The sequence below is a fragment of the Rattus norvegicus genome, chromosome 16 (assembly GCF_021556685.1).
Source record: "Rattus norvegicus strain SHRSP/BbbUtx chromosome 16, alternate assembly SHRSP_T2T, whole genome shotgun sequence".
NCBI classification, from domain to species: domain Eukaryota; kingdom Metazoa; phylum Chordata; class Mammalia; order Rodentia; family Muridae; genus Rattus; species Rattus norvegicus.
In genome coordinates, this window is record NC_141549.1 from 20,875,531 (window position 1) to 20,947,619 (window position 72,089).

General features: G+C 40.7%; 1 protein-coding gene across 1 annotated transcript; it reads left to right on the plus strand.

The window, feature by feature from the left end:
- The first annotated feature begins 6,068 nt into the window (after positions 1–6,068).
- Positions 6,069–26,839, plus strand: LOC148000442 (uncharacterized). Its single transcript, XM_087589579.1, has 7 exons — positions 6,069–6,087; positions 18,471–18,504; positions 18,996–19,038; positions 20,080–20,208; positions 24,932–25,710; positions 25,813–26,135; positions 26,683–26,839. Exons 1-7 carry the CDS (start codon positions 6,069–6,071, stop codon positions 26,703–26,705), a joined length of 1,350 nt encoding a protein of 449 aa, XP_087445705.1. The 3' UTR covers positions 26,706–26,839.
- The last annotated feature ends 45,250 nt before the right edge of the window (positions 26,840–72,089 follow it).

Consider the following 72,089-nt stretch of genomic DNA (forward strand, 5'->3'; position numbering starts at 1 on the left):
TTGCTCATCTTCTTTTGGTCCTGAGTATAGTAGTGATATCCTGTACTTTATTGCTAATATCCACTTAGAAGTGAGTATACACCATCCATGTCTTTTGGGTCTGGGTTATGTCACTCAGGAAGATACTCTCAAGTTCTATTCATTCACCAGCAAAATTCATTATCTTTGTCCTTAGTAGGTGAATGGTATCCCACATTGTCTTTTTTCATTTTAAAAATTTATTTTTTTAAGATTTATTTTATTTATATGAGTACACTGTAGCTGTCTTCAGACACACAGAAGAGGGCATCGGATCCCATTTCAGATGGTTATGAGCCACAATGTGGTTGCTGGGAATTGAACTCAGGACCTCTGGAAGAGCAGACAGTGCTCTTAACTGCTGAGCCAACTCTCCAGCCCATAGCAGCCTTATTTATAAGAGCCAGAAGCTGGAAAGAACCCAGATGCCCTTCAACAGAGGAATGGATACAGAAAATGTGGTACATCTACACAATGGAATATTACTTACCTATCAAAAACAATGCCTTTATGAAATTCATAGGCAAATGGTTGGAACTGGAAAATATCATCCTGAGTAAGGTAACCCAATCACAGAAAAACACACATGGTATGCACTCATTGATAAGTGGCTATTAACCCAAATGCTTGAATTACCCTAGATGCCTAGAACACATGAAACTCAAGACGGATGATCAAAATGTGAATGCTTCACTCCTTCTTTAAAAGGGGAACAAGAATACCCTTGGCAGGGAATAGAGAGGCAAAGATTAAAAGAGAGACAGAAGGAACACCCATTCAGAGCCTGCCCCACATGTGGCCCATACATATACAGCCACCCAATTAAACAAGAGGGATGAAGCAAAGAAGTGCAGGCCGACAGGCGCTGGATGTAGATCTCTCCTGAGAGACACAGCCAGAATACAGCAAATACAGAGGCGAATGCCAGCAGCAAAGCACTGAACTGAGAATAGGACCCCCATTGAAGGAATCAGAGAAAGAACTGGAAGAGCTTGAAGGTGCTCGAGACCCCATATGAACAACAATGCCAAGCAACCAGAGCTTCCAGGGACTAAGCCACTACCTAAAGACTATACATGGACTGACCCTGGACTCTGACCTCATGGGTAGCATTGAATATCCTAGTAAGATCACCAGTGTAAGGGGAAGCCCTGGGTTCTGCTAAGACTGAACTCCCAGTAAACGTGATTGTTGGGGGGAGGGCGGCAATGGGGGGAGGATGGTGAGGGGAACACCCATAAAGAAGGGGAGGAGGAGGGGTTAGGGGGATGTCGGCCCGGATACCGGGAAAGGGAATAACATTCGAAATGTAAGTAAGAAATACTCAAGTTAATAAAAAAAAAAAGTATGTGTACATGTGACCTATGAAGCCAGAAGTAGTCATTCTCATAGAGTTGGAGTAAGAGTTTTAGAGACGGGACTGAGAACTGAACTGTAGTCCTCTGGAAGAGCACCATGTGTGCTTAAATGCTGACCCATATCTCAGGTCTATAAATTATTATTCTTAACTTAATATAATTTTTCTTTACTTATTCACTTTAAATTCAGCTCATCGATTGTCTCCTGGTCACTCCTTTTACACAATCCTTCCTCCATCTCCCACTCCTTCTCCCCTGAGTGGGTAGGAGACTTGCACTTGACGTGTCTGCAAGGCTAGGTGCTTCCTTTCCCATTGAGTCCCGACGAATCAGCCGAGTTAGAACAACATATCCCAAGGATATGCAATAGCTTTTGGGATAGCCCTCGCTCCAGTTCTTTGGACCCACATGATGACCAAGCTGCATGTCTGCTATGTAGGTCGGGGAGGCCTAGGCCCAGCCCACGTATGTACTTTGGTTGGTGGTCCCTAGCCTAAGAGCCTCAAGGGTCCTGGTTAGTTTACTCTGTTGGTTTTCCTGTGGAATTGCTATCCCATTTTGGGTACTCAGTACTTTCCTGTATTCTTCCACATAGATTCCCATGTTCCCTCCACTGTTTGGCTGTGGGTATCTGTATCTATGTGTCCAAGTGAGATGCTGGATGGAGCCTCTCAGATGACAGCTTGCTCATGCCTGCAAACATTAAAGAATATCATTAATAATGTCAGGGATTGGTACCTGCTCATGAGATTGGTCTCAATTTGGGCTGCTCTTGGTTGGCCATACTCTCAGTCTCTGCTCTAACCTTGGACTTGCAATATTTTTGGTAGACAAAATAAATTATGGGTGCCATATCCCCAAAGTGGTCAGTCACAGCTAAGGTCATCCCAGTTTTTTCTTGGGTGCCTCAATGATTCTAGGGCTCTGTCTCATCAGAGATGCCCCCTGCTCTTCACCCTTGTCAGTTGCAGATTTCCATTCATTTTCAGAACCTTCCACCCATCACTCCTCTTCCTTCCCCACACCTGATTCTGAACCCCTCCCTACCCCTCTGTATCTCTTCTCTATCCAGTTCACTCCCTCCGACTTCCTCTTAGGACTGCTTTGTACACTCATTTAAGTGAGATTCAGGCATCCTCACTTGTGCATTCCTTCTTGTGTAGCTTTTCTGAGTCTGTGGATAGTTCTATGGTACCTGCACTTTTTGGCCAATAACCATCTATAAGTGAGTACATACCACACATGTCCTGTGGGGACTCAGGATGATGTTCTCACGTTCCATTGCTTTGACTGTATAATTCATACTGCCCTTGTTCTTAATGGCTGCATAGTATGCCATCGTGTAGGTACACATCTTTTCCTTTATCCATTGTTCAGTAGAGGGACATCAAGGTTGTTTCCAGTTTCTGGTTGGTATGAGCAAAGCTACTAGAACATAGTTTAAGATGTGGTTCTTTGGTATCGTGTGACATCTTTCTGACTACACCCAGGAGAGTTATAGCTGGCCCTGGAGGTAGAACTATTCTCAGTTTTCTGAGAAACCACCCAATTGATATCCAGTTATTGTTGACACCCACCAGTGATGGAGTAGACTTCCCTTTGCTCCACATCCTGCCAGCATTTACTCTCACTTGAGTTTGTCACCTTGTTTTGTGATGGGTGTCAAATCACATGTCAGTGGGTTTGAGTAAGCAGCCCTTGGTTTTGTTCTCTGTATTGTTTGCCATGTTTCTATGTTTAATTTTCATACCATCTTCTCTTGAGCCTGTTTGCTTCTTTTTTTCAATATTTCAGATTTGATGTTTAGCTGCTTTTATGAAATCGCTCCATTTTATGAAGGGACATAGTGCTATGAACTTTCCTTTTGCACTGCTTTTATTATGTTCCCTAAGTTGGGATGTTTTGTGCCTTCATTTTCATTGAATTCTAGAAAGTCTTCGATTTCTTTTTGCACCAGTGGTCACCGAGCATAGCATTGTTCAGTTTCTATCAGATTGTATGCTTTCTGTTGTTTTCTTGTTGATGTAGTCCAGCTTTAGTCCATGGTGACCTTATTAGATGCAAGAGTTTTTTGGGGGGATTGTTGTTGGTTCTTTTTTTCCATTTTCTTTTATCTGTTGATGTAGATCTGTATCTATATATGTTCAATTTTGGAGAACATTCCATGAGATGCTGAGACGGTACATATTTTTTATTTGTGTGAAAGGTTCTGTAGATATCTGTTAGGTCCATTTGGTACATGCCATCTATGAGTTGCATAATTTTTCAGTTTAGTTTCTCTTTTGGTGACATGTCCTTTGGTCATAATAGTGATAATATGTGGTTGATGTCCCCTACTCTTAATTTGTGAGGTTTGAGGTGTGGTTTAAGCTTTAGCCAAATAAGTAAATGTTTCTTTTATGAAGCAGGATGCCCTTGCATCTCAGGCATTGTTCAGAATTGAGACATCATGTTGGTGTATTTTCCTTTGATTTGTATGCAGTGTCCTTTCCCATCTCTTTTGATTATTTCTGATCGAAGGTCTATTTTACCAGTTATTAGATTGACTGCTTCAGCTTGTGTCTTGGGTCCATTTGCTTTTCAGTCCTTTTGTTCAGCCCTTTATTTTGTGGTAGTTTTTATCTTTGTGGCTGAGTTCCGTTTCGATATGCAACAGAACGATAGATTCTGTTTATACATCTGCTCTCTTAGACCCTGTCTTTTTGTTTGGCAAGTGAATCTGTTCCTGTTCAGAGGTATTAATGACTAACGATTGCTTTTACTTATTATTTTGATGTTGCTTTGCATGTCTTTCTCTTCTATTGGTTTTGCTGTGTGATTATTAATTTCTTCTGTTTTGTTGAGTTCAGTTACTCTACTTGTCTTGGAGTTTTGCTTGTAGCATCCCTGGTAGGTATGGATTAGTAGAAAGATATAGTTTGTATTTGGTTTTGTCACAAAATATCTTTTTACTCCATGTATGTTGTTTGAAAATTTTGCTAAGTGTTGTAGTCTGGGCTGACAGTTGTAGTCTCTTAGGGTCTAGAAGACATCTCATTGGCTCTTCTGGCTTTTAATTCTCTGTTGAGAAGTTCGGTATATTTCTGATTGGTTTGCCTTTATATGTAATATGTTACTTGCCTCTTTCTCCTTGCCGCTTTTCAATTTTCTCTCTTTTTTGGTGGATTTACTGTTTTGGTTATTATGTAGCTGGAGGATTTTCTTTTCTGGCACAATAAAGTATTATTTGTACTTTAAGCTTCTTGTGTGTAGATAGGCATCTTTTTCTTGAAGTTTGGGATGTTTTCTTCTATGACGTTGTTGAGGATATTTTCTGTGCCTTTAATCTGGGAAACTTCTTCCATTCCTATTTTTCATAGATTTGGTCCTAATTTCACATCCTGCTTGTCAGGCTGTGTCTTTTTAGTGGGGAAGATGAGTTCACTTATATTGAGAGATATTAATAGCCAATGAGTGTTAATTCCTACCATTCTCGTTTTGTGAAGAGATTATTATGTGTTGGGAACACTAATCAATTTGGTGTTCTGTGAGGTTCTTTTATGTTCATAAGCATTCTTTCTCTACGTTGTATAAATTATCTTCTATGATTTTGCTGAACATATGTTCTCATCCTTGGAGCTCGTACTCTCCACTTTTGTTCATGGCTATTATTCTTAGTAGGAAATTTCACAGTGTCTCAGACTACCTGAACATTTTGGGTCAGTCATTTTTTTAGGTAACCTTTTCTTTGGATGATGTATTAATTTCTTAAAGTATATATTCTATGCCTGAGATCATCTCTTCCAATTCTTTTATTGTGTTGGCTGTGCTTCTGTTCTTGTTCTCTTTTGTAGATTTTCCATCTCCAAGGTTCCATCAGTTTGTTTCCTTTATTTCTTTTTTTATCATTTGCAGGTATTGACATGTTTTATTCATTTTTCACCTGTTTGATTATATTTTCCTGTACATTTTAAGGGATTTATTAATTTCTCCTTTAAATTCCTCTATCATATCAATAAGATTGGTTTCAAAGTAATTTCATTGTGCTTTGATTGTGTTAGGATATCCAGGTCTTGCTGTAGTAGGATATCTGGGCTCAGGATGTATCATGTTGATTTGGCTCTTGTTGAATGTATTCTCATGCTGGCCCTCAGCCAACTGTTTATCCCTGGGTGTTTTTCAGGTGCAGTGTCCTGAGGTGGGCTCTGGGTTTTTCTCTTTTTACGGGTGAAGTTGAGACATTGTCTCACTAAATTGTAGTTCTGTTTGTCTAAGGAATCACAGTGATCAATGTGTTTTTGCTTCCTCAGTGTTGGTATTCATGTTATGCACCACCAGACCCAATCTGTTATTCTTTCCAGAATCATTAGCCCAGAGTAAAAAGAATCACAGTTGATTATATTCATACTGGTAAGGATTGGGCTTCCTGTCATTCTGAGAGAGTTCAGTTAGGATCATCGCAATTGTTTACGGCTATTTATTTCTAGACATTAATGTTTGATAAATTGCTGTCATCCTTGATTTGAAATATATAGGGAATGGATTGGTTCTAAGTGAAGTAATTGGCTACAAATGAATATTTACTCTAGAATACTCTCTAGATTGCTCTTATAGACATTGATACTAATAATGAGTCTGATTATTCGTAATATTCTTCTATACTTGTAATAATACATTCTTTGTTTTTATTTTCAGAAGTATTTGTTTTTAACGATGAAAGGCCTTTGTCCCGGTAAGGTTTAACAATACATTAATACTAGAGAAATGCAAAGATAATAAGTAAATTATTTTGGGTATACTTTGAGACTCGTGTCTTACAGGTCCCACAATATTCTGAATATAATTTTAGGTTGAAAACTTGTTCGGTGTATTTCATAAGAAAATGAAAATTATACTCACCCACCATTTCCAAGAACAAACTATACAGTTTTTAAAAAGAGCCTGCTAGGATTAACTGTGCAAGTTAGTGTCTACTTAAGATTCTTTGGCTTTTCAAAGCCTTACTAAATACTTGTGCACTAAGACCCACACTCATAGTTATCATTTCAGTCATTCATCTTGTCTGACATGTTACATAATTTGGAATGATTCTCAGTCAGTCATTACTAGAGGATGGCAACAATTTCTTTCCTCCTTTGGCACCAGCTATGAATGCAAAGTGTAGCATATATCATAGATGTTGGAAGACACCCATGAGTTGCAGTCCATCCAATGACAGGCTGAGAGAATTTGAAGGTGGATGTTAAGAATTCTCTCTGTAAATTTATTGGGTGTTATGGTTATTCTGAAGGGATGGATATGTACAGGATTTTGTGTGTCTAGATGAACAAACTATATCTTATCTTGGTGGGCGGTTTATGTCCTTATAAGTTAGTTATAAGTTAATTGTGCGAATGTATTGTTCATTAAGTAATTAACATATGACTCTGGTTGCTGGGTTACAGTTTGTTGAGTCATGACTTCACTGGGTTGTTGGGAGTGTGAGAAGAGTCTGTGACAGGAATCCGTGCTAGGCTATAGAATGCTTGGGGATAGCTTGACATTTGGCCACACTAGCATGGCCCACGGAACGTGATGTGGGTTTCAGGTTGGGAACAACCCTTTATGGAGACAGTGTGTGAAAATGGAGGACAGAGAAACATCTAGAGCATGTGATTCCACCTGGCATGGGAACTCGAGGGAATCATTCACCTTTTAATTATTCCACAAGTCCCATGTCTTCCTGAAAGTTCCACCCGTCAATTATCCATTCATATGATCTGCTTTCCACAGTAACAGATCCTTTGAATCTCAATAGGTTAGCTGAATGTATAGAACTAAATGACCATGTGACAATTATTTATCTCTGTATAAAAGGGGTTTTTGCCTTCCACATCAGTTGGACATGAACATACAGGTGAAGGCCCATCCATTCCTGTCCAGGATGCTAGGTTAGACACTGGTTCGGTAGAAAATTAAAAGGTGTATTTCAAGCTAATTCTGTGCTCATTAAGAGTAATTACCTCCACAAGAGAAGACAATTATGTTGTTCTCTTTATTTGGGCTCTACATCAGGAAAACATTTTATAAATACTATCAAATGACTTATTTCCTCCATGTTTAAAATTTCCTAAATCATACAAGCTAATGTCAAAAATCAAGATTCAAACTTTTCCATACTAAAACTGTTCAAAGACTCCTTGCAAAATATGCATTTTTTTTCAATTCTAAACTATTTTTTTATTTATTTATTTATTTTTATTATCTTGAGTATTTCTTATATACATTTCAAGTGTTATTCCCTTTCCCGGTTTCCGGACAGACATCACCCTCCCCCCTCCCCTTCCTTGTGGGTGTTCCCCTCCCAAACCTCCCCCCATTGCCACCCTCCCCGCATAGTCTAGTTCACTGGGGGTTCAGTCTTAGCAGGACCCAGGGCTTCCCCTTCCACTGGTGCTCTTACTAGGATATTCATTGCTACCTATGGGGACAGAGTCCAGGGTCAGTCCATGTATAGACTTTAGGTAGTGGCTTAGTCCCTGGAACCTCTGGTTGCTTGACATTGTTGTACTTTTGGGGTCTCGAGCACCTTCAAGCTCTTCCAGTTCTTTCTCTGATTCCTTCAACGGGGGACCTATTCTCAGTTCAGTGGTTTGCTGCTGGCATTCGCCTCTGTATTTGCTGTATTCTGGCTGTGTCTCTCAGGAGAGATCTACATCCGGCTCCTGTCAGTCTGCACTTCTTTGCTTCATCCATCTTGTCTAATTGGGTGGCTGTATATGTATGGGCCACCTGTGGGGCAGGCTCTGAATGGGTGTTCCTTCAGTCTCTGTTTTAATCTTTGCCTCTCCCTTCCCTGCCAAGGGTATTCTTTTTCCTCATTTAAAGAAGGAGTGAAGCATTCACATTTTGATCATCTGTCTTGAGTTTCGTTTGTTCTAGGGATCTAGGGTAATACAAGCATTTGGGCTAATAGCCACTTATCAATGAGTGCATACCATGTATGTCTTTCTGTGAGTGGGTTAGCTCACTCAGGATGATATTTTCCAGTTCCAACCATTTGCCTACGAATTTCATAAACTCGTTGTTTTTGATAGCTGAGTAATATTCCATTGTGTAGATGTACCACATTTTCTGTATCCATTCCTCTGTTGAAGGGCATCTGGGTTCTTTCCAGCTTCTGGCTATTATAAATAAGGCTGCGATGAACATAGTGGAGCACGTGTCTCTTTTATATGTTGAGGCATCTTTTGGGTATATGCCCAAGAGAGGTATTGCTGGATCCTCAGGCAGTTCAATGTCCAATTTTCTGAGGAACCTACAGACTGATTTCCAGAATGGTTTTACCAGTCTGCAATCCCACCAACAATGGAGGAGTGTTCCTCTTTCTCCACATCCTCGCCAGCATCTGCTGTCACCTGAGTTTTTGATCTTAGCCATTCTCACTGGTGTGAGGTGAAATCTCAGGGTTGTTTTGATTTGCATTTCCCTTATGACTAAAGATGTTGAACATTTCTTTAGGTGTTTCTCAGCCATTCGGCATTCCTCAGCTGTGAATTCTTTGTTCAGCTCTGAACCCCATTTTTTAATAGGGTTATTTGTTTCCCTGCGGTCTAACTTCTTGAGTTCTTTGTATATTTTGGATATAAGGCCTCTATCTGTTATAGGATTGGTAAAGATCTTTTCCCAATCTGTTGGTTGTCGTCAAAATATGCATTTTAACTTATACTTGGAAGTGCAAACAGTTTCACAGTCTCAATGCGCTTAGTCTTATTGTTCTTTTTTTCTGTTATTACCTTATTATGTTCATAAAAATGCATAAATGGCACAGAAACAGGCATATTGTGACTTCAGGATTCATTCATGCATGAGTTAAGAAGGAGCAGCTTGAACATTACAAAAGCAGTGGTGGGTTTTGAAGAGTTCTAGCAGCAACAGAAATCTATTTGATGTTCGACAAGCAAACCACTTGGGTGATACCATCATAGATAGTGAAATATTCACAAAGTATCATGGGAAAAGGTGCTTTGTTGCATCAGGGGCAGAGACTGTTATGATTAATGTAGTCAGGGGACTAATTCCATTGCATCTACAGATTAAAAATATCACTTGGTATAGCTATGAGAGCAAAAGCTGGAAAGGTGTGTGTGTGTGTGTGTGTGTGTGTGTGTGTGTGTGTGTGTGTGTGTGTGTAACTGTGTAATGGTTTCATTAGGCTAATTTTGTGTTGCTAAATTCCTTCCCTTTTTTCCACATGGGGAAAAGTTGAAAGGAAAGTATTCCCAGACTTGTAATGTAATATAAGTTAGGAAATCAAACAAGAAGTAATTCAATGCATTGGATTAATGTTTAATATGAATATTAACATAACATTCTTAAAATACCCCACAGTCGAGTAAGATCACCAAGACAGCTAAAATCCATTCTGAAAACATCTATCCAGCATAATTCAGGTAAGATTAAGTGTAAGTCCTCTACTGATTCTACCTTACTATAAAAAGAATAAGGAAATCAAATACGAATATATTTATATTCTTTGTTCACTTGCTGGCAACCATTTTTAGACTATAGATTTATTAAGGTATTGTTTCTAAGAAATGTCAAATTCAAATTATACCGTCTGATGTGTTAGCTTCTTCAAATTGAACTACTGATGCGTGTAGTGTCTTTTGATACAAAAAATACACTATTCCATGATTTGTGTCTTCTCTAGACACATAGCAGTACGTTGACTTTGTAATAAAATACATTTTTATTTCAGTTTTTTATATATAATATATATATGATTAATGCTACGTATTATAGGTGTTAGTGTCTGTAAAATATGATAAGGTTAAAAAACAAACCAAAGAGACCCTGTGAGAGAGAGACCCAACCGCCTGGTCAGGTGGGCACTCCTGAGGCTGCAGAGCGGAAGAGACCACCAACACTGCTCACCCCTGCCCACATCCCTGGCCCAAGAGGAAACTGTATAAGGCCTCTGGGCTCCCGTGGGGGAGGGCCCAGGAGCGGCAGGACACCTGCCTGAGACACCGCCGGACCCTGAAGGAAACAGACCGGATAAACAGTTCTCTGCACCCAAATCCCGTGGGAGGGAGAGCTGAACCTTCAGAGAGGCAGACAAGCCTGGGAAACCAGAAGAGACTGCTCTCTGCACACACATCTTGGACGCCAGAGGAAAAAGCCAAAGACCATCTGGAACCCTGGTGCACTGAAGCTCCCGGAAACGGTGGCACAGGTCTTCCTGGTTGCTGCCACTGCAGAGAGCCCGTGGGCAGCACCCCACGAGCGAACTTGAGCCTCGGGACCACAGGTAAGACCAACTTTTCTGCTGCAAGAAAGCTGCCTGGTGAACTCAAGACACAGGCCCACAGGAACAGCTGAAGACCTGTAGAGAGGAAAAACTACACGCCGGAAAGCAGAACACTATGTCCCCATAACTGACTGAAAGAGAGGAAAACAGGTCTACAGCACTCCTGACACACAGGCTTATAGGACAGTCTAGCCACTGTCAGAAATAGCAGAACAAAGGAACACTAGAGATAATCTGATGGCGAGAGGCAAGCGCAGGAACCCAAGCAACAGAAACCAAAACTACATGGCACCATCGGAGCCCAATTCTCCCATCAAAACAAACATGGAATATCCAAACACACCAGAAAAGCAAGATCTAGTTTCAAAATCATTTTTGATCATGATGCTGGAGGACTTCAAGAAAGACGTGAAGAACACCCTTAGAGAACAAGTAGAAGCCTACAGAGAGGAATCACAAAAATGCCTGAAAGAATCGCAAAAATCCCTGAAAGAATTCCAGGAAAACATAAATAAACAAGTAGAAGCCCATAGACAGGAGACACAAAAATCCCTGAAAGAATTCCAGGAAAACATAAATAAACAAGTAGAAGCCCATAGAGAGGAGTCACAAAAATCCCTGAAAGAATTCCAGGAAAACACAATCAAACAGTTGAAGGAATTAAAAATGGAAATAGAAGCAATCAAGAAAGAACACATGGAAACAACCCTGGATATAGAAAACCAAAAGAAGAGACAAGGAGCTGTAGATACAAGCTTCACCAACAGAATACAAGAGATGGAAGAGAGAATCTCAGGAGCAGAAGATTCCATAGAAATCATTGACTCAACTGTCAAAGATAATGTAAAGCGAAAAAGCTACTGGTCCAAAACATACAGGAAATCCAGGACTCAATGAGAAGATCAAACCTAAGGATAATAGGTATAGAAGAGAGTGAAGACTCCCAGCTCAAAGGACCAGTAAATATCTTCAACAAAATCATAGAAGAAAACTTCCCTAACCTAAAAAAAGAGATACCCATAGACATACAAGAAGCCTACAGAACTCCAAATAGATTGGACCAGAAAAGAAACAGCTCCCGTCACATAATTGTCAAAACACCAAACGCACAAAACAAAGAAAGAATATTAAAAGGAGTAAGGGAAAAAGGTCAAGTAACATATAAAGGGAGACCTATCAGAATCACACCAGACTTCTCGCCAGAAACTATGAAGGCCAGAAGATCCTGGACAGATGTCATACAGACCCTAAGAGAACACAAATGCCAGCCCAGGTTACTGTATCCAGCAAAACTCTCAATTAACATTGATGGAGAAACCAAGATATTCCATGACAAAACCAAATTTACACAATATCTTTCTACAAGTCCAGCACTACAAAGGATAATAAATGGTAAAGGCCAACATAAGGAGGCAAGCTATACCCTAGAAGAAGCAAGAAACTAATCGTCTTGGCAACAAAACAAAGAGAATGAAAGCACACAAACATAACCTCACATCCAAATATGAATATAACAGGAAGCAATAATCACTATTCCTTAATATCTCTCAATATCAATGGCCACATCTCCCCAATAAAAAGACATAGATTAACAAACTGGATACGCAACGAGGACCCTGCATTCTGCTGCCTACAGGAAACACACCTCAGAGACAAAGACAGACACTACCTCAGAGTGAAAGGCTTGAAAAGAACTTTCCAAGCAAATGGTCAGAAGAAGCAAGCTGGAGTAGCCATTCTAATAACAAATAAAATCAATTTTCAACTAAAAGTCATCAGAAAAGATAAGGAAGGACACTCCATATTCATCAAAGGAAAAATCCACCAAGATGAACTCTCAATCCTAAATATCTATGCCCCAAATACAAGGGCACCTACATACGTAAAAGAAACCTTACTAAAGTTCAAAACACACATTGCCCCTCACACAATAATAGTGGGAGATTTCAACACCCCACTCTCATCAATGGACAGATCATGGAAACAGAAATTAAACAGTGATGTCGACAGACTAAGAGAAGTCATGAGCCAAATGGACTTAACGGATATTTATAGAACATTCTATCCTAAAGCAAAAGGATATACCTTCTTCTCAGCTCCTCATGGTACTTTTTCCAAAATTGACCATATAATTGGTCAAAAAACGGCCTCAACAAGTACAGAAATATAGAAATAATCCCATGCGTGCTATTGGACCACCACGGCCTAAAACTGGTCTTCAATAACAATAAGGGAAGAATGCCCACATATACGTGGAAATTGAACAATGCTCTACTCAATGATAACCTGGTCAAGGAAGAAATAAAGAAAGAAATTAAAAACTTTTTAGAAATTTAATGAAAATGAAGATACAACATACCCAAACTTATGGGACACAATGAAAGCTGTGCTAAGAGGAAAACTCATAACGCTGAGTGCCTGCAGAAAGAAACAGGAAAGAGCATATGTCAGCAGCTTGACAGCACACCTAAAAGCTCTAGAACAGAAAGAAGCAAATACACCCAGGAGGAGTAGAAGGCAGGAAATAATCAAACTCAGAGCTGATATCAACCAAGTTGAAACAAAAAGGACCATAGAAAGAATCAACAGAACCAAAAGTTGGTTCTTTGAGAAAATCAACAAGATAGATAAACCCTTAGCCAGACTAACGAGAGGACACAGAGAGTGCGTCCAAATTAACAAAATCAGAAATGAAAAGGGAGACATAACTACAGATTCAGAGGAAATTCAAAAAATCATCAGATCTTACTATAAAAGCCTATATTCAACAAAACTTGAAAATCTTCAGGAAATGGACAATTTCCTAGACAGATACCAGGTACCGAAGTTAAATCAGGAACAGATAAAGCAGTTAAACAACCCCATAACTCCTAAGGAACTAGAAGCAGTCATTAAAGGTCTCCCAACCAAAAAGAGACCAGGTCCAGACTGGTTTAATGCAGAATTCTATCAGACCTTCATAGAAGACCTCGTACCAATATTATCCAAACTATTCCACCAAATTGAAACAGATGGAGCACTACCGAATTCCTTCTACGAAGCCACAATTACTTTTATACCTAAACCACACAAAGACACAACAAAGAAAGAGAACTTGAGACCAATTTCCCTTATGAATATCGGCGCAAAAATACTCAATAAAATTCTGGCAAACCGAATTCAAGAGCACATCAAAACAATCATCCACCATGATCAAGTAGGCTTCATCCCAGGCATGCAGGGATGGTTTAATATACGGAAAACCATCAACGTGATCCATTATATAAACAAACTGAAAGAACAGAACCACATGATTATTTCATTAGATGCTGAGAAAGCATTTGACAAAATTCAACACCCCTTCATGATAAAAGTCTTGGAGAGAATAGGAATTCAAGGCCCATACCTAAACATAGTAAAAGCCATATACAGCAAACCAGTTGCTAACATTAAACTAAATGGAGAGAAACTTGAAGCAATCCCACTAAAATCAGGGACTAGACAAGGCTGCCCACTCTCTCCCTACTTATTCAATATAGTTCTTGAAGTTCTAGCCAGAGCAATCAGACAAAAAAGGAGATCAGGGGGATACAGATCGGAAAAGAAGAGGTCAAAATATCACTATTTGCAGATGACATGATAGTATATTTAAGTAATCCCAAAAGTTCCACCAGAGAACTATTAAAGCTGATAAACAACTTCAGCAAAGTGGCTGGGTATAAAATTAACTCAAATAAATCAGTTGCCTTCCTCTATACAAAAGAGAAACAAGCCGAGAGAGAAACTAGGGAAACGACACCCTTCATAATAGACCCAAATAATATAAAGTACCTCGGTGTGACTTTAACCAAACAAGTAAAAGATCTGTACAATAAGAACTTCAAGACACTGAGGAAAGAAATTGAAGAAGACCTCAGAAGATGGAAAGATCTCCCATGCTCATGGATTGGCAGGATTAATATAGTAAAAATGGCCATTTTACCAAAAGCAATCTACAGATTCAATGCAATCCCCATCAAAATACCAATCCATTTCTTCAAAGAGTTAGACAGAACAATTTGCAAATTCATCTGGAATAACAAAAAACCCAGGATAGCTAAAGCTATCCTCAACAGTAAAAGGACTTCAGGGGGAATCACTATCCCTGAACTCAAGCAGTATTACAGAGCAATAGTGATAAAAACTGCATGGTATTGGTACAGAGACAGACAGATAGACCAATGGACTAGAATTGAAGACCCAGAAATGAACCCACACACCTATGGTCACTTGATTTTTGACAAAGGAGCCAAAACCATCCAATGGAAAAAAGATAGCATTTTCAGCAAATGGTGCTGGTTCAACTGGAGGTCAACATGTAGAAGAATGCAGATTGATCCATGCTTATCACCCTGTACAAAGCTTAAGTCCAAGTGGATCAAGGACCTCCACAGCAAACCAGACACACTCAAACTAATAGAAGAAAAACTAGGGAAGCATCTGGAACACATGGGCACTGGAAAAAATTTCCTGAACAAAACACCAATGGCTTATGCTCTAAGATCAAGAATCGACAAATGGGATCTCATAAAACTGCAAAGCTTCTGTAAGGCAAAAAACACTGTTGTTAGGACAAAACGGCAACCAACAGATTGGGAAAAGATCTTTACCAATCCTACAACAGATAGAGGGCTTATATCCAAAATAGACAAAGAACTCAAGAAGTTAGACCGCAGGGAGACAAATAACCCTATTAAAAAATGGGGTTCCGAGCTAAACAAAGAATTCACAGCTGAGGAATGCCGAATGGCTGAGAAACACCTAAAGAAATGTTCAACATCTTTAGTCATAAGGGAAATGCAAATCAAAACAACCCTGAGATTTCACCTCACACCAGTGAGAATGGCTAAGATCAAAAACTCAGGTGACAGCAGATGCTGGCGAGGATGTGGAGAAAGAGGAACACTCCTCCATTGATGGTGGGATTGCAGACTGGTACAACCATTCTGGAAATCAGTCTGGAGGTTCCTCAGAAAATTGGACATTGAACTGCCTGAGGATCCAGCTATACCTCTCTTGGGCATATACCCAAAAGATGCCTCAACATATAAAAGAGACACGTGCTCCACTATGTTCATCGCAGCCTTATTCATAATAGCCAGAAAATGGAAAGAAACCAGATGCCCTTCAACAGAGGAATGGATACAGAAAATGTGGTACATCTACACAATGAAATATTACTCAGCTATCAAAAACAACGAATTTATGAAATTCATAGGCAAATGGTTGGAACTGGAAAATATCATCCTGAATGAGCTAACCCAATCACAGAAAGACATACATGGTATGCACTCATTGATAAGTGGCTATTAGCGCAAATGCTTGAATTACCCTAGATGCCTAGAACAAATGAAACTCAAGACGTATGATCAAAATGTGAATGCTTCACTCCTTCTTTAAATGAGGAAAAAGAATACCCTTGGCAGGGAAGGGAGAGGCAAAGATTAAAACAGAGACTGAAGGAACACCCATTCAGAGCCTGCCCCACATGTGGCCCATACATATACAGCCACCCAATTAGACAAGATGGATGAAGCAAAGAAGTGCAGACCGACAGGAGCCGGATGTAGATCGCTCCTGAGAGACACAGCCAGAATACAGCAAATACATAGGCGAATGCCAGCAGCAAACCACTGAACTGAGAATAGGCTCCTGTCGAAGGAATCAGAGAAAGAACTGGAAGAGCTTGAAGGGGCTCGAGACCCCAAAAGTACAACAATGCCAAGCAACCAGAGCTTCCAGGGACTAAGCCACTACCTAAATACTATACATGAACTGACCCTGGACTCTGACCCCATAGGTAGCAATGAATATCCTAGTAAGAGCACCAGTGGAAGGGGAAGCCCTGGGTCCTGGTAAGACTGAACCCCCAGTGAACTAGACTATGGGGGGAGGGCGGCAATAGGGGGAGGGTTCGGAGGGGAACACCTATAAGGAAGGGGAGGGGGGAGGGCGATGTTTGCCCAGAAACCGGGAAAGGGAATAACACTTGAAATGTATATAAGAAATACTCAAGTTAATAAAAAAAAAAAAACAAACCAAAAACAGTATTCAATTACTTTCATTATGTTTTGGAGACTAAATGTTTTTAGCATAATCTGGAATTTTTCCCTTCATAATATTTCAATCATACTTATTTGATAATTCATAGATTATCTTATAGTTATTTTTAGTTGTCTTCCATTTAATGTGAATATCTTGATATTATAAATATCTGGCTCACTCAGGAACCTTTGGAGAAGTGAACGGTGTGTGAGATTTGTAGGTAGTGCTGGGGAATGAAAACTGATATTCTTAGCATTCAATGAAAGCAGCCTCCATATGGGCTACTCTGACAGCACCTTTTCCCTGTAGTCCTATTAATTAGCAAAAGATATAGTGATACTTGATTTATATGCTGCAAGACAAAATTTCCAGTAAAAACAACATTGACACAGTAGATGGAAGGTTGAACAACCACATCATTCTCCAGTACACAGCACTGAATGATCCCTTGATTGAGTCTGAATAAGATTAGATTCCAACAGGGGGAGAAGCACCACAGAATTTATCCTTTCAGCAACCTACACCACAGCATCTCTCATACCTACTGTGCCTTTGGAGAGAGCCAGCCAGAGAATAGTGTAGAGGAACCTAAATGACCCTCTTCACATAACCCTGAGGGAAACAGAATTATCATAATGTGGGTGTCTTTTTTTAAAATGTATTTCAGCACTGGAGTTTTGTTTGTGTTGTCGAGGACTGTAAGAGGCCCCACACATGCTGAGCATACGGTCCACCATAGAGACATTTTCTCAGCCCATTTGTTGATAGGACAAAAACTTGCTCTGGTCATGGGCAATGCCAAGGGGTGTGCAGTGGAGTTTTACATACTGTAAAGGAAATGAACTAGGGTTGTTCATTCTCTGAAGCATGTTTCGAGGGCAGGCTTTATCCAGAGAGTGAAACTTGAGACACACTATGGTTTATATGTGGAAATATATTTTAAAAATGTTTTATGTGAGATTGCTGCTCTATCTGCAAGTTTCTTTCATGCTTCTCTCTCTGGAGTAATAATTCATGTTGCATAACTACTAAGGAAGTCTTTCCAGTTGCTCTTGCCATGGCCGGCAATGGAAGTTGATGTTGAACTTCTTTTTGCTGGAAATGAGCTAGGGGTCAATGCTAGATCTGAGGGCCCTTAACATCTTCTTCAGAAGATCTCGACTACAGTAACACACTGATCTCCAAGAGCTTTGTCACACTTGCAGCTGGAAATGTTTTGTAAAGGTCTTTGGGTCTCCTATATTTGACTATGCTGCAACGACAGTCACCAGAGACTGTGCTTCCCGGTGGTAGTAATGAATGTTCCTCCACAGTGAAGGAAGTTCAAGTCGACCTTTGTAGCAGCCCCTTTCACTACTGTACGAGATGAGCATGCTCACTTAGAGCGCTGCAAACATCCCTAGTCCAGAGGCAAAAAGCAGCAGTGGCAACATGACGCTGTCCTTTTAACCCTTCACTATGGGACAACAATTCAGGCTAAGATGGTAATTTCTGTGTCTGATAGTGATCAGGATCATAGGTAATTTGCACAACAATTTTTATAAGAAGTAACTTTTGAGGAAATTTTCTCTTTGTCTTTAAAATATACTAGGAAATGGGAAGGAAGGTTTTTGCATATATTTATTATTTACCAATAATTATTCACTTTAAAGGCTTTTCATAAATGGTGCCAAAGGATATAGGGTCACAAATATTAGCCTTTGCACTTATTGTCATGTTTCCTATAGTTGTTTAGTGACAAATTTTGCTTCCCTATTTAGAAGCTGGTAAGAGACTTACAGGAACATCACCATGGTAAGAATGTGTGCATTTTACAATCCATTAATCTGTAAAAAGTATAATGTTCAGAACATGACACTGTCTTTGCCTCTGTGTACAACGATTTCAGCTTCTTCATTTCTTCTATAATCACAAGCTAAACAATTATTTGTAGAGCAAACCATGTTCAAACTACTAGACCTATCTCCCACACAGCATGAGATATGGACAAACATCCTTAGGTAGGGAGATGATTCAGTGGATAAAGTGCTTGCCATGAGTCTGTGAGAATGAAGGTTGGATTCTCAGAATCCACATGAAGTCTGATGATCTCACGTGCATCTGAATCCTGGGGCACTTATGATGAGGCAGGAGGTGGTGACAGAGAATCCCCTGAAGTTTACTGGGTAGTTTGCCTCGGTTTCTTATTCACGAAGAAGGGATTGAGCCACAAAACTGAGGTTGGAAGAATGTTGCATGCTGTTATTCTAAAGGCTCCCTGACAAGCCCTCCTTTGTTGTTCCTAGGTGTGTGAATGTGGATAATGTCAGCTCTACCTCCTCTGTGAAGGTAAAATGCTTCTTTGTGAAATTAATTTTCTTATGAATTTTGTTATAATTCAGCAATAGTGTAACTGGGATCAGTTTTATATGGAAAGATTGCTCAAGGGAGTCTACATTGTAGATGTGGAGATTTCTACAAACTGCAAGTGAGCAGTAAGTCCTTGTGGGTAGTGGTGGCCAATAAGAGAATGGACTCAAAAGACATAGTGAGTGGAAGATTGAGCACAGTCCTTGTACAATAGAAGATGTCTGATGTTTGACAAGTGTTGTTTGCAGAGATGAGTACACATTTGACTGATTTTAAAATGTGACTATTACTAGACCATAATATTTCTTTTTAAAAAAATTCTTTATTAGATATATTTCTTTACTTTTCCAATGTTTTTCCCCTTCCAGGTTTCCTGTCCATGAGCCCCCATCCCTTCCCCCTCACCTCTCCCATACGGGTTTTCCTGGGCTGGAGAGATGGCTCAGTGGTTAAGAGCACTGACTGCTCTTCCAGAGGTCTTGATGAATCCAATTCCCAGCAACCACATGGTGGCTCACAACCATCTATAATGAGATCTGATGATCTCTCCTGGTGTGTCTGAAGACAGCTACAGTGTACTTATATATAATAAGTACTTCTTAGTAAGTCCAGACATTTCTATAATCCAGGAATCTCCTAAGTGACTTGACCCTCAGGAAAATGCATGCAATTTTTTTCATCTTTACTAACTTGGGTATTTCTTATTTAGATTTCGATTCTTATTCTGTTTTCGGGTTTCTGGCCAACATCTCCCTAAACCCTCCCCATCCCCCTAGCCCCTCCCTGTCGCCTTCTCTATGTGTGTTCCCCTCCCCATCCTTCCCCCATTACCGTCCTCCTCTGCTAAGTTGTAAGTAGGAATATTAGAAGATATTTTATATTTAATAATGAATTTTAATTTTCATGTGTCAATATCCTGTAATTCCTAAGTAATAAAGTTGATTTAAAAGCATGCATCCTAAAAGAAAAGAGTTAATTTCGGGACCAAATAAAAAGTTAACTGTCCCCTCTGCATTGCAGGGAGAATCAGGGAGAAAGATCCACATAAAACCTAAGAAGAGCCAGAACAGTTTTAGAAAATCTGGAGTTTATGTGTCTTCTCGGGTAGCCCCAATTCTTGAAGTATGGGAAGAAAATACATCTGCAACGGTAATCCCCACTGATGTGAGAAGGAACATATTTCCTTTTGTGAAGGGGAGTGATGGGTGTTTGTGCCTATGCCTTCCTAGAGCAAGTAGTGAACGAGTAGAGAAAGATCAGCCTTGAGCATTCCCTTCACACTCTCCATATCCTCACTCCTTGCCAGTCACTGCATTAGGCAGTGCTTCTCAACCTTCCTAATGCTGTGACCTTTAATACAGTTCCTCATGCTGTGGTGATTCCCAACCATACAACTGTTTTGTTGCTACTGCATCAGTGTCAGATTGATAATATCATCAACTGTAATGTCATATTGGTATTTTCAGAAGGTCTTTGCCAACCTGTGTGAGACTGTTCTATGCCCTCCTCCAATAGGGTATGACAGACAGATTGAGAATCACTGTCATAAAATGTAATAATAGTAAATTAGACTATGGAAACAGAAGAAAAAACAGAAAATGAGCATGTTTTTAACTCACTGAGGAGAACTCATAAAAATACAGAAACCAAATAGTACATGCCCCTGGAAATAGGTACAGTAAACTTGAAAGCGACCACCATAGTTGTGTTTCATTTACTTTGGATTGACTGACTTTATGTGTGTGAATGTTTTGCGTGTATTCTGTCTGTATACCATGTGCGTGTGCTTCCCACAAAAATCAGAAGAGGTCATTTCATCCTTTGTTCTTGTTGTTCCAGAACTTTGTCAGCCAATATTATGTGTTTTACAAAGCAAAGCCAGGTGTCCTGGAGGAGCAATGAATGTTTTAAACTCCTCAGCCCCTTTTCCAGCACACAGATTTAATATGTTTGATAGGCAAAAAGATTAAAATTATCATCAGGGGAAATAAGAAGTCAGTCTTCTGATATTTCTTAACTTCCTGGACAGGACCTCAGCATTCTGGTTTTACCCATTGAAGTCCAAAGTACTTATAGGCAGGGTGCCCACAACATGTGGCTGGGTATGTTGGAGTACACAGTTAATTCACGAACTCATAAATCAGGCAGGATGGTCTCTGTCAGTTCAAGGACATTCTGTACTTAATTTATTTGGGGAGTAGGAGAATGTAAGTTGAATTGTAGGTATCAAAAGATAACTTGTATGAATCAATCTTTCCCTTCCTCTGTTTCCAGTCTCAGGTATCAAATTCAAGTTATCAGTCAGGCTGCCAAGTAGGTTTATCACATTGGTAGTATGATTTACACTTTGGTTAGCATTAACAGACAAACAGTAGATAAAATCTGCATGTGTGTGTGTGGGGGGTTATTTAACATTAACACAAATGCTAAGCAGTGCATGGGAGGATCAGACAAAGAGATGTGAGTTCATGTGATTGAACACTTGGCCACTGATGGGAGATTGTTTAACTTTCGGGGTCTGGCCTCGCTAGCAGAAGGTTTTCAGTGGTAGATTTTAATGGCTGTGACTACTTGTGGTACCAGTACTGTGTTATCTGCTTCCCGGTCTACCAGCCTGTGAGAACCAATAATGTACTGCCAAAAGTCAGGCCTCCCTGTTCCTTCCTTGAAATAAGTGACTGGTTTTCCCCATCAGATATTTTGTCACAGAAAGTCCAGAAACAAATTCAAAAGTAACAGCCATCTTTCCTGTTTAAATCCCCTTTCAGAAGTTACAAAGCAAGCAGAAGGGTGTGTCTGCTGATCTTACACACACTACTTACTCCTTACTCCACTGCATACTGTCAACACGTAGCTAACTACCTTCCTCTAGACCTCTAATTTCATCATTAGGAAAGAGGAAGTTCAGATATAATTATTACACATAATGGAATTATTAGAAACTGTAAATTTATAGAAACCAAACTCAAATGCTCTTCCTTTATGCCTAGATCAATTTGGTTTCCAATTAACTACTAGAGGTGATAAACCTGAGTAATTTTTATTCTAGGAATAACTTAGCAAAGACATGGAACTCAGGTACTTTTTATTTTTATTTTTATTTTTTTCTTTATTAACTTGAGTATTTCTTATTTACATTTCGATTGTATTTCCCTTTCCCGATTTCCAGGCCAACATCCCCCTAGCCCCTCCCCCCTGCTCCCCTCCCCATCCTCCTCCCATTACCTCCCTCCCCCTAACAATCTTGTTCACTGGGAGTTCAGTCTTAGTAGGACTAGGGGCTTCCCCTTCCACTGGTGCTCTTACTAGGATATTCATTGCTACCTATGAGGTCAGAGCCCAGGGTCAGTCCATGTATAGTCTTTGGGTAGTGGCTTAGTCCCTGGAAGCTATGGTTGCTTGGCATTGTTGTTCATATGGGGTCTCAAGCCCCTTCATGCTCTTCCAGTCCTTTCTCTGATTCCTTCAACGGGGGTCCCGTTCTCAGTTCAGTGGTTTCATGCTGGCATTCGCCTATGTATTTTCTGTATTCTGGCTGTGTCTCTCAGGAGAGATCTACATTCGGCTCCTGTCGGTCTGCACTTCTTTGCTTCATCCATCTTGTCTAACTGGATGGCTGTATATGTGTGGGCCACATGTGGGGCAGGCTCTGAATGGGTGTGCCTTCTGCCTCTGTTTTAAACTTTGCCTCTCTATTCCCTGCCAAGGGTATTCTTGTTCCCCTTTTAAAGAAGGAGTGAAGCATTCACATTTTGATCATCCATCTTGAGTTTCATTTGTTCTAGGCATCTAGGGTAATTCAAGCATTTGGGCTAATAGCCACTTATCAATGAGTGCATGCCATGTGTGTTTTTCTGTGATTGGGTTACCTCACTCAGGATGATATTTTCCAGTTCCAACCATTTGCCTATGAATTTCATAAAGTCATTGTTTTTGATAGCTGAGTAATATTCCATTGTGTAGATGTACCACATTTTCTGTATCCATTCCTCTGTTGAAGGGCATCTGGGTTCTTTCCAGCTTCTGGCTATTATAAATAAGGCTGCTATGAACATAGTGGAGCACGTGTCTTTTTTATAAGTTGGGGCATCTTTTGGGTATATGCCCAAGAGAGGTATAGCTGGGTCCTCGGGTAGTTCAATGTCCAATTTTCTGAGGAGCCTCCAGACTGATTTCCAGAATGGTTGTACCAGTCTGCAATCCCACCACATCCTCGCCAGCATTTGCTGTCACCTGAGTTTCTGATCTTAGCCATTCTCACTGGTGTGAGATGAAATCACAGGGTTGTTTTGATTTGCATTTCCCTTATGACTAAAGATGTTGAACATTTCTTTAGGTTTTTCCCAGCCATTCAGCATTCCCCAGCTGTGAATTCTTTGTTTCGCTCTGAACCCCTTTTTTTAGTAGGGTTATTTGTCTCCCTGAGGTCTAACTTCTTGAGTTCTTTGTCTATTTTGGATATAAGGCCTCTATCTGTTGTAGGATTGGTAAAGATCTTTTCCCAATCTGTTGGTTGCCGTTTTGTCCTAACAACAGTGTCCTTTGCCTTACAGAAGCTTTCCAGTTTTATGAGATCCTGTTTGTCCATTCTTGATCTTAGAGCATAAGCCATTGGTGTTTTGTTCAGGAAATTTTCTCCAGTGCCCATGTGTTCCAGATGCTTCCCCACTTTTTCTTCTATTGTTTGAGTGTATCTGGTTTGATGTGGAGGTCCTTGATCCACTTGGACTTAAGCTTTGTACAGGGTGATAAGCATGGATCAATCTGCATTCTTCTACATGTTGACCTTCTGTTGAACTGCACCATTTGCTGAAAATGCTATTTTTTTTCTATTGGATGGTTTTGGCTCCTTTGTCAAAAATCAAGTGCCCATAGGTGTGTGGGTTCATTTCTGGGTCTTCAATTCTAGTCCATTGGTCTATCTGTCTGTCTCTGTACCAATACCATGCAGTTTTTATCACTATTACTCTGCAATACTGCTTGAGTTCAGAGATAGTGATTCCCCCTGAAGTCCTTTTATTGTTGAGGATAGTTTTAGCTATCCTGGGTTTTTTGTTATTCCAGATGAATTTGCAAATTGTTCTAACTCTGTGAAGAATTGGATTGATATTTTGATGGGGATTGCATTGAATCTGTAGGTCACTTTTGGTAAAATGGCCATTTTTACTATATTAATCCTGCCAATCCATGAGCATGGGAGATCTTTCCATCTTCTGAGGTCTTCTTAAATTTCTTTCTTCAGAGACTTGAAGTTCTTATTGTACAGATCTTTTACTTGCTTGGTTAAAGTCACACTGAGGTACTTTATATTCTTTGGGACTATTATGAAGGGTGTCGTTTCCCTAATTTCTTTCTCGGCTTGTTTCTCTTTTGTGTAGAGGAAGGCTACTGATTTATTTGAGTTAATTTTATACCCAGCCACTTTGCTGAAGTTTTTTATCAGGTGTAGTAGTTCTCTGGTGGAACTTTTGCGATGAACCATAGAATATGAAGGAGAGAGAATATTACAAAATCGTTATTTAGAGGAGAAGCAGAGCAAAACATCAGAGGCCAAGGAACACATTTTGTCACTTCTTTTTATATATTTTCATCTTAAAAGGTAACATGACTTTAGATCCCAAAGAGCAGAATAGTGGTAAGTTTAAACCTAAGCATGTCCACATTAAAGATTTTTAAAGACTCTGGGCCGTTTACTCATCCTGAAAGGAATCAGACGTTACTGAATATCATTGAATGTAGTGCTAAATATCGACGGAATACAGAAATAGTTTGGGGACTATAAATCAAGGTCCTGACTTTATCAGAAGGGTGATGAAATGAATAAAATCAGTGAATTTTAAATCAAAAATAACAATGATAATTTTCCTTATAGGATGAAAAAACTAAAATGGAAAATTTCCATTCCGTGCCTTCTGAGGCTGCTGCTGATGTTGGACCTTCCACTTCTACTGCTGACAGCCTGGATGCTGCTGAGCCTGCGCAGAATAAGTCCACCAAGGAGGCTGCCAGTCTGACTGAAGTTGAGCCTGAGCCAACTAAGTCCACCATTGCCACTGACAGTCTGACTGCAGTTGAGCCTGCACTGACTAAGTCCACCAAGGATGCTGCCAGTCTGACTGCAGCTGAGCCTGCGCCGACTAAGTCCACCAATGCTGCTGACAGTCTGACTGCAGTTGAGCCTGTGCCGACTAAGTCCACCAATGCCGCTGACAGTCTGACTGCAGTTGAGCCTGTGCCGACTAAGTCTACCATTGCCGCTGACAGTCTGATTGCAGCTGAGCCTGCGCCGACTACGTCCACCACTGCCGCTGCCAGTCTGACTGCAGTTGAGCCTGTGCCGACTAAGTCCACCACTGCCGCTGACAGTCTGACTGCAGCTGAACCTGCGCCGACTACGTCCACCAATGCCGCTGAAGGTCTGACTGCAGATGAGCCTGTGCCGACTAAGTCCACCACTGCCGCTGCCAGTCTGACTGCAGCTGAGCTTGCGCTGACTAAGTCCACCAATGCCGCTGACGGTCTGACTGCAGATGAGCCCGAGCTGTCCCTTACATATGCTGCTGACAGTACTGTGTCAGGTGACTCAGGACCAGCTAGTCACATTGGATTGGATTATGTAGTTGATTTACCTCTTTACAAGGAGAGTACAAGGTACAAACCCCATGCTGACCCAGAGCGCACTCCTGGTTCCTGCACTTGTTATTCCCTTGATTCCATTCAAATGACTAACCTGACTCTTTTGATATCCTTTAGTGAAGAAGAAATATTTTATACTGCTTCTTCAGATGAGGAATCTTCTTTTATTCCTGACATAGAAGAAGGTCTGCCTGCTACTCAGACACCTGTTGATAATTTTGATGCTTCTGCGTCAGCTGAACCAATAAACCACAGCATGAACCCTCTCAGGGTGGGTGGATATCTTCGGGCACCAGCGATAGCACACATCCCCTTTTTGCCTTTTATATGGCTTGTATCCTCACTTTTCTCTGTCATAACATGGATGAAAATCCAAATTCAACATGCATGGCATGAAGAAAATGGCCAAGGAGCTCCCACTAACAAAAAAGTTGGATCAGGTTAGTTAGACAAAAATAGTAGCTTAAAATAGATGAATTTTTTTCCCTTGAAACCTAGGTCTGTATTGTTAATAAATTTCATGCTTCTATAGGGCTATTCATGAATAACCTAGAACCTGAAATTTTTTTTCAATTTATATATTTTCAGTAACATGATAAATCCAGTTTGGACAAATACAAGTGACATGTAAAACTGTTTTCTGATTGGTTGTTTTCTAGTCTAGAATGAGGAGATTATGGTCACTCCCAGTGAAGACCTTGTGTTTCCTGAATGACTAAGCAGGGGTAACTTCCTGTTAAATGTTATTGTCTATTTAATGCTGTCATTCTGAACTCTGACTTCTGAGGTTAGCATAGCCTTTGACCGCAACATTCCAAAAGAAGCAACTTCTGAGATTAAAAATAACAAGAGAAGCATCCACCTTCTCACTGTTTCTCACTACATTGATTCTGATGATAATGATACTGATGTTGTTGATGCTGGGCATGACAATATCACCAGTGATGTGCCTGATGATGCTGTTGATAATTCTTGTTTTTCTTCTAGTGGCTGCGGCTCCTGATCCCTAGACCCTTGATGTTCCTCCAGGATCGATTGGAATGCCACAGCAGTCTGTGTGGGAGAATTGATCATATATATAAATTGTAGAGTTAAAGGTATAATGTGATAGTAGACTGAAGTAAAAATTTATTGTTTCACTGGAGACTCAGTTGTGCCATGTGATGCTTCCTAGAAAAAATGATCAATTATTTTCAATTTTATTTTTTACTTGTTTACTTTACATCCTGCTCACTGCCCCCTCCCTGTCAGCCTCTCCCACAATCCTTCCCTTGCGCCCCGCCTCCTTCTCCTCTGAGAGGGTAGGGGCCACTTGGTTATCTTCCCACCCTGGAACATGAAGTCTCTGTGAGACTATGCCCTTCCTCTCCCACTGAGTCCAGACAAGGCCGTCTAGATAGAAGGACATATCCCGCATACGGGCAACAGCTTTAAGGATAGTCCCTGCTGCAGTTTTTTTTGGGACTCACATGAAGATCGAGGTCCATATGTGCTACCTATGTGTGTGGAGGCTTAGGACCAGCCTCTGTATATTCTTTGGTTGGTGGATCAGTCTCTAAGAGCCCTAAGAGTCCAGGTCAATCGATTTTGTTAGTCTTCCTGTTGCGTTCTTATCCTCTGAGGGACTGCAATCCTTCTACTTTTTCTTCCATAAGAGTCTTCAAGATCCATCCAATTTTATCTGTGGGTGTGTACATCTAAGTCAGCTGCTGGGTGCAACCTCTCCAGACAGCCTGTGCTAGACTCTGTCTGCTAGCATAACAGGGTATCATTCAGAGTCAGGGACTGTCGCTTGTTCAAGGGATCAGTTTCAAGTTGGGTGGGTTATTGGTTGGCTGTTCCCTCAGTCTCTCCTCCAGCCCTATTCCTTCATTTCCTGTAGACAGGAAAAAATTTGGATTTAAAGTTTTGTGGTTGGGTCGATGTTCCAGTTGCTCCACTGGGCTTCCTGCATAGCGAGAAGAGCCAGGATCCCCATGCTCTGTATCCCCAGTGCAGTGAGTCTCAAGCTCCAGTGATTCTTGTTGCCTCCCCTACCTCAGTCTCTGTCTCTCTCTGAGGTCGCCTCCTCACTCACCACTCCTATCTGTTGCAGATTTCCATTCATTATCATGGTTCCCTCCCCCTCCCCACACTGGACCCTCAGTGACCCTATTCCTTCCTTTCTCCTTTCCCAACTGGTTCCCTTTATCCATATGCCTTCCATGACCCTTCCATATTCTCAATTATCCTTTCTTGTGCCCTTCTTTTGTTCAGTCTTCTTGGATCTGTGGAGTGTAGCACTGGGCATCCTTTATTTTATAGGCTCCTTACTGAGAGGGGAGAGGTCATGCTTAGCTTCCTTTTCACTGAGCCCCACTGGATTGCATACCTACTTTAGGCTCCTAGGCATATGAGAGCTGCGTACCTGAAGACAGCAGCTCATAGGCCTTCTGTACAGAAAACAGAAATATTGAGTTAGTTTATCAATTCTTTTCCATGGTCTCTTTTAGAGCCCGTTATTGGGCACATGTTTTAGGTCAAGAAGTTAATACATTTTATTTTCTTTGTCTATCATTAAATTGATTAGATTTATATGTAAGAGTTTTTACTGCTGTGCATTTTCTATGCAGTATGTGTGATAGAACCCAGTGCTGGTTCCCCTGGAACTGGATTTACAGATGGTTGGTTTTGAGTGGCCAGCGATGTGCTAGCAATTAAAACTGAGTGCTCTACAAACAAAACTAGAACTCTTAACTGCGTCTCCATCTCTCTAGGCCATATGTATGTATGTATGTGTGTGTGTGTGTGTGTGTATGTATATGTATATGTATGTTAATATTATACAACATGGTAAATTTCACCATAAGATAAATTTTTATCATGAAACTTCAATAAATTTTCTAGTATAGTGCAAAAATTTTCACCAAGAGATATTTACACCAATATGACTTGTGCTTGCAGATGGGTCAAACAAAGACATTTTGAATTGGATCTATAACCCTGAACCCCAGTATACCTTGTGTACATCTTGTGTGTGCATGGTTCCACATGTGAAGGATAGAGACTGATATTGTCTTCCTCTCTATTTCCTGTACCCCACTCACATGTGTAATTGTGTGGGTCAAAGGACAATGCCACTCTACAGTTCTGTTCCGCCACATTGTGGGTTCTAGGGACTGAACTCAGGCCATCATCCCTCTGTATGGGTTCCACCCCTGGTCCCTCAGTTTTGGGGACATGTTCATTCACTCAAATCCTAGTGTCTTGGAGCAAACTGATCTTCATCCTTGCAGGAAAGCAAGTTTTGGGGATCCCCTTATTTCCACATCTGCAGTGAGGTTTTCTGGAAACGTGTTTTACCAAACACCTCAGGCTCTAATCCTTATTTCCTATTGTTAGGCTGTACTAGGTTATGAAGGAGAACCATAGCACAGTAGTAGATATTCCATAATCCACATGCTTCTTGATAATTTTGTAGATCTAAAGGCCTTTAGTCTTTAAGTTAGAGGTTCATATAAATAATAAATTCTGAATTAGAATTCCAAGAACTTCCTGTTTATTGAATATTTTCTTTAAATACACTGACTTGTCCTACTGTAGTTTTTTCATTCTGTCAGTCCATTTACTCCCCACATGTAACGTAGATGTGTACTGAGTACAATACACATTCTACTATCTCTCAAAATCGTCCCATTCTTAACCTTTTTGTTTCTGTGCCCAGTCTCAGAGCCTGTAAATCATTCATAGGTAATGTCAACAGCATGTGAATCAACCTCAAGAAACACATACCAACTCTGTCACTTCTCTAAAGGACAAGCCTACAGTCTGTCAGTCATTCATAAGAAATGACTACACCCTGACCATCATTCATAAGAAACACCCAATGCGAATCACTATCCCTGAACTCAAGCAGTATTACAGAGCAATAGTGATAAAAACTGCATGGTATTGGTACAGAGACAGACAGATAGACCAATGGAACAGAACTGAAGACCCAGAAATGAACCCACACACCTATGGGCACTTGATTTTTGACAAAGGAGCCAAAACCATCCAATGGAAAAAAGATAGCATTTTCAGCAAATGGTGCTGGTTCAACTGGAGGTCAACATGTAGAAGAATGCAGATCGATCCATGCTTATCACCCTGTACAAAGCTTAAGTCCAAGTGGATCAAGGACCTCCACATCAAACCAGATACACTCAAGCTAATAGAAGAAAAACTAGGGAAGCATCTGGAACACATGGGCACTGGAAAAAATTTCCTGAACAAAACACCAATGGCTTATGCTCTAAGATCAAGAATCGACAAATGGGATCTCATAAAACTGCAAATCTTCTGTAAGGCAAAGGACACTGTGGTTAGGACAAATTGGCAACCAACAGATTGGGAAAAGATCTTTACCAATCCTACAACAGATAGAGGGCTTATATCCAAAATAGACAAAGAACTCAAGAAGTTAGACCGCAGGGAGACAAATAACCCTATTAAAAAATGGGGTTCAGAGCTAAACAAAGAATTCACAGCTGAGGAATGCCGAATGGCTGAGAAACACCTAAAGAAATGTTCAACATCTTTAGTCATAAGGGAAATGCAAATCAAAACAACCCTGAGATTTCACCTCACACCAGTGAGAATGGCTAAGATCAAAAACTCAGGTGACAGCAGATGCTGGCGAGGATGTGGAGAAAAAGGACACTCCTCCATTGTTGGTGGGATTGCAGACTGGTACACCCATTCTGGAAATCAGTCTGGAGGATCCTCAGAAAATTGGACATTGAACTGCCTGAGGATCCAGCTATACCTCTCTTGGGCATATACCCAAAAGATGCCCCAACTTATAAAAAAGACACGTGCTCCACTATGTTCATAGCAGTCTTATTTATAATAGCCAGAAGCTGGAAAGAACCCAGATGCCCTTCAACAGAGGAATGGATACAGAAAATGTGGTACATCTACACAATGGAATATTACTCAGCTATCAAAAACAATGACTTTATGAAATTCGTAGGCAAATGGTTGGAACTGGAAATATCATCCTGAGTGAGGTAACCCAATCACAGAAAAACACACATGGTATGCACTCATTGATAAGTGGCTATTAGCCCAAATGCTTGAATTACCCTTGATGCCTAGAACAAATGAAATTCAAGATGGATGATCAAAATGTGAATGCTTCACTCCTTCTTTAAAAGGGGAACAAGAATATCCTTGGCAGGGAATAGAGAGGCAAAGATTAAAACAGAGACTGAAGTAAACCCATTCAGAGCCTGCCCCACATGTGGCCTATACATATACAGTCACCCAATTAGACAAGATGGATGAAGGAAAGAAGTGCAGACCAACAGGAGCCGGATGTAGATGGCTCCTGAGAGACACAGCCAGAATACAGCAAACACAGAGGCGAATGCCAGCAGCAAAGCACTGAACTGAGAATAGGACTCCCATTGAAGGAATCAGAGAAAGAAGTGGAAGAGCTTGAAGGGGCTCGAGACCCCTTATGAACAACAATGCCAAGCAACCAGAGTTTCCAGGGACTAAGCCACTACCTAAAGACTATACATGGACTGACCCTGGACTCTGACCTCATAGGTAGCATTGAATATCCTAGTAAGAGCAGCAGTGGAAGAGGAAGCCCTGGGTCCTGCTAAGACTGAACCCCCAGTGAACTAGACTGGTGGGAGGAGGGCGACAATGGGGGGAGGATGGGGAGGGGAACACCGATAAGAAAAGGGAGGGGGCGGGGGAAGGGGGATGTTTGCCTGGAAACCGGGAAAGGGAATAACACTCGAAATGTATATAAGAAATACTCAAGTTAATTAAAAAAAAAAACAAAAAAAACCACCCAATGCCTGTCAACCATACATAGTACATATCTACAATTGTTCAATATGCACCGTAAACATGTACAGCCTTCTAGTCAGTCATCCATATTAACTGAGTGCTACCTGCAAATCATCCATAGGAATTACCCACATCCTGTCAGGCCTTCATAGGGAATGCCCACAGCCTGACAATAATTTATAGGAAATAGCTACAGCTTGTTAGTCATCAATACACATGGCACACCCCCAAGCTGGCAATCATCTGGAGGAAGAACCTACGTCCTATCAATCATCCATAAGAATTCCCTACAGCCTTAGAATCATTTATAAGAAATGACCATATCCTGTCATCTATTAGAAACATGCACAGTCTGTCAGTCATCCACACATCACATACATTGCGTGAGAGTCATCCATAGGAAAAGCTAAGTGCCTGTCATGCATACAAAGGAAATGAACACATCCAGTAAATCATGCATAGGAATCTCCAACAGTCTGTCTGTTATCAAGAGAAAATTCACACAGTCTTTCAATTATCCAAAGTAAACAGCAACAGTATTCAATTAAGATTAAACAGAAAAATTTCAAAAACCCACAACCCTCTCACACTGATATCATAAATAGGGACGTGATAAACCTGGGAGACAGCACACAATAAGTCATGCCGAGAGCAAAGATTCATCTCTGCCTCAGGCTCCTCCTCCTACATCATTCAGGCCTCAGGTTTGCCATGCACAGCCGATCCTGTTACCATGCCTGCTTGAAATCAAATGGGGAGATGTTTGTGATGATCAACATCATGTATTTATTCTTTATAAAAAATCCTGTAGTGAAGGAAGCGCAGGATTTTGTTTCTGTTGACAGCACATTTTCAGAAGGATTTAGAACACTTTTTCTGCATATGGTAGCTAATTCTTCAGAGCTCCTGATAAAGCAGAAGATTGTATAATAGGAAAACAAGGCAGCAAGTTTGTGTCCATTCAGGAGTCCATCCTCATATTATTTTGATTATATTGACAATAGCGAAAAGTTCAGAAAAAATAAAGGAAACTCCTCATTCTGAATGATCACAGGTTACCATGGACACACAAACACCAATGTTTTTAACAATGTGAGCGTAGAATTAATATTTTATGAGTAAATCACATTGACAGGTTTGTAACCTGCTTTAATGGTTTACGTTCCTGTATGAAAGGCACACACACACACACACCGACACACAGACACACACACAGACACACACACGCACACACACACACATAGACACACACACACAGACACACACACACACAAAGGTTTTATGTTTTGATATATCTTGATCAGTACCGTAGATAGGCCATTGCCTAATCTCCACATGGTTAATTCACCTTCTGCCAATAATTCTGAGTTTTTACTTACTAAATGCTGAAACAAGATGCCATTTAAGACAGTCAGAGACTGAAACATTCAAGGTTTTGTGTGTAGATATTTCAGAGAGAATCACAGAGACTAGGTGCAAAATAATTCTTTATAACAATGGATGTAAGTTGAATGTGCTTCCTGAAGTATTTTCAGGGGGAAAATCGGGATCACATTAGGAGACAGTGTTCTTTCTGCAGTTTTTCCCTGGCTCTTTGCCAGGCATACCTTTCTTATTGCAGTTCGTTTGAACGGGCAGCACTCATTTTCCTACCCTAGGTTTTGATGTTCTTGGGCTGGATCCTGCTACTCTGTCTCTATTTCCTCATTCACACAATTTCCTTTAAGTTCTTCTTAGAAATGTTACTTCTTCAAATATTAATTTGTGGATCTACTCTATTCCTCTCATATGAAAGCCACGGACTTCAGGCTGTCTGGTAAGCTTTTCTTTATAAAACTTTCTGGGATATTTATCATGGCTGTAATTATAATAGATTTTTTAACTCGATTCTTCATAATCTTTATGTTGACCTCCAGTTGAACCAGCACCATTTGCTGAAAATGCTATCTTTTTTCCATTGGATGGTTTTGGCTCCTTTGTCAAAAATCAAGTGACCATAGGTGTGTGGGTTCATTTCTGGGTCTTCAATTCTGTTCCATTGGTCTATCTGTCGGTCTCTGTACCAATACCATGCAGTTTTTATCACTATTGCTCTGTAATACTGCTTGAGTTCAGGGATGGTGATTTCCCCTGAAGTCCTTTTATTGTTGAGGATAGCTTTAGCTATCCTGGGTTTTTGGTTATTCCAGATGAATTTGCAAATTGTTCTGTCTAACTCTTTGAAGAATTGGATTGGTATTTTGATGGGGATTGCATTGAATCTGTAGATTGCTTTTGGTAAAATTGCCATTTTTACTATATTAATCCTGCCAATCCATGAGCATGGGAGATCTTTCCATCTTCTGAGGTCTTCTTCAATTTCCTTCTTCAGTGTCTTGTAGTTCTTATTGTACAGATATTTACTTGCTTGGTTAAAGTCACACCGAGGTACTTTATATTATTTGGGTCTATTATGAAGGGTGTCGTTTCCCTAATTTCTTTCTCGGCTTGTTTCTCTTTTGTGTAGAGGAAGGCTACTGATTTATTTGAGTTAATTTTATACCCAGCCACTTTGCTGAAGTTGTTTATCAGCTTTAGTAGTTCTCTGGTGGAACTTTTGGGATCACTTAAATACACTATCATATCATCTGCAAACAGTGATATTTTGACTTCTTCTTTTCCGATCTGTATCCCCTTGATCTCCTTTTGTTGTCTGATTGCTCTGGCTAGAACTTCAAGAACTATATTGAATAAGTAGGGAGAGAGTGGGCAGCCTTGTCTAGTCCCTGATTTTAGTGGGATTGCTTCAAGTTTCTCTCCATTTAGTTTAATGTTAGCAACTGGTTTGCTGTATATGGCTTTTACTATGTTCAGTTATGGGCCTTGAATTCCTATTCTCTCCAGGACTTTTATCATGAAGTGGTGTTGAATTTTGTCAAATGCTTTCTCAGCGTCTAATGAAATGATCATGTGGTTTTGTTCTTTCAGTTTGTTTATATAATGGATCACGTTGCTGGTTTTCCGTATATTAAACCATCCCTGCATGCCTGGGATGAAGCCTACTTGGTCATGGTGGATGATTGTTTTGATGTGCTCTTGGATTTGGTTTGCCAGAATTTTGTTGAGTAGTTTTGCATCGATATTCATAAGGGAAATTGGTCTGAAGTTCTCTTTCTTTGTTGTGTCTTTGTGTGGTTTAGGTATAAGAGTAATTGTGGCTTCGTAGAAGGTATTCGGTAGTGATCCATCTGTTTCAATTTTGTGGAATAGTTTGGATAATATTGGTATGAGGTCTTCTATGAAGGTTTGGTAGAATTCTGCACTAAACCCGTCTGGACCTGGGCTCTTTTTGGTTGGGAGACCTTTAATGACTGCTTCTATTTCCTTAGGATTTATGGGGTTTTTTAACTGGTTTATCTGTTCCTGATTTAACTTCGGTACCTGGTATCTCTCTAGGAAATTGTCCATTTCCTGAAGATTTTCAAGTTTTGTTGAATATAGGTTTTTATAGTAAGATCTCATGATTTTTTGAATTTCCTCTGAATCTGTTGTTATGTCTCCCTTTTCATTTCTGATTTTGTTAATTTGGACACACTCTATGTGTCCTCTCGTTAGTCTGGCTAAGGGTTTATCTATCTTGTTGATTTTCTCAAAGAACCAACTTTTGGTTCTGTTGATTCTTTCTATGGTCCTTTTTGTTTCTACTTGGTTGATTTCAGCTCTGAGTTTGATTATTTCCTGCCTTCTACTCCTCCTGGGTGTATTTGCTTCTTTTTGTTCTAGAGCTTTTAGGTGTGCTGTCAAGCTGCTGACATATGCTCTTTCCTGTTTCTTTCTGCAGGCACTCAGCGCTATGAGTTTTCCTCTTAGCACAGCTTTCATTGTGTCCCATAAGTTTGGGTATGTTGTACCTTCATTTTCATTAAATTCTAAAAAGTTTTTAATTTCTTTCTTTATTTCTTCCTTGACCAGGTTATCATTGATAGAGCATTGTTCAATTTCCAAGTATATGTGGACATTCTTCCTTGATTGTTATTGAAGACCAGTTTTAGGCCGTGGTGGTCCGATAGCACGCATGGGATTATTTCTATCTTTCTGTACCTGTTGAGGCCCGTTTTTTGACCAATTATATGGTCAATTTTGGAGAAAGTACCATGAGGAGTTGAGAAGAAGGTATATCCTTTTGCTTTAGGATAGAATGTTCTATAAATATCCGTTAAGTCCATTTGGCTCATGACTTCTCTTAGTCTGTCTACATCTCTGTTCAATTTCTCTTTCTATGATCTGTCCATTGATGAGAGTGGGGTGTTGAAATCTCCCACTATTATTGTGTGAGGTGCAATGTGTGTTTTGAGGTTTAGTAAGGATTCTTTTATGTATGTAGGTGCCCTTGTATTTGGGGCATAGATATTTAGGATTGAGAGTTCATCTTGGTGGATTTTTCCTTTGATGAATATGAAGTGTCCTTCCTTATCTTTTTTGATGACTTTTAATTGAAAATTGATTTTATTTGATATTAGTATTGCTTCTCCAGCTTGCTTCTTCTGACCATTTGCTTGGAAAATTGTTTTCCAGCCTTTCACTCTGAGGTAATGTCTGCCTTGTCTCTGAGGTGTGTTTGCTGTAGGCAGCAGAATGCAGGGTCCTCGTTGCGTATCCAGTTTGTTAATCTATGTCTTTTTATTGGGGAGTTGAGGCCATTGATGTTGAGAGATATTAAGGAATAGTGATTATTGCTTCCCGTTATATTCATATTTGGATGTGAGGTTATGTTTGTGTGCTTTCATTCTATTTGTTTCGTTGCCAAGACGATTAGTTTCTTGCTTCTTCTAGGGTATAGCTTGCCTCCTTATGTTGGGCTTTACCATTTATTATCCTTTGTAGTGCTGGATTTGTAGAATGATATTGTGTAATTTTGGTTTTGTCATGGAATATCTTGGTTTCTCCATCTATGTTAATTGAGAGTTTTGCAGGATACAGTAACCTGGGCTGGCATTTGTGTTCTCTTAGGGTCTGTATGACATCAGTCCAGGATCTTCTGGCCTTCATAGTTTCTGGCGAGAAGTCTGGTGTGATTCTGATAGGTCTGCCTTTATATGTTACTTGACCTTTTTCCCTTACTGCTTTTAATATTCTTTCTTTATTTTGTGCGTTTGGTGTTTTGACTATTATGTGACGGGAGGTGTTTCTTTTCTGGTCCAATCTATTTGGAGTTCTGTAGGCTTCTTGTATGCCTATGGGTATCTCCTTTTTCAGATTAGGGAAGTTTTCTTTTATAATTTTGTTGAAGATATTTACTGGTCCTTTGAGCTGGGAGTCTTCACTCTCTTCTATACCTATTATCCTTAGGTTTGATCTTCTCATTGAGTCCTGGATTTCCTGTATGTTTTGGACCAGTAGCTTTTTCCGCTTTACATTATCTTTGACAGTTGAGTCAATGATTTCTATGGAATCTTCTGCTCCTGAGATTCTCTCTTCCATCTCTTGTATTCTGTTGGTGAAGCTTGTATCTACAGCTCCTTGTCTCTTCTTTTGGTTTTCTATATCCAGGGTTGTTTCCATGTGTTCTTTCTTGATTGCTTCTATTTCCATTTTTAATTCCTTCAACTGTTTGATTGTGTTTTCCTGGAATTCTTTCAGGGATTTTTGCGATTCCTATCTGTAGGCTTCTACTTGTTTATTAATGTTTTCCTGTGTTTCCCTAAGGGAGTTCTTCACATCTTTCTTGAAGTCCTCCAGCATCATGATCAAATATGATTTTGAAACTAGATCTTGCTTTTCTGGTGTGTTTGGATATTCCATGTTTATTTTGGTGGGAGAATTGGGCTCCGATGATGCCAAGTAGTCTTGGTTTCTGTTGCTTGGGTTCCTGCGCTTGCCTCTCGCCATCAGATTATCTCTAGTGTTACTTTGTTCTGCTATTTCTGACAGTGGCTAGACTGTCCTATAAGCCTGTGTGTCAGGAGTGCTGTAGACCTGTTTTCCTGTTTTCTTTCAGCCAGTTATGGGAACAGAGTGTTCTGCATTCGGGCGTGTAGTTTTTCCTCTCTACAGGTCTTCAGCTGTTCCTGTGGGCCTGTGTCTTGAGTTCACCAGGCAGCTTTCTTGCAGCAGAAAAGTTGGTCTTACCTGTGGTCCCGAGGCTCAAGTTCGCTCGTGGGGTGCTGCCCACGGGCTCTCTGCGGCGGCAGCAACCAGGAATACCTGTGCCGCCTCTTCCGGGAGCTTCAGTCCACCAGGGTTCCAGATGGCCTTTGGTGTTTTCCTCTGGCGTCCGAGATGTATGTTCAGAGATCAGTCTCTTCTGGTTTCCCAGGCTTGTCTGCCTCTCTGAAGGTTTAGCTCTCCCTCCCACGGGATTTGGGTGCAGAGAACTGTTTATCCGGTCTGTTTCCTTCAGGGTCCAGCGGTGTCTCTGGCAGGGGTCCTGCCGCTCCTGGGCCCTCCCCCACGGGAGCCCAGAGGCCTTATAAGGTTTCCTCTTGGGCCAGGGATGTGGGCAGGGGTGAGCAGTGTTGGTGGTCTCTTCTGCTCTTTAGCCTCAGGAGTGCCCACCTGACCAGGCGGTTGGGTCTCTCTCTCACAGGGTCTGGGAGCAGAGAGCTGCTGCGGGCCAGGATCCGAGGGTGTGGGACTTCCGGTAAACACAGAACGTGCCCGGTCCTAGAGGAATTCTCTTCCCTGTGTCCCAAGCTCACCAGGCAGCTTTCTTGCAGCAGAAAAGTTGGTCTTACCTGTGGTCCGGAGGCTCAAGTTCGCTCGTGGGGTGCTGCCCACGGGCTCTCTGCAGCGGCAGCAACCAGGAAGACCTGTGCCACCCCTTCCGCTGTCTTCTGCATTCTTAAGGTTAATCTCTTTCCCTGACTGTCACCTTTCTCAATCCTGTAGGAGAGTGAGGTCCACTTGATTCCTACACTTCCATGCTTAGTGATCAAGAAAGTGGTTCTCTCATTAAATTCCCTGTTTATGAGTCTACAACTAGTTTGTTGTTTCTTTGGCTGCAATAATCGCAACCCCCTACACTCTTATGCAACTCTGAGATTTTCTGAGCACTTTTAAAATTGATTCTACAGTATTTTATCATTTAGAATATTTTTAGGAGATGTGGCCCAGTGGTTAAACGCACTGGCTAACTGCTCTTCTAGGAGACATGAGCCTAATATCTAGCTGTACATGGTGGCCATCAGCTGTCTGTAACTACAGTTTGAAGGAGATCTGGCAGTGGCACCCACTTCTGAATGCTTCAGGCACTACATTCATTCGGTGCACAGAAATACATGCAGACAAAATATCTATACAGGTCAAACATCAAAATAATAAACGCTTGTCATGTGCGTCTGTGTTTGCCACCTATGTCATATCTAGAGCATCCAGAAGATAAGGTCAGGTACTCTTGAGCCTCTGGATAAGTTCTGAGAATAGAACATAGATTTTTGGCAAATGCACCAGGCCCTTATCAATACTGAGCCATCCCTGCAACCCCCATATAGGTTCTTCCTATGTCACAGTGCAATCATCTTTGGCTTTCATTTTGGCAATTGGAGCTCATTACGATAGAAGTACTTCTTAAGCCCTGCCAGGTCAGGATTTCTGGTCCCTGGGTTTATCAATTTAAAATGGCATACAAAGATAAGCAGGGAATCCTCAACAACGGAACCTCAAATGGCCAAGAAATCTTCAAAGTACTTAGCCATCTTGGAAATGAGTATCAAAATGACCCTGAGATTCCATATCCACTGTTAGAATGGCTAAGTCCAAAAATTCAAGTGATAGCACATGCTGGTAAGGATGTAGAGCACAGGAAAGAGTTTCCCAGTGTTGCTGGAGTGGAAACTTGTACAATGAATTTGGAAAATTAATTTGGAGGTTTCTCAGAAAACTAAAAATTGTTTTACCTCAAGACCCAGGTATACCACTCCTAGGCATATACCAAAAAGATAACCAACCATACGACAGGGACCCCTGCTCAACTCTCACTTTCCAGTGCCCCACACATGTGGAGCTAAGTGTGTAGTGGCCAGAAGGCAGGGTCAACTGACCGTTCTGTTCTGCCACATTGTGGCTTCTGAGGACTGAACTCTGGCCATCAGGCCGCCCTGTGGGTTCCACCCCTGGTCCCTCTGATCTGGAGACAAACCTCACTCACCCACGTCCCTGGTGTGATTGATTTACTATCTTGGAGCGCACTGATATTCACACTTGCAGGCAAGTAGCTTTGGGGATCCCCTTGTCCCCACATCTGCAGTTGGGTTTTCAAGGCAAGAGTTTTACCAAGTGAGGTTTACCAACCACCCCTTCCCCTCATCCTTTTTTGGGGAGGAGTATTTGATTTTTTTTTATTTCCATTTCAAATGTTATCCCCTTTCCTGGTTTTCCACCCATGAACGCCCATCCCATCTTCCCTTTCCCTCTTCTATGAGGCTGTTCCCCCACCTATCCACTCACCCCTTCCCACTTGCCTCCCTGTCTCAGCATTCCTTTACACTGTGGAGGTAGAGCCTTGGCAAGACCAAGGGCTTCTCCTCCCATTGGTTCCCCACAAGGCCGTCCTCTGCTACATGTGCACCTAAGACATGGGTCTGTCAGTGTACTCTGTAGATGGCGGGACATCTGGGTTCTTTCCAGCTCCTGGCAATTACAAATAAGGGTTCTATGAACATAATGGAGCATGTTTCCTTGCCACATGTTGGCGCCCCTTTTGGGTATATGCCCAGGAGGGTGTATAGCTAGGTCCTCAGGTAGTACTATGTCCGAATTCTGAGGAACTTACAAACTAATTTCCAGAGTTACTGTAAGAGCTTGCAATCCCACCTACAATGGAGGAATGTTTCTCTTTCTCCTCATCCTCGTCAACATTTGTTGTCACTTTAGACTTTTTTCTTAGTCATTCTGAGTGGTGTGAGGTCAAATCTCAACATTTTCTTGGTTTGATTTTTGCTGATGATTAAGGATGTTTAATAGTTCCTTAGGTGCTTCAGGGCCATTTGATATTCCTCAGCTTAGAATTCTTTGTCTAGCTCTGCACCTCATTTTGTGCTAGAGTTATTTGATTCTCTGCAGTCTAAACTTCTGGATTTCTTTGTATATATTGCATATTAGCCCTCTATCAGATATAGATATAGATACAGATTCTCTGGCTTCTCCTTCTATTCCTGCTTCTCCTTCTACTCCGGCTAATTCTCCTCCTTCTTCTTCTCCTTCTCCTTCTCCTTCTTCTCCTTCTCCTTCTCCTTCTTCTCCTTCTCCTTCTTCTTCTTCTCCTTCACCTTCTTCTCCTTCATCTTCTTCCTTTTCTTCGGCTTCTTCTTCTTCTCGTCCTAGTCATCTTTGTGGTTGTCATCATCTCCTCCTTCCCCGCCTTCTCCCCTTTGCTTCCCCTCCCCCTCCCCCTCCTCCTCTGTCTTCTTCCTTGTCCTCATTGGCTTCTTTGGCTTTGTTGGCTTCTAATGCTTCGCCAGCTTCTTCTGCTTCGGCTTCGCCTTCTGCTTCTTCTTTGGCTTCTGCTTAGGCTTCGGCTTGGCGGTTTTGGCATCGGCTTTAGCTGCTCCGGCGGCTTCCGTGGCTATGGAGGCTTTGGCGGCTTTGGCGGCTTTGGCGGCTTCGGTGGCTTCGGGGGTTTCAGCGGATTAGGTGGCTTAGGCTTCCGCTGTTTTGGCTTCAGCTGCTTTGGCTTTGGCTGCTTCTGTTGGAGCTTGGGCTGCGGCTTCCGGTGCTGCTTCTGTTGCTGCTGCTGCTGCTTCTGTTGCTGCTGCTGCTCCTTGTCCTCGTCCTCGTCCTCCTCCACCCCTCCTCCTCGTCCTCGTCCTCCTCCTCATCCTCCTCCTCCTCGCCCTCCTCCTCCTCGTCCTCGTCCTCCTCGTCCTCCTCCTCCTCGTCCTCGTCCTCCTCGTCCTCGTCCTCCTCCTCATCCTCCTTCTCCTCCCCCTCCTCCTCCTCCTCCTCCTCGTCCTCCTCCTCCCTCTCCTCGTCCTTCTCCTCCTCCACCTTGTCATCCTCTTGGTCCTCCTCCTCCTCCTCCTCGTCGTCCTGGTCCTCATACTTCTCCTCCACCTCCTTGTCCTCGTCCTTCTCCTCCTCCTCCTCCTCGTCCTCATCCTCCTACTCTACTTATTTTTCTTCTTCTTTTTTATTTTTTTTTATTAACTTGAGTATTTCTTATATACATTTCAAGTGTTATTCCCTTTCCTGGTTTCCGGGCAAACATCCCCCTCCCCCCTCCCCTTCCTTATGGGTGTTTCCCTCCCAACCCTCCCACCATTGCCGCCCTTCCCCCATAGTCTAGTTCACTGGGGGTTCAGTCTTAGCAGGACCCAGGGCTTCCCCTTCCACTGGTGCTCTTACTAGGATATTCATTGCTACCTATGAGGTCAGAGTCCAGGGTCAGTCCATGTATAGTATTTAGGTAGTGGCTTAGTCCCTGGAAGCTCTGGTTGCTTGGCATTGTTGTACTTTTGGGGTCTCGAGCCCCTTCAAGCTCTTCCAGTTCTTTCTCTGATTCCTTCAGCGAGGGATTTTTCTTCTTTTTTTAATTAGATATGTTTCTTTATTTACATTTCAAATGTTATTGCCTTTCCCAGTTTCCTGTCCTTAAACCCCTATGCCCTCCCCCTTCCCTGTAAGGGTGTCCCTCCCCGAATCCAACCCCCTTACAATCCACCCCTACATTCCCCTGCACTGGGGGTCCAACCAGGGTAGGATCAAGGGCTTCCCCTTCCACTGGTGACCAACAAGTGTATTCTCTGCTACATACACAGCTGGAGCCCTGGGTCCATATATAGTCTTTGGGTAGTGGTTTAGTCCCTGGCAATCTTTGGCATTGTTATTCTTATGGGGTTGCAAGCCCCTTCAGCTCTTTCAATCCTTTCTCTAATCCCTGAAAGGGCGTCCTGTTCTCAGTTCAGTAGTTTGCTGCTAGTGTTCACCTCTGTATTTGACATGCTCTGGTTGTGTCTCTCAGGAGATATCTATATCCAGTTCTGGACATGACGCACTTCTTAGCTTCATCAGTCTAATCTAGTTTTGGTGGCTGTATATGTATGGGCCACATGTGGGCCAGGCTCTGAATGGCTGTTCCTTCAGTCTCTGCTCTAAACTTTGCCTCTATATCCCTTCCTATGGATATTTCTGTTATCCCATTATAATAAGTAGTGGAAGCATCTGTATTTTATTCAATCTTTTTCTTGAGCTTCAAGTGGTCTGTGGATTGCATCTTGGGTAATTCGAGGTTTTGGGCTAATATCCACTTATCGATGAGTGCGTGCCATGTGTGTTTTCTGTGGTGGGTTACCTCCCTCAGGATGATATTTTCTAGTTCATTCCATTTGCCTATGAATCTCATGAAGTCATTGTTTTTGATACCTGAGTAGTACTCCATTGTGTAAATGTACCACATTTTCTGTATCCATTCCTCTGTTGAAGGGCACCTGGGTTTTTTCCAGCTTCTGGCTATTATAAATAAGGCTGCTATGAACATAGTGGAGCATGTGTCTTTATTGTATGTTGGAGCATCTTTGGGTGTATGCCCAAGGGTGGTAGAGCTGGGTTCTGAGGTAGTGTAATGCCCAATTTTCTGAGGAACCTCCAGACTGATTTCCAGAGAGGTTGTAGAAGTTTGCAATCCCACCAACAATGGAGGAGTGTTCCTCTTTCTCCACATCCTCACCAGCGTCTGCTGTCATCTGAGCTTTTTTTTTTATCTCAGGGCTGCTTTGATTTGCATTTACCTGATGACTAAGGATGTTGAACATTTCTTTAGATGCTTTTTGGCCATTTGATAATCCTCAGCTGAGAATGTTTTCTTTAGCTCTGTACCCTATTTTTTGATAGGGTGATTTGGCTCTCTGGAGTCCATCTCCTTGAGTTCTTTGTATATTTTGGATTAATATTAGCTCTCTGTCAGATGTAGGATTGGTAAAGATCTTTTCCCAATCTGTTGGTTGCCATTTTGTCCTAATGACATTGTCTTTTGCTTTACAAAAGCTTTGCAGTCTTATGAGGTCCCATTTGTTGATTCTTGATCTTAGAGCGTAAGACATTGTTTTGTTCAGGAAATTTTCTCCAGTGCCCATGTGTTTGAGATGCTTCCCCACTTTTTCTTCTATTAATTTGAGTGTATCTGGTTTGATGTGGAGGTCCTTGATCCACTTCTTTGTACAGGGTGATAAGCATGGATCGATTTGCCTTTTTCTATATGCTGACCTCCAGTTGAACCAGCACCATTTGTTGAAAATGTTATCTTTTTTCCATTGGAAGGTTTTAGCTCCTTAGTCAAAGATCAAGAGGCTATAGGTGTGTGTTTCATTGCTGGGTCTTCAATTCTGTTGCACTGATCTACCTGCCTGTCTCTGTAGCAATACCATACAGTTTTGAAGACTATTGCTCTGTAATACTGCTTGAAGTCAGGGATGGTGATTCCCCCAGAATTTCTTTTACTGTTGAGTATAGTTTTCGCTATTCTGGGTTTTTTGTTATTCCAAATGAATTTGCAAATTGCTCTTTCTATCTCTATAAAGAATTGAGTAGGAAATTTGATGGGAATTGCATTGACCTATAGATTGATTTTGGCAAAATGGCCATCTTTACTATATTAATCCTGCCAATCCATGACCATGGAAGATCTTGTCATCTTCTGAGATCTTCTTCAATTTCTTCAGAGATTTGAAGTTCTTGTCATACAGATCTCTCACTTGCTTGGTTAAAGTCACATCAAGATATTTTCTGTTATTTGGGACTATTTTTAAGGGTGTCATTCCCTAATTTCTCTCTCAGCCGGTTTATCCTTTGGGTAGAGTAAGGCTACTGATTTGTTTGAGTTAATTTTATGCCCCGGCACTTTGCTGAAGTTGTTTATCAGGTTAAGTAGTTCTCTGGTGGATCGTTTGTGTTCGCTTAAGTACACTATCATATCATCTGCAAATAGTGATATTTTGATTTCTTCCCTTCCAATTTGTATCCCTTTGACCTCCTTTCGCTGTCTGATTGCTCTGGCTAGAACTTCAAGAACTATATTGAATAAGTAGGGAGAGCGTGGGCAGCCTTGTCTAGTCCCTGATTTTAGTGGGATTGCTTCAAGTTTCTCTCCATTTAGTTTGATGTCAGCTACTGGTTTGCTGTATATTGCTTTTAGAATGTTTAGATATAGGCCTTGAATTCCTGATCTTTTCAGGACTTTTATCATGAAGGGGTGTGGAATTTTGTCAAATGCTTTCTCAGCATCTAATGAAATGACCATGTGCTTCTTATCTTTGAGTTGTTTACGTAGTGGATTACATTGATGGATTTTCATACATTAAACCATCCCTGCATCCCTGGGATGAAGCCTACTTGATCATGATGGATGATCGTTTTGATGTGTTCTTAGATTCAGTTTGCAAGAATTTTATTGAGTATTTTTGCATTGATATTCTTAAGGGAAATTGTTCTAAAGTTCTCTTTCTTTGTTGGGTCTTTGTGTGGTTTAGGTATAAGAGTAATTGTGGCTTCATAGAAGGAATTTGGTAGTGCTCCGTCTGTTTTAATTTTGTGGAATAGTTTGGACAGTATTGATTTGAGATCTTCTATGAAGGTATGATAGAATTCTGCACTGAACCCATCTGGACCTGGGCTCTGTTTGGTTGGGAGACTTCTAATAACTGCTTTTATTTCTATAGAGTTACGGGGTTGTTTAGATGATTTATTTGTTCTTGATTTAACTTTGGTACCTGGTATATGCCTAGAAAATTGTCCATTTCCTCCAGATTTTCCAGTTTTATTTAATACAGGCTTTTGTAGTAGGATATGATGATTTTTTAAAATTTACTCAGATTTTGTTATGTCTCCCTTTTCATTTCTGATTTTGTTAATTTGGATACACTGTCTGTGACTACTGGTTAGTCTGGCTAAGGGTTTATCTATCTTGTTGATTTTCTCAAAGAACCAGCTCCTGATTTTGTTGATTCTTTGTATAGTCCATTCCATTTCTACTTGGTTGATTTCAGCTCTGAGTTTGATTTTTTTCCTGCCTTCTACTCCTCTTGGGTTTATTTATTTCCTTTTGTTCTAGAGCTTTAAGATGTGATGTCAAGCTGCTGACATATGCTCTCTCCTGTTTCTATTTGTAGGCACTCAGAGCTATGAGTTTTCCTCTTAGTACCGCTTTCATTGTGTCCCATAAGCTAGGGAATGTTTCATCTTCATTTTCATTAAATTCTAAGAAGTCTTAATTTCTTTCTTTATTTCTTCCTTGACCACATTGTCCTTGAGTAGAGCATTGTTCAACTTCCATGTATATGTGGGCTTTCTGTCATTATTGTTGTTACTGAAGACCAGTCTTAGCTCATGGTGATCTGATAGGACGCATGGGATCATTTCTATCTTCCTGTATCTGTTGAGGCCTGTTTTGTGACTGATTATATGGTCAGTTTTAGAGAAGGTTCCATGAGGTGCTGAAAAGAAAGTATATCGTTTTGTTTTAGGATGGAATGTTCTGTAAATATCTGTTAAATCAAATTGGTTCATAACTTCTGTTAGTTTTTGTATGTCTCTGTTTAATTTCTGTTTCCATGATCTGTCCAGTGATGAGAGTGAGGGGTTGAAGTCTCCTGGTATTATTGTGTAAGTTACAATGTGTGCTTTGAGCTTTAGTAAGGTTTCCTTTATGAATGTAGTTGACCTTGCATTAGGAGCATAGATATTTAGGATTGAGAGTTCATCTTGGTGGATTTTTCCTTTGATGAATATAAAGTGTCCTTCCTTATCTTTTTTAATGACTCTTGGTTGAAATTCAATTTTATTTGGTATTAGAATGGCAACTCCAGCTTGTTTTTTTGGCCATTTGCTTGGAAAAATTTTTCCAGCCATTTACTCTGAGGTAGTGTCTGTCTTTGTCTCTGACGTGTGTTTCCTGCATGTTGCAAAATGCTGGGTCCTCTTTATGTATTCAGTCTGTTAGCCTATGTCTTTTTATTGGGGAATCAAGTCTGTTGATGGTGAGAGGTGTTAAGGGATAGTGATTGTAGCTTCCTGTTATTTTCATTGTTAGAGGTGAAATTATGTTTGTTTGTCTCTCTTTTGGTTTCAATGCAAGGAAATTATATTCTTGCTTTCTGTATGGTGTAGTTCCTCTCCCTGTCTTGGAGTTTTCTATCTCTTATCCTTTGTAGGCCTGGATTTGTAGAAAGATATTGTGTAAATTTGGTTTAGTCATGGAATAGCTTGGTTTCTCCATCTATGTTAATTGAAAGTTTTACTGGATACAGTAACTAGGGCTGGCAGTTGTGTTCTCTTAGGGTCTGTATGACATCTGTCCTGGATCTTATATCTTTCCTAGTCTCTGGTGAGAAGTCTGGTGTAATTCTTATAGGTCTGCCTTTGTATGTCACTTGACCTTTTTCCCTTACCGCTTTTAATATTCTCTCTTTGTTTTGTGCATTTGCTGTTTTAACTATTATGTGACGGGAGGAATTTCTCTTCTAGTCCAATCTATTTGGAGGTCTGTAGGCTTCTTGTATGTTTATGGGCATCTCTTTCTTTAGGTTAGGGAAGTTTTCTTCTATAAGTTTGTTGAATAATTTACTGGCCCTTTAAGTTGTGAGTCTTCACTTTCTTCTATACCTATTATCCTTAGGTTTGATCTTCTCATTGTGTCCTGGATTTCCTGTATGTTTTGGGCTAGGAGATTTTTGCGTTTTACATTATCTTTGACAGTTGTGTCGATGTTTTCTACAGTATCTTCTGCCCCTGAGATTCTCTCATCTATCTCTTGCATTCTATTGGTGATGCTTTTGTCTACGACTCCTTGTCTCTTCCTTTGGTTTTCTTTATCCAGAGTTGTCTCCCTTTGTGCTTTCTTTATTGTCTCTATTTTCATTTTCAACTCTTTCACCTGTTTTGTTTCATTGTGTTTTCCTGTAATTCTTTCAGTGATTTTTGTGTTTCCTCTCTAAGGGCTTCTACTTGTTTACTTGTGCATTCCTGCATTTCTCTAAGGGAGTTCTTTATGTCTTTCTTAAAATCCTCCATCATTATCAAAAAATGTAATTTCAAATCCAAATCTTGCTTTTCTGGTGTGTTTGGATATCCAATATTTTCTTTGGTTGGAGAACTGGGCTCTGTTGATTCAAAGTAGTCTTGGTTACTGTTTATTATGTTCCTGCGTTTGCCTCTAGCCATTGGGTTGTCTCTGGTGTTTGCTTGTCTTGCCATATCTGGGAGTGTCTTGTCCCTGTGAGAGGCCTGTGTGGCCCCACTCCTGTAGAACTGTTTTCCTGTTTTCTTTCAGCCTTTCCTGAGAACAGGTGCTTGCTCTCAGCTGTGGCAGCACTCCTGGAGACTGTATTCCAGCTCTAGGCATGGGCAGGTATCAAAGGGTCCTGCCCCTGATTGCTCATGTAGGTCCTTGCACCCAGCGGGCACACTTGGCACTATTCAATTCCCTCTTGGGTCTGGACTGTGGGCAGAGGGTATTCTCCACTGACTTCTCAGGAGTATCCACACTTCTGAGATTCCAGCTCTCTCCCCCATGGGATTTGGCTTCAGGAAGCTGTTTGGGGGATCAGTTCCGTCCTGGGCGCAGACCAGAACTGCAGGTACTGGCAGTTGTCTGTTCTTATATCCCTCTGTCCAGAGGCATTGTGCAGTTTCCCCTTGGACCAGGAATGTGGGCCGAGGTGTTCAGAGGTGGCAGTCTGTCCTGGGGCCTTGGGATGTCTGCGCGCCTGGGTGGTCTGCTCTCTTTCCCAAGGGATTTGGGTGCAGGGAACTGTGGGATGGTATTAGTTCACCAGCAGCCTTATTTGTAGTAGCCAGAAGCTGCAGACAAACCAGATCTCCCTCAATAGAGGGATGGATACAGAAAATGTGGTATATTTGCATAATAAAGTAATTTTCAGCTGTAAAAAAATGTCTATGTGAAATTTGCAGACAAATGGATGGAACTAGAAAAGATCTTCCTGTGTAAGGTAACCCAGACACAAAAAGGTCACATAGGGTCACTGATCATATGGTCACATATCACTTATCTCACTGATAAGTGGATATTAGCCCAAATTTCACAATACTCACAATATAATTCACAGATCATATGAAGCCCAAGAATGAAGAGCAAAATGTAGATGTTTCATTCCTACTTGGAGGGGGGAACAAAATAATTATGGGAGGTAGAAGAGGGAGGAACCTGGGAGGGAGATAGCAGGCACAGGGAAAAATGGTGGCAGGAAGAGGTCTGGGAGGAGAAGGGGAGATGTACTAAGGGTCAGGAAAATGAACAGAGGTGTGCAGTAGTGGGGTATGGGTATTGGTGACAACTACTAGATAGTCCCAGATGCCAGGGAAGCAAGAGTTTCCTAGGACCCAATCGGAATGACATTAGGCAAAATACTCAACAAAGAGGAGAGAGAACCAGTAGAGACTATACCCTGTTGATAGCATGGCCCCGGCTGAGGGATGTGGCCACCCACCATTTCAAAATATTAACCCAGAATTGTTCATGTCTAAAGGAAATATAGACAAAGAGTGGAGCAAAGACTGAAACACCATCCAGGGACCACTCCACCTGGGGATCCATGCCATCTGCAGACACCAAACACAGACACTATTGCTGATGCCAAGAAACACTTGCTGATAGGAGCCTGGCATAACTCTCCCCTGACAGGCTGTGCCAGAACCTGACCAATTCAAATTCAGGTGCCCAAAGCCAACCATCAGACTGGACATGGGGGCCCCATGGAAGAATTAGGGGAAGGACTGAAGGAGCTGAAGGGAACTGCAACACCACAGGAAGAAAGATACCAAGTAATTACACACCAGGAGATTCCAAGGACTAGACCACCAACCAAAGAGTATACATGAAGGGAATCCATGGCTCCACATACATATATATCAGAGGATGGCCTTACCTGGCCTCATTTGAAGGGGAGGCCCTTGGTTCTCTGGAGGCTTGATGCCCCAAAATAGGGAGATGCTAGAGTAGGGAAGTGAAGAGTGAGTGGTTGAGTGTGTGGAGGAGCCCCCTCATAGAGGTAAATAGGTGGGGGGAGAAGGGGATGGGATGGGGGGTTTGTGTGGGGTTATCCGGAAGGGAGATATCATTTGGAATGCAAGTGAATAAAATGATTAATAAAAAAGGAAACTGGTTAGCTGTAGCATGTATTGTCCAGGGTTTGTGTGCTGAGAAAGTGCAGGTATAAATGAAGCTTTGATTTGAACAAATGATTTGAACAGTCTGAAATGGTGGACCAAGTGACCAACTGCTCTGAAAATGTCTGAGACGCAAGTCTTTAGAGGAAAAACTTCAATGCAGTTGAGGTAGTATGAAGCAGAGAGCTGGAAAAGACCCTCTGAAGTGCCAGGGCAGCAGGGGCAAGGGAGGTGCCTCACTTCCGTGGCTGCCCAACACCAGCTGCTGTGAGGCCCTGTGCAGCCCTTTTGCCTCTCTACCTGGCACCAGCCTCTCCAGCCACAGAGTGTGCCAGGATTGAGGCAATTGTGGGGGAGGGGCTGAGGGGGCATGCAGTCAGAGCCAGGTGCACCTGCCCTCATCTGCCCAGGAGCAGCCTTAAAGTAGCCAAACTTACTCTCAGGAGCCCATCCCTAAAAACTCCTGTTTCTGTCACAGAGAGCCTCCCCCAAATCCCAGCTATCACCCAACTGCCACAGTCCATAAGATAGTTTTGAATTTGTCCCTGAATAATGTTACCTTTCTGCATCATTGGTTTGCAAGTCCTGGGCTGACTTGTTTAGATTTCCAGGTTTGGAAGCTGCTGGATCTTACTAGTCATCAGCAGATTACTGATGATTATTGGAAAAAATTGCTTCCAGAATTCAGAATATATTTGAGATCAGCATTTCTGGTTGTCTCAGTATGTCTGATGTGTGTTCTAGCATTTAAGTGTCCTGGACTTCTTAGGTATACAACATATAGGTGTAAGCAGCTTCCTGACACCTCTCTCATAGTGGTCATGCCTCACTGCTCTTTACTGCAGAAAGTCCAAGTAGGCAACCAGGACAAACTCACTGATGAAAGACTCAAGCAGGTAAATCCACAGGATTTACTGAGAGCTCTCACACACCGACTGAACACCTGTCCCAGCAACATTTTGAAAGGTAGTTGCATTAAAAGGAATTACTAGACACTAAAGTGGGCTGTTTTCTATGTAAAAATGAATATTTGATTAGGCTAGTGAAACTACAGTGCTGTGGTGATGAGCAGAAAATATCAATTCTGCTGTGTTTTACAGTGAGTGCCTAATCAGTGTGGCCAGCCATTTTATTAGCTCCTGATTTTGTTAGCTCCTATTTAAAATTAAATTTTTCTTTTCATTTATTCATTTTTTAAGTTGGTCAATACCATACTGGGCCTTAAGTTACAGTACTCAGTTTAGGTCAGAATAAGTTGTTCAAAGGTTTTTCAAAAGCTTAATTTACCTTTCATGCTATCAGATGGCATATTTTAAACATGGTTTAAAATACCAGTGTTTTTTTTTTTTTAATGAGCTCCAATCTTTATTGCATAAAGAAAGAAAAAGGTTCAACCCTTTTAATGCTAAATGAATTAAACCCAGATGTAAGAAGAAAGCTTTCTTCTCTTTAATAAGGATAAGCTGCCTTGCCTTATTTATAATAGCCAGAAGCTGGAAAGAACCTAGATGCCCTTCAACAGAGGAATGGATACAGAAAATGTGGTAAATCTACACAATGGAATACTACTCAGCTACGAAAACAATGACTTCATGAAATTCATAGGTAACTGGATGAAAATATCCTGAGTGAGGTAACCCAATCACAGAAAAACACACATGGTATGCACTCATTGATAAGTGACTATTAGCCCAAATGCTCGAATTATTCCAGATACACAGTACACATGAAACTCAAGAAGGATGAAGAAAATGCGAATGCTTCACTCCTTCTTTAAAAGGGGAATAAGAATACCCTTGGCAGGGAATAGGGAGGCTAAGTTTAGAACAGAGGCTGAAGGAACGCCCATTCAGAGCCTGCCCCACATGTGGCCCATACATATACAGCCACCAAACTAGATAAGATGGATGAAGCAAAGAGGTGCAGGCTGACAGGAACCAGATGTAGATGTCTGCTGAGAGACACAGCCAGAATACAGCAAATACAGAGGCGAATGTCAGCAGCAAACCACTGAACGGAGAACGGGACCCCCGTTAAAGGAATCAGAGAAAGGACTGAAAGAGCTGAAGGGGCTCGAGACCCCATATGAACAACAATGCCAAGCAACCAGAGCTTCCAGGGACTAAGCCACTACCTAAAGACTATACATGGACTGACCCTGGACTCTGACCTCATAGGTAGCAATGAATAGCCTAGGAAGGGCACCAGTGGAAGGGGAAGCCCTTGGTCCTGCCAAGACTGAACCCCCAGTGAATGGATTGTTGCAGGGGAGGGCAGTAATGGGGGGAGGATGGGGAGGGGAACACCCACATAGAAGGGGAGGGTTTAGGGGGATGTTGGCCTGGAAACCGGAAAGGGGAATAACAATTGAAATGTAAATAAGGAATACCCAAGTTAATGAAGATGGGAAAAAACCTGTCCCATGGCCCTGAGAAGCCTGCCCATTCCTCCCGCTCTCTGCAGCCTCCTTCTTATTTCCTCTTTTCCTCCGCTATGCACTTTGCTCTCTTAAAAATACCAGTGTTTTAAGATATAAATGGAGCTTCAAGTTGAAGAGCATAAAATGAGAAAGAAAAAGCAGTAATTACCTACATTTGGCTTAATAATTGGAATTACATCAGTTCTATAATACCCTCCCTGTTGACACTCTTCCTTCGGAATAGCATTTAACATCTCCTGACAGACTGGCTTACTCGTTTGTGAAGGGAGGCTCCTTCAGTTTAATGATTATATACGGATTCATTGAAAGTTAAGTGTGAGGAGAACTTTGAGGAGACTGCCTTGAGTAGAGTCTACTGAGTGTGGCCATTCACTGTGTTTGTCAAGGATGCAACCCACTAAGAATTGAGCCCATGCCAGGCATGCTGTGAAGTGACACTTTTCTTTATTTTAACATTTCCTGAATAGTTTCCTCTGTTACAGATAAAACATTTTTAACATTCTTAAGATAATTCATTTACTCTTTTCCAGAAAAATATTCATATTAATGGATATGCTGAGATTTCACTTATTGTGATGATTTTCTTTCGGCATTTCAAAGCAAAATATTTTTTAATTCAATGTATTAACAGTTGGATTATCTTTTCATAATTAGGTGTCATGTTAAAACAACAGGCATCATATTAGCAGACTACTAGGGGTGTTCAGAGTAATACTTGGAAGAAATAAAATCATAGTTGTAGTTAAAGTAGAGGGAAAGTAGTAAGTTTTTAAAGGACTGAATATGTATCACAATCAAATATTATAAACTTTACAACCTTGAAACTGATAATGTAAATAATCTCTATTAGGTCAGTTGTTATATGAGTCAGTTAGCATTTCACTGTCTGTTTTAGCTATTTATGGTTTTTGAATCATCAAGTGGGTATACAGAATGCAGTATCCTAATAGAAATAGGAAAGCCGTATGAATATTTCCTCTGTAGTAACTTTGTTCTTCACTGATCAGACTGTCCTTGTACTGTAGGGTACACTTTTCCTGTTCTTAACTGTTCTGTAGCGAGGTGTGGGAAAATTGGGCCTTTATGTTAGATTGCTCTGACTGACAGAGTGGTGTTTTGGGTATTGTACAAAGAGAATGGTTTTCATATCGATATAAAACGACGTTTGTGTGGGTTATTTATTCATGTTTCCTAATTTATTCCATATTATGGTGCTAAATAATAGTTTAATTTGGATACTGTATCCATAATTTTTAGTTAGATTGGTTAACAGTTTATCTGCTTTGTTAATTTTCTTTAAGAATCAGCTGTTGGTTTTTTTGATTCTTTGTATTGTTCTCTTTGTAAATGGTTGATTTTAGTCATGTGCTTGACAATTTCTGGCTGTCTATTCCTCTTAGGGATGTTTGCTTCTTTTGCTTCTATAGCTTTCAGGTTTTCTGTTAAGTTTTCAGTATAAGACCTCTCCAATTTCTTTGTAAAGTCGTTTAGTGGTATGAACTTTCCTCTTAACATTACTTTCATTGTGTCCTCTGATTTTGAATATGCTGTGCTTTTATTTTCATTGAATTCTGGGAATTTTTTATTTTTTTCTTTATTTCCTCCCTGATCAAGTTGTCATTGATTAGACATTTCTTTGGTTTTCAAGTATCTGTGTGCTTTCTGTTGCTTGCTTTCTTTCTCTCTTTCTCTCTCTCTCTCTCTCTCTCTCTCTCTCTCTCTCTCTCTTTCTTTCTTTCTTTCTTCCTTTCTTCCTTTCTTTCTTTCTTTTTCTTTTTCTTTTTCGGTATGGATGTTCATTATTAGACCCTGGTGATCCAATAGAATGTATGAGATTATTTCAATCTTCTTGTATCTGTTGATGCTTGTTTTGTGTCCAATTAACTGGTCAATTTTGGAGAAGATTTCATGAGATCCTGAGAAATTTTGTTCTTTTGTATTATGGTGACATGTTTTGTGGATATCTGTTAAATCCTTTTAGTTCATAACTTCTGCTAGCTTTTCTGTGTGTCTGTTTAATTTCTGTTTCAATAACTTGTTCATGGGTGAGAGTGGGCCATTGAAGTCTCCCACTATTACTGTGTAAGTTTCAATATGTTTTTTGAGCTTTAATAATGTTTTTGCTTTTTTTTTTAAGAATGCTGGTGTCCTTTCATTGGGACTTAGATATTCAGAATTGAGAGTTCATATTGGTGGAGTTTTCCTTTGATGAATATGAAGTGTCCTTCCCCATCTCCGTTGGTTATTTTTGGTTGAAAGTCTATTTTATTGGGTATTAGAATGGCTACTACAGCTTGTTTCTTGGGACCATTTGCTTGGAAAACTTTTTTCTAGACCTTTACTCAGAATTCTTTCTGTATTTGTCAGTGAGGTATTATTCTTGTATGCAGACAAAAGCTGAATCCTGTTTGCAAATCCAGTCTGTTAGCTTGTGTCTTTATTTTGAATTTGAGTCCACTGATTTTTATAAATATTAAAGATCAAAGATTGTTAGTGTTTTTTGGTTGGACATGGTAGTGTGTGTGTGTGTGTGTGTGTGTGTGTGTGTGTGTCTTATGTTAGGTTTATTGTGAGTTGATTAATTTCTTGTTTTCTTGGGTGTAGTTACATACCTTGTGTAGGAGTATTGGGTCTAGTGTCCTTTGTAGTGCTTTATATTAGAAAAATACTGTTTAAATTTGGTTTGATCATGAAATATCTTTGTTTCTACATATATGATGATTGAGATTTGTGCTGGGTATTGGAGCCTGGGCTGGCACTTCTGGTCTCCTATGGACTGCATGACATGTGTCCTGGATTTTCACGGTTTAGTGTCTCTTTTGAGGAGTGTGGTGTAATTCTCACAGTTCTACCTTCATATGTTACTTGACCTTTTCTCCTTACAGCTTCTAATATTCTTTCTTAGTTCTGTGCATTTTGTGTTCTGATTTTTGTGTGACAAGAGGATTTTATTTCCTAGTCCAAAGTTTTTGGTGTTCTGTAGGCTTCTTGTATGTTTTTGGCCATCTCCTCCTTCAGATTAGGAAAGTTTCTTCTTAAATGTTGTTGAAGACATTCTCTGGCTCTCTGACCTGGGACTCTTTGCTCTCTTCTATTCCTATTATTCTTAGGTTTGTTCTTCTCATTGTATCCCACATTTTCTGGATGTTTTGGATGAGGACGTTTTGTATATTGTATTTTCTGACCAATGTGGTAATATCTTCATATACTATACTTGTGATTCTCTCTTCCCTCCCTTGTCTTCTGCTGGTGATGTAGTTCCTGAACTGTTTCCTAGGGTTGCCATCTTCAAGGTTGTTGCCTCCATTTGTGATTTCCTTTTTCTGTTTCAATTTTTTGTGTCTTGAACATTTTTGTTCAATTCCTTTACCTGCTTGGTCATGTTTTCCTGTATATCTTTAAGGAATTGACTTGTTTTCTCTCTTATGGATTCTACATGTTTGCCTGTGTTTTCCTGTATTTCTTTAAGGGAATTATTTATATCCTTTTTAAAGGCTTCTTTCATCTTTATGAGTTGGAATGTCAGGTCAGAATCTAGTTTCCAGGTGTGTTAGGGTATCCAGGGCCTGCTGTTGTAGCAGAACTGTTTTCTCATGGTGCCATATTACCTTGGCTTCTCTTGCTTATATTATTGTGCTTTTCTCTTATTATCTCATTAACTGTAATGTTAACTGGATTGTTTGTCTCTCATTGGAGCCATTCACCTGTGTCCCTGGTTAAGGGAGACCTCCTGAAAAGCTTGTGGCAGATCTCCTCGGAGGTGCTCAGGATGTAGGGTGTGGTAGCAGGTCAGGCAGTCTAATCTGCTCTGGTTGGAAGTGTAGATCAGAAAGAAGACGGGACTTGATCAGAGAGGTGAGTAGTCTCCTGTGCTGAGCTCTGTGGTGATCCCAGCTGGCATGTGTTCTGGGATAGGGATCATCCCTGTGTCCCTGGTGATGGCAGATATTCAGGGAAACATGTAGGCTCTACAGTTTGGAAAGGGGCAGACACATCTATCTGTCCTGGGCTTCTGTAGTATTTTCACTCAATTCATGTGTGCTAAATCTGTTGGTGCTGTGGAGGAAGTATGAAAGAGAGCAGCACTACAGATTTGTCTTGAGGTCTGGGGTCCTCCCAGGCTTTTCCCTGAGGCTAAAATGTATGGAGAAGAAAAGTTGTTTCATCAACATACATGTTAGTTCCATTAACATTTGTGTGTGCATGTCTTTGCATCCCTTTTCTGAGGCTCTTATATATATTATATGCGGAATACTAAGTTCCTTCTCTATAACAAGGAGCATGCTTGGCAGTGCCTGTAGAACAAGGCCAACAATTTTGTGGATCATTGGCTTAGGATCAGAAGAACCTATTGTTTCTTCTCATACTAGGTTATAGTCACCAGCCCCAAGGCTGCTGGGTACTCTGTCTATAATGATCCAGAAGTATCCTTTGTTGCTTTGTGCAATCTTGCTTTATTAGCTTCCTGGTGTCTGCATCGCATTGTATGGTAATTTCTGCTTACCTCATCCCATTCCTTTATTAAAAATAAATATTCTACTTATGAGTCATCACTCTTGGCATAAGACATAGCTTGTATAAGACATTGTAATACCAAACAACACTATCTGCCTGATCTTTTGGTCTCTTGGTCTTCTATCACAGGACAGTGTCACTGAAAAATGACTTGGTGTATCAGTCCACAATTGACATCTTCTGTTTTACCTCAAAAGCTCATGCAACTGTGTGATCTAAAGAAACGAGGCCATTTCATGAGTTAAGTAAGGAAGAGTAATTATCATCTGTGTGGTACTAATATTTGAGAATATGAAAGAGAGCCAATGTCCTTCAGGCATATGTGAAGTCTCATTAGAGAGCCCTGGAGAGGACACTATTTGCAGTGGACACCTGAAGATATGATATAATCTAGAACATAGGAGAAGAGCAGGTATGGAATGGATTTGGCATGTGAGGGAGGCTGTGAGTATTACAGGCCAAGCTTGAAACACGGAGTTTCCCACGTCTTTTTGAGTCCAGAGTATCATTATGTTTCATCGAATTTGCACATTGTGGTAACAGAAGCTATTCGGTTTTGCTCTCTTTAAGTAGGATTGATTACACTACTCTCTTTTTTCCACTTTGAAATATTGGGATACTAATCATTTGTTGTTGTTAATTTCAAGGAATGTACACAGGGAACTTAGGGTTTCAGTTTTTTTTTAAATGTTGGTATTTTTAAAGACTATGGGTATCATGGCTATTCCAGGTTGTCAACTTGAATATATCTTGAGTAAATTACAATACAGCATTGGAGGGTTCACCTCTGATCCTGATCTTGAAGATGGGAGATACAAGTTTTCTGACATGGATCTTGGGATATGAGATCTTGAGGCACAGTGGCTATGAATCCCAGGAGACCAAGGCAAGGAGATCTCTGAGTTCAAGGTCACCTGGAGCAAAGCAAGTCCCAGATCTAGGCATGGTGGTACACACCTTTAATCTGGGACACACCTTCTGCTGGAGACCTACATAAGGACAATGGAAGAAGGAAGAATCTCTCTTTTTCTCTCTACTGCCTTGTGGGACTGAGCCAAAGCTAGATCTTTGGACTTTTATTCACAGCTGCTTCTGACCATTGTTGGGACTTGGAGTACAGACTATAAGTCATCAACAAAGTCTCTTACTATATAGAGATTACTCAAGTTCTGGGACTCTAGAACCCTATTTAATCCATGGGATTTAAGAATTTAGAAGTGTTTTTTGTTAGGAAAAACAGGACTCCTTGGTTAATAGGGATGGACAGGCAAGCTTGTGAAGGGTGTTATTCAAGTTAAAAGTTGTGGAATTTCAACTGTCAACTTGACACAAGCAAATATACTTGGAAAATGTCTGACAGTTGACCAGGTTGTCCTGTTTGCATATGGGTGTTAAACTGTGTGACAGTTCATTGATATGAAATACCAAGCCCACTCTGGATATGTCTGGACAATAGGCTGAGCCATGACTTGTCAATGAGTGAAGAAAGCAGGAAAGAGGAAAGCAAGTATGTGTTTAATATTTTTTGGATTTGACTATGAATGAGATGTGATTAGACTCTATTTTTCAGCATTTGTAGCCTTGTATATGATGAGCTGTCATTTAGAACTTTGATACAAATGACTGTTTTCCCATGTATTTCACGTTGGGTCAGGTTACTTAATCAGCTCAATGGGAATGAGGATGAAACTCTTTTCTGTGTTTGGTTTACAGAGTAAAGATAACCAGGACATTAATTCATGGGACATCTCCAACATCCCCTTTTGAAACATAGTTTGCATAGTGAATCCTGGCATACAAGGCTAAGTCTTTGAGTGACTAAAGTATATTTCCTTACTGCTTTCTTGTGCTTTTCCTTCCTTTCCTTGTGCTTTGCCTGTGAATGTGGCAACTGTTAGAAGGGACTTGTTAGGCCATGGAGACAGAAAGTCAGTCACCCACCAAGAGATGAGAAGATATATTAAGTTGATGACATACAGTTTTAGGTAAAGATAATGAACTAGGAGCAGGTAACAACTTTATATAAATGGGACTGGAGACATTATTGATTATGATTCAAAAGCATATATGGAAATGAAGCAAGGAAAAACTTGAGCCTGTTGTAAAACTTCTAAAGTAGTTTCAGAAGTGCAGGGTGGCTATAGATAGGATGCTTAAACTATTTTCCTTAGGTTAAATAGAAGGTAATTGCATACAATAGAACAAAAATATAACGGTCATAGAGAATGCAGTTAATATTTTATGGCACTGTATGTTGAAAACATATCAGTGCCATTTAAGTTGGCACTAACTAAGAATTTCAGAAAACTGTGTTGGTTAAATGAAAATGGCTCCCATACTCTTTTCTGTTTGAATAATTGTTAACCAGCTGCCTTAACTCTTTGCGAGAGATGAGAGGTGTGGCCTTTTAAAGGAGGGGCATCATGTTAATAGTCTTGGATGTGGATTCCTATAGCCATGCCCAGTGTATTTTCTACTTTCAACCTGAGGTTCCAGATGTAAGCTCTCAGTGCTTCCTGCTGCCCTGTGTTTATTGTGCCAGCACCATCTCTAACTGTGGATTTGTAAGCCCAATTTACTGCTTTCTTTTAAAACCTGCCTTGGCCATGTTATGTTTTATCACAGCAGTAGAAGGGTAACTGTATGAAAGTGTTCTGTGGAAGATCAGAATACTGATGTCTCTCCATCCAGGTACAGGAAACCAGGAAGGGGTGTGTTTTAACTGTAGCTCTAGAGCAGGTAGCATGAATACCATGACCTTGAGGGTAGAAGAGATCCGAAGATGACGAGTGTAGACTGCCATGAACAACCACATAAGGAACATTCTCATCTACTCCTTAACAGAGTTAGCAATATTAATTTATTCATTAGCTCTCTCTTTTATAGAAGATTGGAAAGCTAGCAATGATAATTCACAGGCACTGAGATTAAATGTATATGAGAATTTGTTAAAGATTCAATATGTATTATGATTATAGTATAAGAAGTAAATCAAAGTCAAAGTTCTTGTGACATCTACTGTCAACCAATGAATCAAATGAAAATTACATTTACTTTAAAAAAATCGGGGGTATTCGTGAGGTTAGTCTGATAATGTGAGTGACTAAGTAGATTAAAATGCACTGTAACTCATGGAAATCAGACTGTCTTAGCCTCCAAGTGCTTGCATTAAAATTTGTGCTAATGTTCTTGGCAATGTTCGTTACTGAAAATGATTATGGGCACCAAAATAGAATTTCACTTGTATTTCATGTATATGGGTTTTTTTTCCTGTTTATGTGATTTTCCCCATTCCTGCCTGGTAAATTTTTGCCTGACTAGGGAGGTGAACAGCTTTTCTCTGAACCTCTAAAACTGGAATTAGAGGTAGATGTGAGCTACTCTTATGTTGCTGGAAATGAAACCTGGATGCTCTCAAAAAATCTACAGTGTTCTCAGCTGCTCATGTGTTTTCCATCCCAAGGTTTTTTTTTTTGTTTGTTTGTTTGTTTTTTTTATATATATATTTCCTCTCCAAAGCTGCTAGGTCATTAGAAGGGTTATTCCCCTACTGTCCTTTCATTCATTTGCAAGTCAGAGAATCAGCCTACTGGAAGAATAAACCCCCTAATTGGCAATTTAGTGCATTGTGATCACACCTGAAATTATATACACACAATCAATAACAACAATAACAACAGCAACAACATCAACAAATGACTCAGCTGGTTGTAGTCTTATATGTATGCTTACTCATAGGCCTATGGGGGGCAAGAGGAGAAGGAGACCAAGCAAGATTCTATTGTCAAGGTCTCATTTATTGGGGTGAACGTTCCAGCTTTTAAGGCTTTCAGGTAGGGGGAGTGTCCTTTGTGAAACACAAAGGATGGAGGGATGAGGATATAGTCAGTGATAGCAGGAGGCAAAGAGGTCAGGCGGTAGACGATGAGGTCATGCGGTGGAGACACCGGGTGTTGACTCAGGAGATAACTGGTATCTGCTCAAGCTGAGGCATCCCTTGAATGTTATCTTCCTGTGCTGTAAATTCATGGGAGAGGCTTTTGTCCAACAATCTCAAGACTTCATGGCAGTCATCTTAGGGGTGAATATCTGTGGCCAAACAGCCCAGAGTCACCTAGCCACTTTGCGCCATGGAGTCAAAAAGTGGCCAGGCTCAAATCCAATATGGCTCCCTACATTTCCCCCATTTTTCTTTATAAAAGACCATTAGCTGGAAGTAGTGGCCTAAGAGAGATTAGACATGCCTCACAGAGTGCCCAGCTCGGCCATGGCGAGCCACTCTTGCAGTTAGGACTGCACCCCAATGGCTAGGAATGAACTTATGCTGTAACACACCATACTGGGCTATACGTGTGTGTTTATTGGGGGAGAAACTGGGCCGAGGAGCATTTGACCAACCCATACGTTTAAACAGGGTGTAGCCACCTCTGTCTTAGGATCTACCTCTCGAACCCCAGCCTTATCTGTCATAGGATCACCTTGTTGCCCTCAAGGCTCCATGTCTTAGATTGGTCAAGGGTCAGAGGAAGTTGCCCGTCGTTGATGATGGCTACATTGGGTCATCTACTCATTCCTCTTATTTGAGCCCAGGGGCGAAAGAGTAGGGGACAGATGGCATTAATATAAGAGATTGTGGAAATCGAGCCTCTCCTGATATGTTGTAGGCACCTCATCTTGTTCATTGTCTCTCTGGTTCTCCTCAGCTATTCTGGTCTCCAAGCAATGATAAGGTACTGAATCGGAATTTCTAGGCAAAGCAGAATCTATTTGTGATTTAATAAAGCATATAAGTCGCTGAAAGGCCCAAGGACCAAAGGAAATCTACAAAAGTAGGCCCACAAGGGGTCCCAAAATTGAGGGCAACAGGGTAGAGAGCCATGGGGATGTAGAAAACCAGTTTTTGTAGCAAGACTCTTGTTGCTCTCTCTCTCCTTCGTTTTTCTAGGCTAACTCTCACCTTTTTTAGACTGTCTTCTACAAGTCCAGTCTTATTTACATAAGCACAGCATTCCTATTTTAAGGCTGCACAAAGTCCTCCTTGTTGTAGGAAGATTAAGTCTAGGCCTCGTCTATTTTGTAAGACTACTTCAGACAACGAGGCAACTGAATCTTTTAAGTTAGCTAATCCATCTCTTAATTCAGCAATATCCTTATCTATGGCTTCACTAAGCTGGTTATAGTATTGATGGGAGGTAACTAGGGAAGTGATGCCAGTGCCTGCACCCGCAGCCCCTAGTCCTAGGAGAACCGCGAGAGTGATGGCAGTTACTGGTTCTCTCTTTACTTTGTGGGGAAAGCCCTTTTCCTAGGATTTAAGAAAAGTCTCTGGCTCATGTATGCTGATTCTGGGGAGTAATTGTACTCATACACAATAATCGTGCTGCTGCAGGAACTCAGATATTATTACATAGGTAGTCAGCCCTGATGAACATGCCAGATAAGTATGGTTTGGGGCGAGCAGGTACTCATGATGTTTATTAACAACCAAGGTATGGTTGTATATTTCTAACAGCTGGTGAGGATGGAGCATATGTTCTCCCAAAATATAACTTTCCACCCCAGATACCTCGGTGAGGGTAAATCCTAAAAAGTCTCCATCTTCTTTCAAGGGCACAGGAATGACTCCACGGTCCCGAACCAGGAGAGCTGAATCTTCATGCTCCCAGGATCAGCATGTCTCACCAGACACGCAGGCAGCTGGCACACTTCTGTAGCATCCTGTAGAAAAAAACACAAAGATTGCCTCTTCCACATAAAAATACCTGGACATGTTCATGCCAATATGTGAATCTTTCTATTTCACCTAGGCAGAAGTATGCCTAGTTGTAGGGTGCCATAAACTCAGAGTGTTCCTTGGCATCCAAATTTATAATTAATATAAAAGGAGTATTTTTAAATAATTGCATAGCATACAGGGATATAATTCCCCCTGTTTATTTATTAAGACATTGTTAATATATTATTTATTAAGACAAGTCCTCTAGGATTAAATTGAGGACACTGAGCACTTGTATTTATAAATAGACTTGTATATCAAATTACTGTCTCTAGCATTATTGTTTTGGATAATAAAGAATAATATTTTTTGAATAATTGTTCCTATGTAAGGCCTATAATCTGCCTGGTATCATTGTCCTCCCTTGTTAAGGCAATCTAAGTCTAGGCAATCCAGTTTGAGTTCTTAAATGTTCTTGAGTAGTGTAACAGCTATTCCCCAAATGTTAAAGCTCATTTTGAGAGCAAAGGTTTGTAGTAAAAATTTCCAGATACACTGAAAGATTTAAAGTTTTAACTTCTTACATTGAAGAAGTGATGAAATTACATAATAAGGGTATTAGCCATTTTTTAAAATTATAAATAAGTTTGAATTAGTCAATGTAACACTGGCAATCCTAAATCACAATCCTTAAGTTCTCCTTGTAACACCAGAGCACAACCACAACTTTGGAAGTCATCTGAGTTCTGAGTAAGACTAGGAAGCTTCCCTTGGGGCAGTAGAATTAGCATCAAAATACAGGTAACTTCAGGGCAAACCACAACTTTGGAAAGCAAACCTCAACCTCCAACAAATGATCTAGTCTCCAAGACACAGAGTCTATCCTTCATGCTACAAAGTTTGATTGCCAATTCCTACATATGAACGCACGATGGTGTGGTCTCCAATACCTCAACAAAGAGACATTGCCCTAAATTCTTTTAGAAGCCTGGTTTCTAGGATAAGAGTTCCATAAAAATATTATCTCAATTTAGACTTGTTTCCCTAGGTTGGCTCATGCCAAATGTTGTCTAGAATGACTGTATCCAAATTACCAGTTTTATGTCAACTTTCTGTTACCAACGTTATAATTTTATAACCATCTCCAATAACCTAAAAGTCAATAATCTATGACCAAGGCATGTAGAGCATATTTATACATTTAAAACCAGTCAGAAACAAGATTGAAGTGGCTACACATGTCTTTAATATTTAGACCAAGCACCATTTTTACTTTTCTAGCTGTGATTTTAAGAGAAGCACCTTGTCACCTGCTAAGTCTAATAATAAGTCAGGGATTTTTCTAAGAGAAACAGCCATCAGCTCCCATACCATAGAAGCTGAGGGGCTGTTGGCGCCTTTAAGATCAGCTCCTGTAGACGCTCTGCCCCCAGGCAGCTTCTCCAGCTGACCTAGGCTCCTAGCTACAGGTACAGGGCTCCAAAGGCCCATTGAAACTGTTTTTTATTCATTTGTTCCCTTTTTTTGAAACGAGTTAAAACCAAATCAAGGTGTGAATGACTGGCAGATAAAGTTTTTACCATTTTTTCTTTTGAACATGAAACATAAAACATTTAAACAACAAGAAACAAAAACCACAGACATAAACTGACAGACATGGACAGCTTGGTGCACCAGACAATAGACATACAGGGGAAAAACTAGATGGTGTCCCACCGAAGGGACTCAGATATCCTACCTATGGAACCCAGAACCAGAAAGAAGCATTTCTCCAATAGGAGCCAGCAGAGAGGCAGGACATCTCCTGCCTTTCTTCTGTTACTAGGAGAGCTCTGTAAGTTTTTCTCTTTCTCCAAAGCATCCATGGAGAGTCTGAGAGGACTCTTTTTCCCAAACCCATTCTCTCTCATGTCTAGGGTGTAAACTATCTCTAATCAGGTCCAAAGACTAAAACATAACTCTAAAAGAACGCATACATAAAAACAATTTACCATTACCTTGTCCCTTTTTTATTACAAGTTTTACTCAAGCTAGTCCAAATCATCGAGGCCTTTTCTAGCCCAACTTACCCCAATACATCCCTGTTTCTGCGCTGGCTTCCTCACCTTGAAACTCTTCTTATGCTGACTTGGCCTGAGCTGTGCTGTTGCCCACGCACAGCCTGCAGCTTGCTTGTTAGCAGGCCTGCACACTTGTCACCCTCAGCCCCACACTGCTTAAAATTAACCAGGGACATTTTTCATCAATAAAACAAAAGAATTTAGGACAGACCGGATAAACAGTTCTCTGCACCCAAATCCCGTGAGAGGGAGAGCTAAACCTTCAGAGAGGCAGACACGCCTGGGAAATCAGAAGAGACTGCACTCTGCACACATCTCTGACGCCAGGGAAAACACCAAACGCCATCTGGAGCCCTGGTGCACTGAGGCTCCCGGAAATGGTGGCGCAGATCTGCCTGGTTGCTGCCACCGCGGAGAGCTCGTAGGCAGCACCCCACGAGCAAACTTGAGCCTCAGGACCACAGGTAAGACCAACTTTTCTGCTGCAAGTGACCTGTCTGGTGAACTCCAGACACAGGCCCACAGGAACAGTTGAAGGCCTGTAGATAGGAAAAACTACACGCTTGAAAGCAGAACACTCTGTCCCCATAACTGGCTGAAAGAAAACAGGAAAACAGGTCTACAGCACTCCTGACACACAGGCTTATAGGACAGTCCAGCCACTGTCAGAAATAGCAGAACAAAGTAACACTAGAGATAATCTGATGGCGAGAGGCAAGCGCAGGAACCCAAGCAACAGAAACCAAGACTACATGGCATCATCGGAGCCCAATTCTCCCACCAAAATAAACATGGAATATCCAAACACACCAGAAAAGCAAGATCTAGTTTCAAAATCATATTTGATCAGGATGCTGGAGGACTTCAAGAAAGACGTGAAGAACTCCCTTAGAGAACAAGTAGAAGCCTACAGATAGGAATCGCAAAAATCCCTGAAAGAATTCCAGGAAATCATAAATAAACAAGTAGAAGCCCATAGAGAGGAGTCACAAAAATCCCTGAAAGAATTCTAGGAAATCATAAATAAACAAGTAGAAGCCCATAGAGAGGAGTCACAAAAATCCCTGAAAGAATTCCAGGAAAACACAAACAGTTGAAGGAATTAAAAATGGAAATAGAAGCAATCAAGAAAGAACACATGGAAACAACCCTGGATATAGAAAACCAAAAGAAGAGACAAGGAGCTGTAGATACGAGCTTCACCAACAGAATACAAGAGATGGAAGAGAGAATCTCAGGAGCAGAAGATTCCATAGAAATCATTGACTCAACTGTCAAAGATAATGTAAAGTGGAAAAAGCTACTGGTCACAAAACATACAGGAAATCCAAGACTCAATGAGAAGATCACACCTAAGGATAATAGGTGTAGCAGAGAGTGAAGACAGCCAGCTCAAAGGACGAGTAAATATCTTCAACAAAATCATAGACGAAAACTTCCCTAACCTAAAGAAAGCGATACCTATAGGCACACAAGAAGCCTACAGAACTCCAAATAGATTGGACCAGAAACGAAACACCTCCCGTCACATAATAGTCAAAACACCAAACGCACAAAATAAAGAAAGAATATTAAAAGCAGTAAGGGGAAAAGGTCAAGTAACATATAAAGGCAGACCTATCAGAATTACACCAGGCTTTCCGCCAGAAACTATGAAAGCCAGAAGATCCTGGACAGATGTCATACAGACCCTAAGAGAACACAAATGCCAGCCCAGGTTACTGTATCCTGCAAAACTCTCAATTAACATAGATGGAGAAACCAAGATAATCCATGACAAAACCAAATTTACACAATATCTTTCTACAAATCCAGCACTACAAAGGATAATAAATGGTAAAGCCCAACATAAGGAGGCAAGCTATACCCTAGAAGAAGCAAGAAACTAATCGTCTTGGCAACAAAACAAAGAGAATGAAAGCACACGAACATAACCTCACATCCAAATATGAATATAACAGGAAGCAATAATCACTATTCCTTAATATCTCTCAACATCAATGGCCTCAACTCCCCAATAAAAAGACACAGATTAATAAACTGGATATGCAATGAGGACCCTGCATTCTGCTGCCTACAGGAAACACACCTCAGAGACAAAGACAGACACTACCTCAGAGTGAAAGGCTGGAAAACAACTTTCTAAGCAAATGGTCAGAAGAAGCAAGCTGGAGTAGCCATTCTAATATCAAATAAAATCAATTTTCAACTAAAATTCATCAAAAAAGATAAGGAAGGACACTTCATATTCATCAAAGGAAAAATCCACCAAGATGAACTCTCAATCCTAAATAACTATGCCCCAAATACAAGGGCACCTACATACGTAAAAGAAACATTACTAAAGCTCAAAACACACATTGCACCTCAAACAATAATAGTAGGACACCCCACTGTCACCAATGGACAGATCATGGAAACAGAAATTAAACAGAGACGTAGACAGACTAAGAGAAGTCATGAGCCAAATGGACTTAACAGATATTTATAGAACATTCTACCCTAAAGCAAAAGGATATACCTTCTTCTCAGCTCCTCATGGTACTTTCTCCAAAATTGGCCATACAATTGGTCAAAAAACGGGCCTCAACAGGTACAGAAAGATAGAAATAATCCCATGCGTGCTATCGGACCACCACGGCCTAAAACTGGTCTTCAATAACAATAAGGGAAGAATGCCCACATATACGTGGAAACTGAACAATTCTCTACTCAATGATAACCTGGTAAAGGAAGAAATAAAGAAAGAAATTAAAGACTTTTGAGAATTTACTGAAAATGAAGGTACAACATACCCAAATTTATGGGACACAATGAAAGCTGTGCTAAGAGGAAAACTCATAACGCTGAGTGCCTGCAGAAAGAAACAGGAAAGAGTATATGTCAGCAGCTTGACAGCACACCTAAAAGCTCTAGAACAAAAAGAAGCAAACACACCCAGGAGGAGTAGAAGCCAGGAAATAATCAAACTGAGAGCTGAAATCAACCAGGTAGAAACAAAAAGGACCATAGAAAGAATCAACAGAACCAGAAGTTGGTTCTTTGAGAAAACCAACAAGATAGATAAACCCTTAGCCAGACTAATGAGAGGACACAGAGAGTGTATCCAAATTAACAAAATCAGAAATGAAAAGGGAGACATAACTACAGATTCAGAGGAAATTCAAAAAATCATCAGATCTTACTACAAAAGCCTATATTCAACAAAACTTGAAAATCTGCAGGAAATGGACAATTTCCTAGACATATACCAGGTACCAAAGTTAAATCAGGAACAGATAAATCAGTTAAACAACCCCATATCTCCTAAGAAAGTAGAAGCAGTCATTAAAGGTCTCCCAACCAAAAAGAGACCAGGTCCAGATGGGTTTAGTGCAGAATTCTATCAGACCTTCATAGAAGACCTCGTACCAATATTATCCAAACTATTCCACCAAATTGAAAGATATGGAGCACTACCAAATTCCTTCTTTGAAGCCACAATTACTCTTATACCTAAACCACACAAAGACCCAACAAATAAAGAGAACTTCAGACCAATTTCCCTTATGAATATAGACACAAAAATACTCAATAAAATTCTGGCAAACGGAATCCAAGAGCACATCAAAACAATAATCCACCATGATCAAGTAGGCTTCATCCCAGGCATGCAGGGATGGTTTAATATACGGAAAACCATCAATGTGATCCATTATATAAACAAACTGAAAGAACAAAACAACATGATCATTTCATTAGATGCTGAGAAAGCATTTGACAAAATTCAACACCCCTTCAGGATAAAAGTCTGGGAAAGAATAGGAATTCAAGGCCTATACCTAAAAATAGTAAAAGCCATATACAGCAAACCAGTTGTTAACATTAAATTAAATGGAGAGAAATTTGAAGCAATCCCACTAAAATCAGGGACTAGACAAGGCTGCCCACTCTCTCCCTACTTATTCAATATAGTTCTTGAAGTTCTAGCCAGAGCAATCAGACAACGAAAGGAGGTCAAGTGGATACAGATGGGAAAAGAAGAAGTCAAAATATCACTATTTGAAGATGATATGATAGTATATTTAAGTGATCCCAAAAGTTCCACCAGAGAACTACTAAAGCTGATAAACAACTTCAGCAAAGTGGCTGGGTATAAAATTAACTCAAATGAATCAGTAGCCTTCCTCTACACAAAAGAGAAACAAGACGAGAAAGAAATTAGGGAAATGACACCCTTCATAATAGACCCAAATAATATAAAGTACCTCGGTGTGACTTTAACCAAGCAAGGAAAAGATTTGTACAATAAGAACTTCAAGACTGTGAAGAAAGAAATTGAAGAAGACCTCAGAAGATGGAAAGATCTCCCATGCTCATGGATTGGCAGGATTAATATAGTGAAAATGGCCATTTTACCAAAAGCGATCCACAGATTCAATGCAATCCCCATCAAAATACCAATCCAATTCTTCAAAGAGTTAGACAGAACAATTTACAAATTCATCTGGAATAACAAAAAACCCAGGATAGCTAAAACTATCCTCAACAATAAAAGGACATCAGGGGGAATCACTATCCCTGAACTCAAGCAGTATTACAGAGCAATAGTGATAAAAACTGCATGGTATTGGTACAGAGACAGACAGATAGACCAATGGAACAGAATTGAAGACCCAGAAATGAACCCACACACCTATGGGCACTTGATTTTTGACAAAGGAGCCAAAACCATCCAATGGAAAAAAGATAGCATTTTCAGCAATTGGTGCTGGTTCAACTGGAGGTCAACATGTAGAAGAATGCAGATCGATCCATGCTTATCACCATGTACAAAGTTTAAGTCCAAGTGGATCAAGGACCTCCACATCAAACCAGACACACTCAAACTAATAGAAGAAAAACTAGGGAAGCATCTGGAACACATGGGCACTGGAAAAAATTTCCTGAACAAAACACCAATGGCTTACGCTCTAAGATCACGAATGTACAAATGGGATCTCATAAAACTGCAAAGCTTCTGTAAAGCAAAGGACACTGTGGTTAGGGCAAAATGGCAACCAAGAGATTGGGAAAAGATCTTTACCAATCCTACAACAGATAGAGGCCTTATATCCAAAATAGACAAAGAACTCAAGAAGTTAGACCGCAGGGAGACAAATAACCCTATTAAAAAATGGGGTTCAGAGCTAAAGAAAGAATTCACAGCTGAGGAATGCCGAATGGCTGAGAAACAACTAAAGAAATGTTCAACATCTTTAGTCATAAGGGAAATGCAAATCAAAACAACCCTGAGATTTCACTTCACACTAGTCAGAATGGCTAATATCAAAAACTCAGGTGACAGGAAATGTTGGCGAGGATGTGGAGGGGGAACACTCCTCCATTGTTGGTGGGATTGCAGACTGGTACAACCATTCTGGAAATCAGTTTGGAGGTTCCTCAGAAAATTGGACATTGAACTGCCTGAGGATCCAGCTATATCTCTCTTGGGCATATACCTAAAAGATGCCCCAACCTATAAAAAAGACATGTGCTCCACTATGTTCATCGTAGCCTTATGTATAATAGCCAGAAGCTGGAAAGAACCCAGATGCCCTTCAACAGAGGAATGGATACAGAAAATGTGGTACATCTACACAATGGAATATTACTCACCTATCAAAAACAATGACTTTATGAAATTCGTAGGCAAATGGATGGAATTGGAAAATATCATCCTGAGTGAGGTAACACAATCACAGAAAAACACACATGGCATGCACTCATTGATAAGTGGCTATTAGCCCAAATGCTTGAATTACCCTAGATGCCTAGAACAAATGAAACTCAAGACGGATGATCAAAATGTGAATGCTTCACTCCTTCTTTAAAAGGGGAACAAAAATATCCTTGGCAGGGAATAGAGAGGCAAAGTTTAAAACAGAGGCAAAAGGAACACCCATTCAGAGCCTGCCCCACATGTTGCCCACACATATACAGCCATCTAGTTAGACAAGATGGATGAAGTAAAGAAGTGCAGGCCGACAGGAGTCGGATGTAGATCTCTCGTGAGAGACACAGCCAGAATACAGCAAACACAGAGGCGCATGCCAGCAGCAAACCACTGAATTGAGAATAGGACCACCGTTGAAGGAATCAGAGAAAGAACTGGAAGAGCTTGAAGGGGCTCGAGACCCCATATGTACAACAATGCCAAGCAACCAGAGCTTCCAGGGACTAAGCCACTACCTAAAGACTATACATGGACTGACCCTGGACTCTGACCTCATAGGTAGCAATAAATATCCTAGTAAGAGCACCAGTGGAAGGGGAAGCCCTAGGTCCTGCTAAGACTGAACCCCCAGTGAACTAGATTGTTGGGGGGAGGGCAACAAGGGGGGGAGGATGGTGAGGGGATTGCCCATAAAGAAGGGGAGTGGGAGGGGGATGTTTGCCCGGAAACCGGGAAAGGGAATAACACTGGAAATGTATACAAGAAATACTCAAGTTAATTAAAAAAAAAGAACTTGATTAAATCCTTTTTCTTCACTCTTAATCCTCTCTCCCTGAGTGAGTGCTTGATCTCTCCTATGAAACAAGCCTCCTTAGACTGTACCTTCCCCACGGCGATGGGACGACACTTATTCGACCGGTCTTACCTCCCTCTCTTCACATAAATTCTTCTTGTCACATAATCCTCAACACACTAAATGCAAAGAACAGAGAAAGAATATTAAAAGCTGCAAGGGAAAAGGGCCACATAACATAAAAAGGCAGACCTGTCAGAATTACACCAGACTTCTCAACAGAGACTATGAAAGCCTGAAGAGCCTGGTCAGAGGTCATGCAGACTCTAAGAGAACACAAATGCCAGCCCAGGCTACTGTACCCAGCAAAACTCTTAATCAATATAGGTGGAGAAACTAGAATATTCCAGGAGAGAACTAAATTCAAACAGTATCTATCTACTAATCCAGGACAACAGAGAATCCTGTAAGGAAAAGTTTAATATAAGGATGATACCTATAACAAAGAAAAGACAACATATTAAACATCTCACAGCAAAGCCTAAAGGAGAAAACCCCAAACACATAAAAAATACTTACAATAGCAAATATAACAGGAACCAACAGTCATCTGGTTTTAATGTCTCTCAATATTAATGAACTCAACTCACCTATAAAACGACATAAGCTGTGTGATGGGCTACACAAACAATATCAAGCATTTTGCTGCATATAAGAAGCACACCTCATTAACGTAGACAGACACTATTTCAGAATAAAAGGATGGCAACAGTTCTACCGAGGGAATGGGCTCAAAAAACAACCTGGAGTTGCCATCCTAAAATACAATAAAATAGACTTTCAACTGAAAGTTATAAGTATGATGAACAAAGACACTCATATTTCATTAAAGGGAAAATCCCCCAAGAGAAAATTAAGAATTCTGAATATCTATGACCTGAATGCAAGGGCATTCCCATTAAAAATAAAAACCTTACTCAGGATGACATTTTCCAGTTCCATCCATTTGCCTATGATTTTCATAAAGTTATTGTTTTTTTCCCACTGTTCAATTTTGATTTTTACTTTTTATCTTTACTAACTTGAGTATTTCTTATTTACATTTTGATTGTTATTCCCTTTCCGGTTTCTGGACCCATAACCTGTCCCCCTCCTCTTCTATATGGGAGTTCCCCTCCCCATCCTCCCCCCATTACTACCCTCTCCCCAAGAATCACGTTCACTGGGGGTTCAGTCTTGACAGGACCAAGGGAGTC

Coding starts and splice junctions, on each gene's coding strand:
- LOC148000442 (XM_087589579.1), top strand. Junction 18,505..18,995: donor CTTACAGGAACATCACCATG/GTAAGAATGTGT, acceptor TGTTGTTCCTAG/GTGTGTGAATGTGGATAATG. Junction 19,039..20,079: donor GCTCTACCTCCTCTGTGAAG/GTAAAATGCTTC, acceptor TCTGCATTGCAG/GGAGAATCAGGGAGAAAGAT.